The sequence below is a fragment of the Lactuca saligna genome, chromosome 8, assembly GCF_052625555.1.
Source record: "Lactuca saligna cultivar CGN05327 chromosome 8, ASM5262555v1, whole genome shotgun sequence".
Classification (NCBI taxonomy): Eukaryota; Viridiplantae; Streptophyta; class Magnoliopsida; order Asterales; family Asteraceae; genus Lactuca; species Lactuca saligna.
This window is the reverse complement of record NC_136424.1, coordinates 223,919,106-223,991,194: the sequence shown is the minus strand read 5'-3', so window position 1 is coordinate 223,991,194 and position 72,089 is coordinate 223,919,106. Positions and strand designations below refer to the sequence as shown.

Below are 72,089 nucleotides of genomic sequence, written 5' to 3'. Positions count from 1 at the left end.
TTCATTTTGATTTATGCTTTAGTGTTTATCAAAATTTGACAGAACACACTTGTATAATAATTCTATTATAAATGCAATGGATGATGTTGTTGCTTGTTTACTACTTCACATTGTTGTGATACTGTACATGACGTCCTCCGCCCCAGAACGTTTCCGCCGTTCTTGGTTTTGGGGTATGACAATCTATGAACTAAATATGAGCAATCGTCCCTAACAGAAGATCCCAAGGGGACCCTGATGTCAAAAGAAGGCTTTCATCCCAAGGGTACCTGATGTCAAAATGTGGCCGCCAATTAGGGTTTTTTTTTCACGTGGAGGATGTAGTTGGAGGCTTTCATGCAGAGAAACTCGAGTTGTGTTGGATGAATGACTAGGGTTGGAGGCACTGGAGGTGGGTGAAGATGAAGTCGATCCTTAGGTCTTCTTTCTTGCTAATTCAAAGATTAGCGTCGATGGTTGAGAAAGGATCGAACAGGCGGGGGTTTTGATTTTTATGGATTCCATTTCCCCCCTTTGCTATTAAAAAGCACGTTTCATTAAAATTATAAAGCGACAGGCACAGATGACGCACGTTTAAGATAAAGCACCCTTCATGTTTTTTTTTCCTTCAGACGCTAATTTAAAGGCACACAATAATGCGTGATGTAAATCCTTAATTTTTTTTTGAAGAGATGACACTATTTTAAGAACACTCTCTTTTGCGTAACATAAATCAGTGCGTATCGTAAATTGCGTGTCATTAAAGGCATATATTCTAGTAGTGCAGAAACTGTAAAATATAAAACAGGGGATGTAGAAACAGACTTTTGTTGCGTAACGTTATTCGGTTCGATGATTCGTGAAGTTTCCGGTTCCAATGAAGCGTGAGATTTGTATGATTTTTGGGATGTCATAACCCTTAAAGACATACATTAACAATAAGTTAGAATTTTATCAAGCTTTAAATCACTTAAAACAAGTGACTTTTTGATAAAAAGGACATGTAGAAATCATATAATCACCTAGTTTTTCTTGGATCCAAAGTCTGTTACCAAAAAAGTGTTGAAACACAAGGATTCTGAAGAACAAGATGAAGGTTTTCTTGGGTTTATAGACTCTCGAAATCAGAACTTTTTTGGGATGTTTAGATCTCAAAATATGGAAGCAAAACTGAAATTTTTTGTAGGTTGCATAACACTAAAAGAACATGCACTATTTTGGGTTGTTGATGTCACTATTTTTCCAGCAAATAAGTAAGAAAAATAGTGGTTTAGCCACTGTTTTGATAACCCATTTTAGTGCAGTGAATCAACAATTTCAAAGGTGTTTTGGGGTTGGAATATCGACCAAATAAAGCAAGAAATAGGCTGTCATGATGCCAGAAAACCGTGGGGCAGCAACACCTTTCTTGCTCTCGGCTTTGGTAGATCACGAAGACGAAAAGAGGAGCTGAAAATGGCTGAGTTTGAGAGTGATATTCGAGTGATTTACTGAGAGCATTTGGCTGGAATATGAAGGGGAAATGAGGAAGCATGAATCTATTATGTATAGAGGAAGGATAGCGGAGAAAATATCTAGCAAATATTATCCAATATAGGATAGAATTTACCTTGCAAGTTGCATCTTCGCTTGCAAGTTTAGTTTGTTAGAGATATGAGTTAGTTACTTGGAGATAGGAAGGTAGTTTAGTTAGTTATAGATATGAATGGTGACTAACTTAGTATTGTATTAGGAGTCTAAGACCAAAACTGTAATTGGTATATACTTGAATTGATAGTAGCACAGTCATTTTCGGTTACCCTCAAACCTAGCAATTGGACATGATATTTTTGGAGAGAGAGGTTGATTTATAATTTGATTAATAAATTGAAATAAATATTTTATTAGTATATTATGATAATAATATATTAATTAGAAATAATAATATTTAATTAAAAAAATAATCATAAATTAATTTGAATTAATTATGGGATTAATGAAGTTATGTAAAAGTGCAGGGTCTAAAGTGAAACTATTCAATAGGTGAACAAAAGTCTCCAGAACCTTCAACTAGGAGGGTGGGTAGTTTCTAAGGGAGAATCTTGGGTTTCTAGAGTATCCAATGTGGATAAATATGGAGCTGGATAATTACCAATTTGAAATATTATTATTATATTCAGATTAGGTTTAACCAGGACTTCCTTGTGCCACTATATAAAGGAACATAGCCCTTGTATTTTCGGCCACCATTCTATTCAAAATGATAGCCAAAATTCTAAACCTCTCCTTTGCTCCTCTCTCTTAATTCATTATCTTGCTAGTTGGGTGGGATTCCATTAGAGGCATGACGCTTGTGGTGCTTGATTTCAAGAGATCAAAACAACGTTATTTGCTCTTACAACAACATAACAAAAGTTTTGTAGAAGACCTTCGAACAACCTATCACGAGTAATGGTCATCAGTTTCACTATCTTCACTGGAGACCATACCTCTTCTTAATTTTCCCCAAGACTGGGTGAAAGAGAGTCTTCAATCTTTTGAATTCTTCTTTCTCATTGAAGTCATAATTTCGAATATCATACCTATTCTTCATAGTTTCGAGCAAATCTTCAATTTCACTTTCACTATCTTCACTGCAGAGTTTTCGATGTCATAAATCTTTTTAGGCACCTGTTGAAAATCATCAATTAATCCTATAGCAACAACATCTTCAGTTGTCTCATAACACCACTGCTTGTTAGGATCACCTTTGTTCAAGCCAGGTGGGTCATATGCTCTTCGCCTCAATATGTTGTTTATCTGCATTTGTTTTTAATTTCAATGGCTTGTTGCTTCGTTTTCTCTTCTTCTGTTTGAACAACAGGAATTGATTTTCCTTTATCCTTTGCATCAACATCCGAAGTTGATTTATTAGGGATTGAACTCGAACCTCCCGCTCCTTCATTTAATGAAATTCCTTTCGTCAAGGGTCTTGTTCTTGTTGTTGTAGATGTTGATGTAATAGGATTCGTTGGAATAGTTTTTGGGATTCGAGTACTCATTACCTTTCCTAGAACAACTCCAAATTTATCACCTGTATTCTCCGATGAACTAGCACATCCTTCTCCCCATTGTGACACATGCATAACATAAGGAGCATTCGTTAGGAGTCAAAGACCTAACCTCCTTATTTGAACCAATTCAACCTTAATGTTGGTATCAACATTAGAAACCATTTGAGAAATGGATTTTGGAGAAATCGTCTATTGAGCCGAAAGCATTGTTTTGATTTCGGTTAGAAACTTCTCAACTTTAGCAAAAAACTGAGTGTCGCTTTTCACCTTGTCTTGAAGACCAAATGTGTAATCTTTTTTGAAGAAGTGATGTCTTCAATCAAGCGAGTTGATGCTTCAGCAACCGCATCCATCTTCTTATGAAGAGTCGAAGAACTTTCAGCAAAATTTTTAACTTCAGACTTGAACAAAGTTTGAATTTCATGATGTTCTTTCAAAACATCACGAAGCTTAGAAATTTCACCATTAAGATTGGTAGAATGATTGATAGGCCTTTACTTACTCTGCTTTTCAACATCATATATTAGAGATTGCAGGAAAGTCTCTTGAGCTTTGAGAAGAGAATCAACTTCGACTTTAGTCACATAATTCATGCTTCCAGTGTCAACCAAGAACTGTAATATTGAATTCATTTTAGAATTCCATATTTTGAATTATTTTCCTGACATGATCATTTCATCAGGAATGTTCTCCTCCTCTGGATCAAACTGAATATCAACAAAAGATGCCGTGATATCATCATCATTAACTTCATATTTGTGTTGTGAATTCTTAGTGGATTAAGATGTAAAGAGAGTTGCAATAGGCTCTTGCATGATTCCAAAATATGTTGGTGAAATGATGGATATTGGAATAGAAGTAGCAATTGGTGATGATGGTGGTGGTAAAGCTTTTGAAGTTTCGACCATGTAAGTTTCAATTGTTGATGTTTCGATGGTAGAAGTGACAAAAGATTCATTGTTGTGTATCCCTGCATCTATGTTGACATTTGTGCCCTTATTAGATAAGTCCAAAGTGATGTATGGAGTTTCAACCTCCTCACTTTCGGACTCGATATGCGAAACCCCGAATCGTTTGATAGTTTTCTTCTCAGGGATTTTGATGTTTTCTTAATCACTCGAATTGATGTTTGTACCCGTATTAGATATATTTACACTGACATTAGGATCCCTCGTATCCTTGAGATTTGACTCGACATGAGAATTCCTGCGAGGAGATCCAAGATAAGAATCCTCAATTCGAATATCCGACCTTTCAATGTCACTATCATTTTCAGTTTCACCTCTCAGATTTGCAAGCAGAACTTAAGCTTTATGCTTCTTCTGGTAAAACTTTTGGGCCATGTCAATAGCTTGATGCTTCTTAGAAGCTGGTAAACTAGGAAACGAAACTTCTCGAATATGAAGACCTCTCCTACTAACATGTAACTTTTGAATCTTGATTGTACCTTTCGTAGAAGAACGAGGGTTTGAAGATTCAATAACCAAAGATTTAACCCTTTCAAATACTGACTCATGAGTAGTTGTCTTGATCGGAGATGCAGAAGAATTCTTAGCTGGTTTCTTCGTTCGTTTGAGAAGCCCAGTTTTATGAGAATTATTTCTTTGATAAGCTCCTCCTCCACAGGTTGTGATTTTTCAACTGGTTTAGTTTTCTTGTAAGCCTTTGAAGCTTTAGTCACGTCTTCTACCCCCTTTTGTGGAATAACCCTAATTATAACAGAAGAATCGGTAGAAGCTAATAAGTATTGAACCAAAAATTGAATTTTGGGATCAACAAGCTTGAGCATCGAATATGGAATTCTACCAACAATGAGAAAAGTGTCGATACCATCAACGGAAATCCTAGGTGCAACCATTATCGGAAACTCAACAATTTCGAGATCAGTTGGAACAAGAATATTCTCTTGACTATAAACCTCCTTTAATATCAAACTCCAAAATTGAGTACTTGAAACACCATTTGTGAGGTTTAAGTGTGAGATTGAGGTTCCAAACTCTTCCCAAAGATATGAAGCATACTCAATATCCATACCATAATATAACCCCACCATGAATTAATAAACCTCAAGCTTGGCTTTGTTGAGCCCAGAGCTTCGTCCTCTTATACATTATAGCATAATTCCAAAGAGAAAACTCCAAACACAAGAAAGTCCAGATTTCTTAAAATAAATTATTCCATTAAGAGTCGGTTGGTGCCCCATTTCATTGAACATATGAACTACCTGATCATTAGTGACTTCATAGAATGTATCGAAAACTGGTAACTGCAACATTTGGGAAAATTGATTACGAGTAAGCTTATTGGTCTTGGAATTTGATAGTTGAAACGTAACCACCTTAGTAGACTTGTTGAATACAACAGTTGTCGCATCAAGTGAAAGCCATGTCATCGGAATAGCAAACGATGAAGAAAGTGTTGTTGATAAGACAAAATAGTTCAGAATTTGAACACACATCCGTAATTCCTCCAGATATTGATCAAGTGATGGAACTAGATAGAGATTAGTGGTTTGAATCTTCATCATCGGTTGCGATACATCTTCATCGTTATTGGTTGTATGATCAACATTGTGTTGAGAAGTAGCCATTGCAAAGAATTGTTGAGAATTGGATAAAGCAAGAACAACTAGGGTTCTTGATGTTTTGTTCAAAGAGCATAAAATTTGATAAGGAAATAATTATCTTCCTTTTATAATTGGAGGTATTTTTGAATTTGAACCAGTAACCAATAAGAAAATGCCACATATTGTGTTGGTTACTTAATCGACACTGTAAAAAGCTCCACGTCATAAAAGTGATCATCATGTTCTCTTCAATTACTGTAAAGATCCTGAACCATCACGTCCACCATATCGTTCGTTGTTCCCAATTGGATAAGAACCGTCACAAGTTTGAATCTGCAAATAAGTACTCCATATATTTTAAAACCAAGAGACTGGACAAGATTCGAGTCTAATAAAGAACCATCCTTCGGCATGGAGGCAACGCTCATTTGCTTTTGGGGATTGAGAAGCGAAATCATATGCCATACTTTGTGAAATTGTAAGACTAAGTTGATACTATTCAAATCCTCCATGATTTCAGTGCAAATGTGTGCCAAAGAATAATATAGAAGCAAATAGTCACACCCCCAAACCGAAACAGCGGAAACGTCTAAGGGCAGGTGACTATCATGTATAGTATCATAACAGTTGACTATAAATGATCAAAGCAACACAACCAACATATATATAATTGAAATAGTTACATAATTTGTATGCGTTAGATGTTTCGAAAGACAATTATAATATGTTGTCAAAAGATTTGTTTAGGCGCCTTAGCGTCTCATCCCGAAAAGCTAGTAGTTACCTGCTTAACTGATTCCATGAGAATACAAGTTGTTTGAAAAGAGTGTCAACAATCAAGTTGGTGAGTTCATAAGCATTTGTAATATGTAAACCTCTCTTTGTAAAGAAATAGTGTTTATCTTACTAGAAAATCCTATATTTTCCATAAAAATCATTTGTAGTCTTACTATACCAAGACCATGATGTATAAGTATTTTCCGTACTTAAAAATAGTATTACACAATTTTAATCATGTATAAACCGTTTGAAGAAATGCTTTTACGTAAACGAAAAGAGTCATTGTTACTTTATATGAGTTTTTATAACCGTACTGATGACTGATGATGGTCTGTCACGACATTCTTCAGGCATCAGAATGTTATGATGTTTGTCATCCCAGACCTAACAGTCTAACTATAGCTAACAATTTAGGTGTGAGATTGTTAGTCCCGTATAGATCTATACACAAATATCTTGTTCTCCCTCTTTGAGACTCTGGTTATAAAATAGGACTTTAGTTTGTACTTTGTAAAATACCATGAAGATAATGACTCACAAACTTTGATCAAAGAGTTTCAAAAGAGTAAAGTTTCACAAACTGTATTTCTATAGTTTATCGTATCGATATGTTATTACCAAAACTTTGCCTGTAATAATATATGAATTTGATAGGAAAACCTTTTTATGTGATTATCACTTTTCATAAAAAGATAAACGTATTTGAATATTTGCTTTTTAAACTAAGTTTTCATGTGTGTTACTTGTATTTCCCCAAAAAATATTGACAAGATTTATAAAATATAGGGGTATGAAATCACAGGTTAAGGTGGTGATTCGGGCAACAATTCGCTTCTTAATATAATCTCTTTTGACAAAACCGCGAGTTTCTGTTGAAAATCGGGTTCTGCGCGGGCAGAGTCTCAAGCCAAAAAACTCTTTTTTCGGGGACATCGGGTGGTTCGGGGCTTTCTTCTAATGTTTAGGGAGGTTCCCTAAGATTCGGTGGGGGGGGGGGGTTAGAGTAGCTTTGAGAGAGTGTAAATAATGAAAGAAAGAGTAAAGTTGCAACATAAACCGGGCAGCCTCGCATGCTCTGTATAAGAGGAGTCTGGTCTTCGGTACGCTGGGCGTTCTGTGAGGGACGCGATGTGTTCCGGTACACTGGGCTTACCCTCGTACGAGGGGTGTAGGGATTAACATGGAATGGGTTTGTGTTCCGAGTCTTATACGTGTCAAACATGCGAAGGGGTTACGTGGCTGACTCCAGACCATGTTTCCGAGCATGCGGGGTGTACTCCTTTAGACACATCTCGAAAATTGCACTCATAACTTCCAAAATTCTTAAATTTTGTATACGAGCTCCGTTTTTGACATTCTATATATCCACATGTAGGTGAGACCGTACTCTACGACTTTCGTTTAAACTACATTGGCTATTTTGACTTTATTTTTAAAGTTATATTTTTAATAGTCTGATACAGAAAAAGTCTGTTAAAAAATCATTACTTCTTCGTACGACGTCCGTTTTTTCTTTCTTTTTACCATTGAACTACTATTGATGAGATCCTCGATTCTTTTTTAGGTTGTGTTGGCTAAATTTGCTCGGCCTATAATTTGAATTCCGGGTTGTACACTGCTATGCTGAATTTTAGAAAATTCATAACTTCCTCATATGAAGTCAAATTTGGATGTTCTTTTTATACACTCTCTCGGTTTAACGTATTGTACAACTTTCATTTAGATTGTTAAGACTAAAGAGTATTTTATTGTAAACTCACTTTTCACGTCACACATTATTGTGCCTATTCTATTGCGAAACTTTGATAGGTCGTAACTTGTTCGTTTTAACTCGGATTTCGGTGTTCTTTATATCTCCGAAATCCTTGTCACGACCACTACTATTTTATTCCTAGATATCGGGTTTATCTAACATTTTATTTTAATTTATTATATCTTTATTACTTTAAAACGAGTTACAATGGTTGATCTAAACTATTACATTAGGTTACATTCTGAATTTATTGGTACATGGTTGAAGTTTAGACCTTGATTGATCTAGAAATTTTCCAGTTTTGACATCATCCCCGCATTAGAGGTTATTTCATCCCGAAATTAGTTCTGACGTGGTTACTCACGAGCTAGGGAACAGATGTGGGTAGTTTTGTTTAATTTGAACTTCTTATTCGTAAGTGAATTTAGGTCCTCGCTTGGTTCTCGAGCGGACAGTTGCTATTGTTATATGGATTTTTTTTCGTCCTCTCTATCCATGTTCTCCACATGTTCTTTTATGAAGTGTAGACTCTCGTTTATCCTCATTGTTCTTTTTTGAAATGATGAGATGACCTTAGTTGCTCACGGGTTTGAATGATCTTCTCTTATCACTTATTGTATGATCTTAGGGTTGGTGAGGTTGCTATTGGTCGTTTGACTTCTTTGCTAGTTAGGCATTCCTAACCTTGGTTCAAGCTAATGGTGATCTGAATTCTTGTCTGTATAGTCCTTCGAACGATGTATCTATGATGTCAGTGTGATAGCTATCGTTGTACGAAAACTTAACGAGTTAGGTTTCCAAAGACTTCTTCCCTGTGATGCATTCCTATCTGCTTCTCTACTTTGTCTGTTGCTTTGATCGGTAGGAAGTGTTTATTTGTCTACGATCAATTAAATGGTAGCGTGTCTATCCGCAGTCTTGGGTAGCATTGTCCTGAAGTTTGTGGTATGACTCATACTTGTTTCATCTATCATCGCTTTGTGCATACAAGTCATATATAGTTAAGATTGAAAAGACAGTCGGATAAGTAACTCTGCCCTAACCCCACAACCAAACAAGGAACTGGAGTTAAGGAAAAATTACACATCCTATGTCCGTTGAATCTCAACTATATACCACGTAACGTATGCACCTAGTAGTGATAGACTACCAACATGGGCCCTCAGTTTCTACATGAGTAATGCGATTAGTTTTGGTGAGAAGGTATTTACAACTAATCTTTCCATAGCTACTAGGTTTCAGGTCGATACTTGAACTTGACTTGTTATACGAGTGGTATTCCCGGGAGGTCTGCTGGGAACACTTTAGGGTGCTTACAGACTTCTGGAACATCCTTGATGTTTTTCGCTTCTTGTTTCTCATCTACTGTGTGGGTTAGGAAGGCATGATACCCCTTTTGTGGGTAATTCTAAGTTTTGAAGTGAGAGATGATTTGAAGATTTGTGTCAGGTTTATAGATTGAAAGGGTTTTGTTAGTTGGTTGGTTAAGGTGAAGGGTCTTTTTGTAGCACATGAAATTGGTATGGTGAGGATCAAGCGAATCCATGTTAAGGCACGACGTTGGAACTTCTTAATGTATTTAATGCTTTCAGTTTTATCCTTGTTAGTATTACTGTGAATATGATGTACTGTGATTAGTGATACTAGTAGTACGAGTGCTCAAATAAACAGTGATGAAAAATTTCGCGGTATGATCCCTACAAGGTCCCTCTATAATCACTTTCTATAAACTAGTTATATATAATTAAGATTGTAAAGACAATCAAATGGGTGACTCTGTCCTAAGCCTACAACCAAACAAGGAACATGAAGTAAGGCGGAATCACACATTCTAAGTGTGTAGGATCTTAATTATATATGACCCTAATGTTTACACTAAGCCATCATAGATCACCTGTAAGAATCCTTAGTTTTTATATGAATTATGTGATTTATTCAGGTGAAAGGTAATCTATGGCTATGATTTGTCGCATTTCGAGATCTACGGTCGATAAATTTTTAATTGGCACTAGTTTTAGTGAAAATTTGGTGCTTAATCATTGTTGTTTGGATACGTACCAAAAAAGCCCTGTAGGGTTCCTTTTCGCATCCTCAAGTCCTGTTGTTAGACTCTTCGCACCTCTCCATCATTCCTTTCTCTTGGATAATCCCTCTTGAAATGCCCCGTTTTACCGCATGCATGACATACTTGACTTACTCCAGTATTGGCGACTTAAGTGGTGTATTGGGCCGGAGTCCTATAGAAATGAGTGGTGTGCCATTTCTTGTTGCTGTTGTTGCAATGCAACACTCGACAGACTACATAGTATGGACGTTGCATTTGTTGCATTTTGGGCGATTTCCAACATATGGTCTTGTTGGGGCTAAAGTTGTAGGGACAGTGGTGGTATGGAATGCTACCGATTGTTGTCTCTTGGTAGATGCTTGAGTCAAACTGCTTCTTTTCTTGTTCCATAACTTTTGTTTCTTGTTCTTAGGTTTGTGGTTTGGGGTGTCATTGTAGGCACACACTCATTGGTGCCCTTGGTTTTCACACGATTGGGATTGTCGACACCATTTCCGTCTCTGTTTGTGTTTTTAGCGTCGAAGTGTGCCATGACGGCTGTAACGGCGGCTGGTACAGTAGCTTGAAATGTAGCGGAGTCTATTTGTAAAAATGGTGTTATGCCGGTAGGCTGTTACTTCCATGTGAAGGCAAGATTTTGTTGCATGGTAGGAAACAAGTTCGTAAGAAACTATGGTCATTTCTAGTTGTATTCTATCTATGTATATACACATATAAATTTTCCGTTTTACCGTATGATTCTCAATGTTTTGGTCAACGTCCATGTGATGTTTTTATGGTAGTAAGTAGAAGTAGGTATTGTACAAATTGTTAAGTTACCAAAATAGATTATAGGCATCAAAATCTTTAGTTGGTTCGAGTTTCATGGGTTTGGAAGGGCGTATCTCACTTGATTTACTACTACTAGTCGCGACAAAATATGCGATAAGCCTAATACATAGTGTGAGTAGTTTAGTCAGTAACTCACTAGGCTATATTAGTTATTAGTTATTGAAGCGACGCGTAAGGTGTCCTGCTACTTCATATGTTTTGAGAGTGTTTTCTTTTGCTTTCTATTTGCTATGATTGCTCTAGTTTCAGTTGTAAAGATTTGTTGTCTCTAGGTGGCTATTTCTTCCTCTAAGGAGTGTAGGTGGTCCATATTGTTTTCCTGATCTTCTTGTATGTTTGGCATAGTAAGCGTATGGTGTCTTTGTTCTTCATGGGTGTGTTGAATTTGCGCCATCATATTTCGGGCTTTGTCACCGATCTTCATTACTTCGTGATAGAGAGTTTGAATCCAAATGTCCAAGTGGGCCTCTCATGGTATGATTAGAGGTATTGCTCAACTGGAGGGAGCATAGTGTTGGGGGTGTATGCTGAATGTGGATCATCGGTGTTCTTCTCCAGCCTATGCATGTAGTTGGGTTGCACATTGTGGGGATGCCTCTAAGAAAGAGGTGAAAGAGTCTTATGCCTACTCCTGGTAAGGTTTATTAATGATCTCACTAGTGCCTTTCTCTTCTTCTGATCCATTCTCGGAATCCTCCTCCTGAACCCCCTAGTTCTTCCTCGACTCCTCTATTGGTTGTTGTGGTAAGGTTGTGATTTCTAGATATGTTGGTGCGAGAATCCCATCTACAAAGAATCTATGGGGTCAAAAGAAGAATTTCTAATGAAGATTTTATGGTGTGATCCTTACCGGGTCCTCCTATAATCATGTAGTGTATACAAGTTGTATATAACTAAGATCGAATACACCTTCGAATAAGTGATCCCTCTCTAAGACCACAACCAAACAAGGAACATAAAGTAAAGCGAGATCACAAATTCTAAGTCTATACACATATAAATTTTACGTTTTACTGTATGATTCTCAATGTTTTTGTCAACATCCCTGTGATGTTTTTATGGTAGTAAGTAGAAGTAGGTATTGTACAAATTGTTAAGTTACCAAAATAGATTATAGGCATCAAAACCTTTAGTTGGTTCGAGTTTCATGGGTTTGGAAGGGCGTATCTCACTTGATTTGCTACTACTAGTTGCGACAAAATATGCGATAAGCCTAATACATAGTGTCAGTAGTTTAGTCAGTAACTCACTAGGCTATATTAGTTATTAGTTATTGAAGCGACGCGTAAGGAGTCCTGCTACTTCATATGTTTTGCGAGTGTTTTCTTTTGCTTTCTATTTGCTATGATTGCTCTAGTTTCAGTTGTAAAGATTTGTTGTCTCTAGGTGGCTATTTCTTCCTCTAAGGAGTGTAGGTGGTCCATATTGTTTTCCTGATCTTCTTGTATGTTTGGCATAGTAAGCGTATGGTGTCTTTGTTCTTCATGGGTGTGTTGAATTTGCACCATCATATTTCGGGCTTTGTCACCGATCTTCATTACTTCATGATAGAGATTTTGAATCCGAATGTCCAAGTGGGCCTCTCATGGTATGATTAGAGGTATTGCTCAACTGGAGGGAGCATAGTGTAGTGGGTGTATGCTGAATATGGATCATCGGTTTTCTTCTCCAGCCTATGCATGTAGCCGGGTTGCACATTGTGGGGATGCCTCTAAGAAAGAGGTGAAAGAGTCTTATGCCTACTCCTGGTAAGGTTTATTAATGATCTCACTAGTGCCTTTCTCTTCTTCTGATCCATTCTCGGAATCCTCCTCCTGAACCCCCTAGTTCTTCCTCGACTCCTCTGTTGGTTGTTGTGGTAAGGTTGTGATTTCTAGATATGTTGGTGCGAGAATCCCGTCTACAAAGAATCTATGGGGTCAAAAGAAGAATTTCTAATGAAGATTTTATGGTGTGATCCTTACCGGGTCCTCCTATAATCATGTAGTGTATACAAGTTGTATAGAACTAAGATCGAATACACCTTCGAATAAGTGATCCCTCTCTAAGACCACAACCAAACAAGGAACAGAAAGCAAAGCGAGATCACAAATTCTAAGTCTATAAAATCTTAATTATATAAAACCTTAATGTATACCGTTGGAAATTATAGACCTACTAGTAAGGGTCTTTAATTTTCACATAAGTTAATTATAGTATCATTAAGTACTCCTATAGTATTTTAAACTTTATGTTTGGTCCTAGAGTTTCTTGGTATATAGAGTTAGTAAGTTTTAGACTTGTTGCTCACTACCATTATTCCTAGGCATATGCTAGTCACCTCTTGGATAAATATAGTTGATTAGACTATATTCATTCTAGACATGATTACATACACCAAGGTTTAATCGTACTGCACAACAATCTTAATACTTTTGTTTTATTCTCATTATGACACTGTTCTAGTATATACGTATGCATGTATACTTTTATAAAAATATTTTTGTATTTAAAAAGTATAACTCTTGGTCAGAGTGTTTTAGCCCCATTTTATTTATAGTTGTATATCTTAAATGGTTTGATATACTTAATTCACTATAAACAATGCTCTAATACCAATCTATGACACCGCCAAACTGGAGCGATGGGAATGTCCGAGGGTGGGTGACTATCATGTATAGTATCATACGAGTTGAGTATAAATAATCAAAGCATAACAACCAACACATATATAATTGAAATAGTTACATCATTTGTATGCGTTACATGTTTTCAAAGACAATTATAATGTGTTGTCAAAAGATTTGTTTAGACGCCTTAGCGTCTCATCCCCATAAGCCACTGGTTACCTGCTTAACTGATTCCATGAGATTAAAAGTTGTTTGAAAAGAGTATCAACAATTAAGTTGGTGAGTTCATAAGAATTTGTAATATATAGACCTCTCTTTGTAAAGTAATAGTGTTTATATTACCAGAAAATCCTATATTTTCCATAAAATGTTTTGTGGTCTTAGTGTACCAAGACCATTATGTATAAGTATTTTCTATACTTAAAAATAGTATTACACAGTTTTAATCATATATATAAAACCGTATGAATAAATGCTTTTACGTAACTAAAAGTGTAGTTGTTACTTTATGTGAGTTTTTATTACCGTATTGATGACCGGTGATCGCCTATCACAACGTTCTTCAGGTGTCAGAATGTTATGATATTTTTCACCCCAGACCTGCTAGTCTAACTAGAGTTAACAATTTAGGTTTGAAATTGTTAGTCACGTATAGATCTATACACAAGTATCACGTTATCCCTCTAGGAGATTCCGGTTATAAAACATGACTTTCGTTTGTACTTTGTAAAGTACCGTGAAGATAATGATTCACAAAGTTTGCTCAACGAGTTTCAAAACAGTAAAGTTCCATAAACAGTATTTGTATAGTTTATCGTATCGTTATGTTTTTACCAAAACTTTTCCCGTAATAATATACGAATTTGATAGTAAAACCTTTTTATGTGATTATTGTTGGATATAGTGTCTAAGTCCATAACTTTATTTGGTATGTACTTGACCCGACCCGGCATGGTCCATTTGGGTTGCATGGCATTGCAATACTTGGATAGACAAAATGAGAGAAAGTACACTTGTGATTATTAATATATTATAAGTTCTAATATATTAATAATAGTATTATTTAATTAGTATTGATCAAGTGTTAATCTAGTATTAATTTGGTGATCAAAGTGAGACTAATTAAATATATAGGGTTGATTATGACAATCATCAATTCTTTTATGGTGGATTAATGATCCATGGTTTATGGGTTTGGTTATAAGCATATGGAGCTCCATGGATAGTCCATGGGAGTTACAAACCCATGGGTCATGAGAAATGAAGAGTCATGACAATTAGGGTTTACACTTGTAACTCCTAATTATGACACACTATAAAAGAAACCCTATAGCATGCAAAATTGGCACCTAGTGTTACTAAAGAGGGCATATCCGATTTTGAAGTGTAGAAGTATTCTCTCTAGTTATTCCAAGGTTGTAGTGTTGTGTGAAGCATCTGAGGCACAACATTTAGGGTGTTAGGCTCACAAAGTCTTGAAGGAATCCAAGCAACAACAAGGTATGTATTTTTACTAGTTTTATGTTTCGTATATTCCCCATGCCATGCTAGTTAGGAAATAACCTTGAAAAAGAAATTTGCATGTATATAGAGGAAAAATAGATTCAAGGTTATTAGGGTTGCATGTACACTTAGGAAGTGTTAGAATGCTTAAAACCCATCAGTGGTATCAGAGCCTAGGATTGTTTTCTGTATACTTGATGCAAAACTGATTAAAAATCGAAAAATCTGCTCACTGACAACTGGACTCGCCGAGTTCATGGGGAGGACTCGCTGAGTCCTTGAACAAATTCATCCTACTCGACGAGTAGAATCATGCACTCGATGAGTAGGAGCGTGCTGGACAGTTTTTTAGTGTTTTGTTGCTGGAAATGGATTAAAATCATTATCCCAATCTGTTTTGGACTTGTAAAATCTATTTTTGAAAATGATAATGATTATGTTAACCCATTTTACATGACTTTTATTAATTTTCAAGTATTGTATATGTTTATATGATTTCTTGAAATTGCTTGACATGAATTTGTGTTCTTACGAGTTTTTTTTTGAAGATCGTAGGAATTATGTGTAACCTCTATGTGTGTTTAATTCATGATATTAATGGCAATTATGGTGTCCATAACTTGTCCTCAAGTTATGGATAACCAAAAGTCACTTGTTTAAATTGTAATTAAAGAACTAAAGAGGTTTCATAAAATGAAGAGTCTTCATTTTTATGAACCATTAAAACTCATAAGTTACAAATTTGAAGAGTCTTGAAATAGTTTCAATGCTTACCCTCAAGTTTTGGAATTTGTAAAGTCTTACACTTTAATTCCAAATTAATTTTTTTTAAAGTAAAAAAAATTCAAACTTTATGGACTTCATTAAATTAATTAAAGTGTTTTATTAAAAGAGTTAATAATTCCATAAAGACATGGTTTAAGTTTAATTAAATTAAGAGTATAGTTTAATTAATAGATTAAACCACCAAGTATTTTAAATGTTTATAATACACCCTTATACTATTATTATAATTTTAATTATATAGATATGTATAAGAATATGTCATTCTTACCGTTAGTAGACCTCATTCACGAAGCCGGTCTATAAGGGGGGTATAAGGTTGTTGCCTATAAAATGGTGACTTAATGGGTGTCCACTCTCACCCAACGCTTCTTTGATCGGCGAAGGGTTGTTACTTATTAAAAGTATAATGAATTATAAAGTAACTATACATTATAAATTCCTAATATTCGTTACTTTATGAAAATGTGAAATTGGTGCTAGCCCATAAAATTACACTTTGTACCTTACTCTGTCGTTAGTGGAGCGTGTGTGGTTAACCGACACACTAACATGGACTAGTAAGAGTGGAAAAGGGTAACTTGACTTTATTATAGATCGGTGGAGCGTGTGTGGTTAACCGGAACATCGATTAGGTAATATTGTTGAGGGTACCAAGTTAATTTGTATGGTTATTCACACCTTATTTGTGATCCTCAGCATCCCAATCACAAACTTGAGAGGGCACAATCGAGATTCAAACATGCCATTGAAAGTTCAATGTATCTCAAAAGATCTAGGAGTTTCAAATCCAATTAAAACTTAATTATATTTCGTTTTTTCATGGTGGAAATTGGTAAATCGTCATTTACCTACCTTTAACTATTTTATAATTTGGATTATGGCATCCCTCTTCCAGTTATAAATAGGTTATTGTGTCCTAGCCTTAATATTTCATATTGGGTGTTATATTAAGGACTTTAAATCAACTAACTTGAATTTCTCCCATTATAGATGTCTAGTTTAGACAGCTATGGTCTTCCCAAATCTTTAGCAAGAAGCTTCCTAATGAAGATGATATCCCGAATGGCAATCATGGTGAAAGATCAATCCCTTTGTTGTGCATTAGTGGGAATGAAAATCATACTTCACTTCCTTCACCTACTCCAATAAATTTCCCTATCCCACAAGTTTCAAGACATGATAAGTTCTAAGTCACTCAATCCCTATTGGCAAACAAAGTCTATATGTGCTTAGGTCTTGGAGATTAAGTCACATATTGACAAGCCGAGAGAGTCGGGTGTCGAAGTCTCAAGGTAGTTGGTTGTTAACTTGGTCACTCCCTGATGACAGATCATGACATGACCCTTAATGATCTTACCTATTTGCCTGATGATGCTGAATCAACAATGATTTTGGGCATTGGCAAAGCAAAATTTGATTGGAAGATCAACTTCCTAAACTTCCATGGACATTGACAATGGTAACATTGGAAGTCCAGAAAACCTTTCTCTTCCCAATTGAAAGGGATTGGCCATAGTCAACTCGGTTAACCAAATGGTAAAGAGAAAAGCTAAGTCTGTGATAGTCTCGTGTACCGTTTCTAAAGAGTCCATATGTTTATGTTGCCAAAGGAAGGGCATTGGTTGTGAAGCTGCCAAATTTACCTAAAATCCATAAGGATAGTAAAGTCAAATGTTTGACTCTGCTTTAGGTAAAGTCCATTATCTAACTTTATTAAGTTTCTATTATGAGATTTTTGTTGCATGATGTGACTGGGTCACATATTGATGTTTTAAGAATCAAAGAAGACTGAAGAAACTTAAAGGAAGTATATGCTGATTCTGATCGTGAAGATGGATTTCGATCGCATGGTTCGGTGATCAGAATTTTGAGTTGTTACTTAAGAGTTATGATATATTGCTTAGGAATAGATAACAACAAGTTTTCCATATGGTTTGTAAGGATAAGTTTTCCACAAAGTTTTAAAATAAAAGAAAATGGTTTTGATTTTATTTAATGTTGATGTATATTGTAAAAAGTCGAATAGAGTGTTTTGTGTAGTTTCGCATTTTATGTTATTTTACTAAGTCATTTTTTGTGCGAAGTGAAAATTTATAGACATAGTATATTTTTTGTTTGTTCCCTTTAAATAGGGACTTAGGCTAGAAGTAGAGACACGGATGCTAGAACTCACTTCTGCTTATTCTGTAATCAGTCTTAATCAATATGAGATCTGATTAATATTTACTCTTTGTGTTCTTCGTCTTAAATCATTCAAATCTATCTTTTCTGTTCTAAATTCTCGATAACAATTCTCATCAATTGGTATCAGAGTAGGTTTCAAACTGCTTAGATCTGATTTTTGTATAAGAATCATTTGCTTTTTGAGTTACAAATTTACTCAAAATTTTCCGTGCATTTTTTATTTTGAAAATCACAATTGATCTTTAGATTTGAATTGATTCTGCATTAGAATTGTTAAGTCGAGTAATCGATTAGTGATTTGTGATCAATTCATTTGATAAAATTTTGAAATTCATCAAGTTTTCAAGTTTTCAGATATTTTCTGTGTTCATCAATGGCGAACTTTCAAGTTTTCAGATATTTTCTGTTTTCCGATGTTAATTCCAGAATACTATGATCAGTGGGCTGATAGAATGGAAGATTACTTAAATGGAATTGATGAAGAACTTTGGAAGTGTATCGATGGAACAGTACAAGCTCCTGCTAATGTTCAACCAATTGGAACATCCACTGCATCTACTGATGTTGAAGAACAATGAAATCGACTGAAGAATAATGAAAAGAGATGCATGAGAGAACTAAGAGGTGCTCTACCTCATGTAGTTTACAATTACATTCGTAGTTGTAAAACAGCAAAAGAGATCTGGAATACTCTAAAAGAAAAGTATCAAGGTAGTGAAAAGACAAAGATCAACTCTGTGAAGCAATGTCTAGTTGAACTGAAGGAATTTAGACAAAAGGATACAGAAACTCTCGAAAATTGTTATGATCGTCTGAATGAGCTTATGTTTCGCTGCAATAGGTATGGTATCACTAGATCTCTCATGGAGTTCAATTTAACTTTCATTATGGGTCTTCGCAAGGAATGGCGAAGTGTGAGCATGATGATTAAGAATCAACAAAGTTTTGATACAACTACATTGAATGATCTTTACAATCAACTGAAAACACATGAATGTGAGGTCACAGAAATGTATGAAGAATCAAAACAAGTTATTGGTGGTCCTTTGGCTCTTGTTTCAAAGGTATCAGAAACTGATGAAAAAGATGGTTCAGATGTAGAAGGATTTTTGATGAAGTCCGATGATGAAGCAGTAGCATACTATTCAAACAACAGAGTTAAAAAGTTTTTCAAAAAGCCTTTTAATCCAAAAGGAAAGAATAGTGATGTGAAAAATGATGTCACAAGAACTGGATGAGAGGAGAGGAAGAAAATAGAGAAAATAGATGAAAAACAGAAAATTGCGAATGAAGAGAAAAAGTTGAAGGGTGATTCAGGAATTTACTGTCACTATTGCAATGGTGCGAATCATTTCGCAGCTGATTGCATGTTGCGAAAGAAAGAAGAAAAGAAAGAAAAAGTTAAAGATGAAGCTTACTATTCCGAAAAGATTGAAGAATTACATGCAAAGACCAAAGGAGTTTCTTTAGTTGCTAAGGGAGAATCTGATGAAGAAGAAAGTGGAACTTATCAGATCTGGTCTTCAGGATCTGATGACGAAGAAATGAGGCATCCCACACATGGAGAAATGTTCGCAAGTTTTAAGGATTGCGAAGAGAACATTTCAGGGCGATGTTTTGTGTCTAAATCCACTGACAAATCACCCATGACAACCAAGGTACGTGCAATTCTTGAATCTTTTAATATTCCATTAACTGCTTATGATGTTGAAATTGTTTCATTTGATGATACTGTGGCTTATTTTGATTCTGTTATTGTGTCTTCTAGTAATGAAGCTAAGAAATTAAATGTGCAACTTAGTGAGACACGAAGAGATTTAGAAATAAAGAAGAGCAGAGTTGAAAAATTGGAAATGCAAGTCAAAAATATAGATTGTGATAGGAATAATCTTTCTAATGATGTTAGGTTGTTGCTAGCACAAAGAAACATATATTGTCATTCAGCAAAACGATTGTATGCAAAATTAACAGCTTTACATCATTCTTCTGATATTAGCAAAGAACAACATAGGAAACTTTTACCTTTTCTTGAGTATGAACGTGAAAAAGTTGATGTTGTTTCTTATGATTGCGAAAGTACAATTGCTCAATTTGACAAAATACCTGATGATAGATATTCATATGGTATTGTCAAAATTGATGAATTTCTGAATGCTGATGAGTTGGTTGACATTGTAAATGAAAGTTTGACAAAAAGTGAACAAGTGAAAATCTTAAAGAAAACCGAAAATTCAACTCCTACTTCACAATTCAATTATGCTGATATTGATGAAAATTCTAATAATGTGAGTGAAATCAGTGAAATAGAAGAAGAAGAAGAGATTGATTGTTCTCAATTGTCAATCATTAATATCACATCTAAGATCAAAGGTAAAGAAATAATAGTTGATTCAATAGTAGAGGATGAAGTTGATAAATCTTCAACTTCGCACCATTGTAAGTTTGATAATGTGGAAGTTGAAAGCTGTAAATCTGATGATACTGATGAAAATAAAGAAGAAAAGAAAATTTCAACTGAAACACATCAAAGGGTTGTGGTTGATCAAGTGTTTGAAAATACAAAAGAATTTGATAAAATTTTAAATGACTAAGGTGCACATTATTTGGAATCCAACACAATGGTATATCCAAATTTTATATGTACTGATAAAACTATTTTTTCAAATCAAGTTTTTGTCACTACTGGAAATGCTGAGAAAGTTCATCCTGAGTTTAATAAAATGATTGAAAAAGATAATCAAAAGTCCACAATTGAAGGTTTTTTCGCAAATCAAAACACAGAAGAAAACAATTTAACCCAAAATTCTTATGTGTTTCAAAAACAAAAATCATTACAAAAATGGGTGGTTAAAGGTGAAAAATCAAACAAAACTTTTGAAAAAGCTGAAAACTCAAAGGTTGAAGTGAAATTAAATTCTCAAGAATTCAAATTGATGGTTGGAAATTATTCAACAGAAAATAATGTTTCAAGAAGACAAGCAAGAAAAGCAATATTCTGGCGAATTGTGACTAATGAAAAATCAAGAGATGAAAAAGAACAAATTTCAAAGACATCATCAAAATTTCAAAATAAAAACACTCAAACAAATTCAAATTTTCATAAACAAATAAACTCTGTTGACAAAGTTCCATCTATTCGCAAATATGACAACAATCGAAAATTTGAGAATTCGCAAAAATTTGCAAATAATTAAAAGTTTCCAAATGTTGACAAATTCACGAATACTTCATCAAGTTTGAAAAACTCAACTCGAGTCAAAGTGAAATTTTCACCAAAACAACCAAATTTTCCAAATCCTTCAATATCAAAACCAACCAAAGTTTCATACATCAAAGGAAAGTCTGATGTAAGTATGATCAATCATTGGTTTGAAGGGAAAGGAAAGAAATATCAAAGTGGAAAGTTTTCAGAACAACAAATCAAAAGTGCATTTGATAAGTTCACAAATAATTCTTCAACTGCTAGTACATCATCTCATAATTCGCAAGTTCCGGTTCAAAAATGGAAACCAGTTATCAAAAATGCGAATGTTGTGAAGGATAAGATTACAGTCAATGAGAATCCAAAATTATTGAATGACTATATCTCAATATCTAGAACTGATGATGTTGATATAATGGATTCTGTTACAAACAAAGTGAAAACATGGTTTTTAAATTACAAAAAGTTGTTTAATTCTACTAATGATGGACCCAATAAGTCTTGGGTTCCTAAATTTTTTCAATAAATGCAGGTGATTTGTGACGAGCAATATGATATGAAATGGTATATTGATAGTGGTTGCTCTCGTCATATGACTGGAAAAAGGAAAATTTGCAAGATTACAGAAGCTTGGAAAATGCTGGAGTTGTTAAATTTGGAAATAATCACAAGTGTCAAGTGAAAGGATATGGGAAAGTCACAAATGGAAACTTCACAGTAAAAAGAGTTGCTTATGTTGAAGGACTTCAACATAATTTGATAAGTGTATCACAACTTGTTGTGGGTACTGGAAATCAAGTTGTGTTTAATGAAGAAGGAAGTATCATCTCAAATGCAAATACAAATGAAATACTTCTCAAATCCAAAAGATATGGTGATATGTTTACACTGGACATCAAACCAATTGTGGGAAAACCAGCTGTGTGTTTACTATCAAAAGCATCTAATGATCTCAGCTGGCTTTGGCATAAAAGATTGTCCCATTTGAACTTTCGAAATATAAATAAACTTGTAACTGAAGATTTAGTTCGAGGGTTACCAGTACTAAAATTTGACAATGATTCTTTGTGTGCAGCTTGCGAATAAGGAAAACAACATCGAAAAGGTCATCCGATTGTAATAGATTCAAAAATAGTAGATCCATTGGAACTTCTTCACATTGATCTATGTGGACCATCAACTGTTGCAACAATAAATAAAAAGCGGTATATTTTAGTTGTTGTAGATGATTTCTCTAGATTCACATGGGTGTTTTTTCTCAGGTTGAAATCTGAAGTTGCTCAGATGATGATTGATTTTATCAAAAATATTGAAATTAGTCTAAGTGATAATGGTTTGGAGTTTAAAAATCAAACTCTTGACAATTTTCTTACAAACAAAGGTATTTCGCATAATTTCTCATCACCATATACTCCACAGCAAAATGGTGTAGTTGAAAGAAGAAATCGATCTCTATGCGAAGCTGCCAGAACCATGCTAACATATGCGAATCTACCTCAATATCTTTGGGCAGAAGCTGTGTCCAAAGCATGTTTTACTCAGAATCGATCATACATTCATCGAAGATTCAATGTTACTCCATATGAAATAATCAATAATCGGAAACCTAATGTAAAATTCTTTCATGTTTTTGGTTGCAGGTGCTTTATTATGAATCTCAAAGACAATTTGTCCAAGTTTCAAGCAAAAGCTGATGAAGGCATCTTCTTAGGATATTCACAGAATTCAGTTGCATACAGAGTGCTTAATAAACGAACAAGAAAAATTGAAGAAACTTTCAATTTAACATTTGATGATTACTATATTAAACAAATTGATAGTAAATTCGATAAAAAACCAATACTTGTGGATTCAAATACTCAAATTGATAATTCTGAAATTAATGATTTTGATTATGAATTAATTTTCGGAATTCCTGACAGGGCAATTGATGCAGAAAATAATGCTCCTGATAATCACACATCAGAATCCTCAAAACATACTGATAAATCAACAATAACTACAACGTCGATAACTTGTGAAAGCACACCAAATGTTCATATGGAGGAGGAACACACAAGTATCCATGAAGATTATATACCAACTTTTGAGGGGGAGAAAGACATTATAGAACATCAAGTTGAGGGGAGCATTCACAAAATCAACAAGAATATCAAGTTGAGGGGGAACATTCGCAAAATCAATAGGAACATCATTTTGAGGGGGAGTATCAAACTGCAGATCATGTTGAGGGAGAGCATGATGCAACAGAGACAACTAATCTTGACAAAAATGCAGAATTTCATGAATTTAATGATAACTTTTCTGTTGCAAGATCTGAAAATGAAGAAATGTATGAAGATGCACCATTAGAATATGATCCAAATTATCCACCACTTGCGAAATGGACAAGAAATCATCCAAAAGAACAGGTAATTGGTAATCTACAAGAAGGTGTGTTGACTAGAGCTCAAATTCGTGCGAAAAATGAGGTACTGAATACTAACCAAGAACTTTGTATGTTTAATGTCTTTATTTCGAAAATAGAGCCAAAAACAGTAAAGAATGCTATGGAACACTCAGATTGGGCTGTTGCTAGGCAATCTGAATTAGCTGAATTTGAACGAAACAAGGTTTGGAGATTAGTTTCTAAACCTTCTGATGTTTCAATTGTTGGATTAAAATGGATTTTTAAAAACAAAACCGACAAAGATGGCAATATTATTCGAAATACAGCAAGACTAGTGGTTAAAGTTATTCGCAACAAGAAGGCATTGATTATGAAGAAACATTTGCACCTGTTGCAAGACTTGAAGCAGTTCGCGTATTTTTAGCCTATACAGCTCACAAAGACTTTGATGTTTATCAAATGGATGTTAAATGTGCATTCTTAAATGGAAAACTCGAAGAAACAGTGTATGTTGAACAACCACCAGGATTTGTAAACAATGAGCATCCTGATCATGTTTATATTTTAGATAAATCTGTATATGGGTTAAAACAAGCACCAAGGGCCTGGTACGCAACACTTACAAATTTATTGAAACAATCTAAATTTAAACAAGGATCAGTCGACCCCACATTATTTCGCAAGAAAGTTGGGTGTCATCTAATTCTTGTTCAAATTTATGTTGATGATATTATCTTTGGTTCAACTGATCCAGCATTGTCACTTGAATTTGAAAATTTAATGAAAAGTCAGTTTGAAATGAGCATGATGGGAAAAATTAATAATTTTCTTGGTTTAAAGATAAGACAGAACAGGCAAGGAATCTTAATCAATCAAGAAAAATATACGAAGAACTTGCTTGAAAGTTTGGAGGAACACGACTAAGTCCTTATGGCAGTAGGAACACGACTAAGTCCTTCGTTAGACACTCATGCTGTTGATTTAACATTGTATCGTAGCATGATAGGGTCTTTATTGTACTTAACTGCAAGTAGACCTGATATTATGTTTTCGGTTTGTTGTTGTGCTAGATATCAAGCAAATCCAAGAGAACCACATTTGACGGCAGTGAAAAATATTTTTCGATATCTAAAAGGAACCGTTTCTTTAGGACTTTGGTATCCTGCGAAAACAGCATTTTTCATTCAAGCTTTTTCAGATTCTGATATAGGAGGATGTACCTTGGATAGAAAAAGTACAACTGGTGGATGTCAACTATTGGATGGAAAGTTGGTGAGCTGGCAATCAAAGAAACAGACTTGTGTGGCTATATCAACCGCTGAGGCAAAATACATATCTGCGGCTGCTTGCACTTCGCAAATTATTTGGATTCAGAGTCAACTTCGTGATTATGCAATAAACATGAAAAAGTTTCCTTTGTATTGTGATTCACAAAGTGCGATTCGCATTTGTCATAATCTAGTGCAACATTCAAAAACAAAACACATTGCTCTTCGATATCATTTTATCAAAGATCATGTGGAAGATGGGAATATTGAAATTCATTTTGTCAAAACAACTGAACAACTTGCTGATATTTTTACAAAACCTCTTGATGAAAAATCATTTGTTAGAATTTTAGCAGGTTTAGGGATGATTAATGCGAATTCAATTTCATCAACACAAGAATAAACGTTTAGTTCAGCAGATATGAGTTAATCTTATTCAGAGGTTACTGTTCATTCAGAGGCTTCGCATCTACATCTTTTCGCATCTGAGGTCATAACAACTAAGGTAAGTTTTATGAATATTATTTTTTTCTTTTGAAAAATCAAAAATCCAAAAAGATTTTATTTTTTTTCTTTTGAAAAAATCAAAAATCCAAAAAGATTTTATTTTTTTTGTATTTTCTTTTGAAAAATCAAAAAATTCAAAAAGATTTTATTTTTCTTTGTTCTTTCAATTGTGTGTTTAGAATTTAATGCAGGGCTAAAATGCGAAGAGGTCATACATTTTGTTTCTATGGGAAGGTATTAATTTTTTGAAGACTAGTTAGGATGTCCCTAGAAGCATGCTGCTGTATGTAGACCAAAAGCCTCAACACGACTCTATGTGTGAAATGAAAGCCTTAATGAAATTATCACATGAAAATTTCTTCCCAAAAAGGCTTATATTCGCATAAGTCAACATGAGCTACCTTACTCTTCTCAAATGAGTTAAGAGTTTTCTGTTTTGTCCATTATAACAGAGGTACACTTCGATTCTTATCCAATCTTTTTAAACCAAACAATTCTTCCATTCCAAATTTTTTATCAAAAGATTTGTCCTTGAGGTTTTTGATCAAACCAATCAAAACCTAGACAAATCACAACTCTGTGTTTATGATCTATCATCATGAGTCCGTGCTGAAAGTGAAACCCAAAAATCATAAACCATTAAGGAATTGACGGGGAACTTTGTTCTAGATTTTTACGAAACCTTTGTTTCAGTATCAAAAATTTTGAAACTTCAAATCATATTCAATTCGCATGTGTGGTCTTGATCAAATATTCACAACCAACAATGTTTGTTAACCAACAAGATCCAGAACAAAATTTTATTTTGAATCTGATTTCAGTGTAAGTTTCATTCGCAAATTCTTGTCATGATAAATATTTTCAAAAGCCAACTTGTCACTGACTACACTGGTCAAACAAGTAATTTCATTTACAATTTCACACCTTATGTTAAGGTTGATATGTAATGAAATTTCAAACCAATCCAAAATGACTTTTAAAAAGAAACCATTTGATACTTCTCTACAAGTATTCGATTGTAATTCACGGGAAACTACACAAGCAGTTGATTATCTCTCTTGATAATTAACGAAGCAACCTTTGCCCGGGGTTTTGCTGCATTCATGTCAAATTGAATTTTTGACATCACAACGTTACAAATATCTTTGTTTCTTATCTTATTTCGTTGGCACAATGAACACACGAAATCCTTGAGGTTCTGAGTAAAACCAACTCAGACTGATGATTTCGCAAGTCTGGCATATGACTTCACTTTAAATCCCAAAAGTGAATGAGCCTTGCTTCCATGCGAAGGGTTTTACCGGTTCGAATTCTATAACGGATACTTGACAGGCTGTATACTCAAAATCGTTGGTATTTTGTCCGGTTTTCGAGGAGATGTGACAGTTACTTTTTGGAATGTTGTTACCTTTTGCAGTCATGATCCGAGTTTCAAGGTGCCACGTCGGATAACATTAAATGTATCCCGCTTCAATTTCAAATCAATTTTGACCAACCTATAAAAGGGGGTTAAAGAAAACTGTCTACGGTTACGCAAACAAGAACTCTCACAACACTTCCAAGATTAAACCTTGATCCAAACTTCAACTTTCTTTTTCAAAACCCTAACAATGGCAGCCACTACTTCTAACACTGATGAGGTTCTTTCTGAATCCCTGATGAGGATTCAAAGCACCAATTACCAAGTTGATCCGAAAGTTTCCACTTATCCAGAAGAATTGAAGATGCTTATTGTTGCTCTGAAATGATCATCTTTAGCAACTGCCATGTTCAGTTCATTTCCGGTCCCAATGGTGTGGTTATCTCGTGCCGCTTCAACGGCTTCATACAATCACACGGCGGATGTGATTACTTTCAATTTAACCAACAACAAACGAGTTAAACTGTCCAAGAACTTGTTTGTGGAAATTCTGCAGATTCCAAACAACCCTGTGTTTATCAAACCTGTCAACTCGCAGATCATTCATATGTTTAATGAGATGGGGCATCAACCGGAGTTGACAAAAATAAGTGATTTCAGAAAGTCTGGGTTGCCATGTATATGGAATTTCCTATTTGGCATTTTTCTAAGGTGTCTTACAGGAAGAATAGTCGGGTTGGATAGAGGAAGAATGGAAGTATATGCTATGGTAATGGGCATATACTATGATATTAATGTTGATTATGCAACCCAGTTGTGGAAGGAATTTGTTAAAATCCTGGAAAATACAAATTCGGAGAAGGGAATTTCTTGTGCAAGATACTGGAGCTTAATTCTTGAAAACGTGTATGCGAAAGAAGAAATTCCAATACTGACCAATGTTGAAGTTGCTGAATTTTCTTTCTATCAATTCCCAAAAACTGTAGAAGATGATGAAGCAATATTTTCTCATGTGGCTCGTATTCCAGATGCGATGCTTTGCAAAGTTTCTCCAACTCACAAAGTTTTGGTGAGATATTTGCGAACTGTTAATACCGCTGATTAGACTGGAGTTTTACTAGATGTTGCTACTCCATCTAAGACAAAGAAGGTTAGCAAGAACAGTGCAAAGGGTTCATCTTCACAAATAGTACCAGATGAAGCAATTCCAACTGAAGAAACTTCAAAGAAATCGAAGAAGGAACTCTTACCTTCTAAGTCTGGGGTACTGAAGCAAATTCGCAAAGCTGAAGTGAGTAGTAAAGGTGTTACTATTCGCAATATTCCTGCGCTTGTATCTCCAGGAAAGAAAAGACAACGAGATGAAGAAGTTGCGAAAAATATGCAACGTACGATGGTTAAAAGAAGGAAGATGGTGATTCGCAATGAATCATCTGAAGAAGAAATAGTTCCAGAAACTCCACCCGTCACAGCTATGGTATCTGTTTCTTTACCCATCATACACACTTCGCAAATTTCCACCACTATTCCACAAACCAAACCACTCGAAATAGTTCTCACCAAATCAGTTACTGAGGAGGTTCCTATTTCCGATATGGTTGTCAACGTATCTGATACGGGGGCACCTATCCTGAGTGTTGCACCATCAATTCAAACATCTTTATCCATTTCATTACCAGTTACAACTTTATCCACCACTTCATCCATCTTTTCTCATGCTCTTCAAAACCCCCTTCACCACACTTTTTCCTTCTCAATCACCTGAAAATCCTCAACCTTCGCAACCATTATCAGATACTGAAGTCGAAGGAGGTGCCTTTGGTGGGATACTTGATGATATTCCTTTTGATTCAGATGAAGAAGATATTCCTGATCATATGCTGATGACAGGAAAACAGTTTAAAATTCTGAATCAAAAGTTAAAGACCATTATTCAATCACAAGCTGATTCTGGTAGAATGTCTTCAATATCTGCCATGGAGGTTGATATAATGATCAAAGGAGCTGAGAAAAGAATCATGGAAAAGATTGCTCAATCCAATAAAAATAATGAGATCAGAATTACATTACAAGGGAGTAATTTTACTTCTGTTGTTCAAGATCTAAGAGCTGTTACAAAAGAACGTCATGTTCTTTTTGTACAAGATGTTAAGAAAGTTCGTGAGGATGTCAACTTCAAAATTCAGGAGTTGAAGTCTGAACTTGCGAAGGATCTTCAGGATGTTCACATGAAACAAGAAGAAGTTCAAAAGCAAATTGTGGACATTTCTTCTCAACTACACAAGCTCAATGATATTCCTGTTCTTCAAAATCATAAAGCCGAAAGAATGAAGAAGTTTGATCAGCTAATACAGTTAGTCACTGATCTTAAAACAATAGTTTCGCATTCTTCATCCACTCAAATCCTTACTCCAGAATTCTTGTCTCTAAAGATTAATACTTTAGAACAAGCCATTCAAAAATCTCTTACCCCACTTACAAGTTTTACTTCTTTACTACCGAGGGGTGCTCCACCTGTTTCCACAGGGGTGCAAGGGGGAGAAGAATGTCCAAGTAAAGAAGAGGATGCGAAAACTGTTGGAAAAGTGATATCAACTCAACTTGTTGCTACTCTTCCAATTCCTTTAAAACCAATTTCTGCAACAACAATTACTACAAGAACAATTACCAAAGGTATTGTTATTGGAAGAAACGAAGGAGGTTCAAGCTCAAAACCTCAAAAAGATGTTGTAGGAAGAGGAAAAGGAATATTATATGAAAAATCAAAAGAGGAGTTGAAAGCTGAGGCTGAGGCTGAAATGGAGAGGATGAGGCAAGTTCAGAGTATAATGAGACAAAGGGCAAGTGATCCTCCCTCCATGAACAAAGGAGATCCTGCAAAACTTTACTTCTATGAAACAATAGAGTCAAAAGTTGTGTGTAGGGAGATGTATGAGTTCGAGAAGAAGCCAAAAAGAAGTTATGATATTGCGAACTCAGATCATTGCCAATTGGATTTCCCTATAAATGAAATGTTGTTCATCAATGCTCAATACAAGATCAGTGAGAAATTTGATAATCCGAATGATTATACTCAAATGAAAATCAGATTTCATGCTGTCTTGGGGAAGAATCCAGATGAAGTTTTGTCCTTAATGAAGATCAAAAAGGTGGTGACAATAAAGAAGGATATTTTGTTTGAATAGATGCTACAAAATTTTCGATATTTTGTTATTAGAGCTGACAACAAACAATATGACTTCACAGTTGTTGACTTCCCATTGATGAACTGCAATGATTTAATTCAAGTAGCACTGATCCTGAAGCATATGGAAGAAAACAATCTTAAAGGCTCTGATACAGATGTATTCAAAGTAGGCTTCGCACATGTGAAGACTTTCATAGACAACTATTTCGATTGTCTAGCCCTTACAGATGATGAATTAGCAAATGTGCTAGGAAGAAAAGTGAAAGTTCCATGGGGGGAGACTTTGACACAATCTGCTTTGTCAAAGTATGGTGTTGGTGAAACCTACCTGAAACCTTTTGGTATGGTGTTTTCTGGTAGAGATACAAAAGGAAATCCGAAGAAATTTTTGTTCAAAGTCTCAGAGATCGAAAGATATAATTCTTCGCAATACAATCTCTTTATAGTACGTATGAATAATTGCAAGAAGAATAACGAAGGAGACAAGAAAGATTTGAAGAAGGTGATCTCCTGGTATGGAGAAGTGCGAAAGACAATTCACTCTGCAATTCAAAAGCTTTTAAGTTGAATTGTATCGACTGATTACAAAGGGGGAGAATGTTGATGTATATTGTAAAAAGTCGAATATAGTGTTTTGTGTAGTTTCGCATTTTATGTTATTTTACTAAGTCATTTTTTGTGCGAAGTGAAAATGTAGACTTAGTATATTTTTTGTTTGTTCCCTATAAATAGGGACTTAGGCTAGAAGTAGAGACACGGATGCTAGAACTCACTTCTGCTTATTCTGTAATCAGTCTTAATCAATATGAGATCTGATTAATATTTACTCTTTGTGTTCTTCATCTTAAATCATTCAAATCTATCTTTTCTGTTCTAAATTCTCGATAACAATTCTCATCATTTATTTTAAGTATCCTTACAATGGCATTTGTGAAAAAGGTTGTTGCTTATATGTTTCCATTGATAAGCAATATGGGCAAATGGATTTGATTCTTTCATTAGTGGTAGTATCATAATTTACCAAATAAGGAAAGATTCTCATCACCCAAGTTTCAGTTGGATAGAAACTTGGAATCATGCAAGTTGTATTGTGTAATGAATGAGAATTTTCATCTTTGGTAAATTAAGACTAATTCCTTGTTCACATTCGCATGTGAGTCAAGCGAAGGACTAAAGGATCGGGTACATTAAGTTGTGCACTAGTCAGGTCCACCACAAAGGTAGATAAGATTATTCATTATGATTTACTAAAGCTTAGTAAATATGGTTATGCTTACGAGTTTAAGTGTAATTCTGAAACATTGGAAAAGTTTCAATGTATGCAAGAATGAATAAGAATAATCAAATAAGGCAGAAAGATAAAAGTTTCTCCAATCTGAAGAGGTGGGAGAGTACTTGTGTATTTTGTTTTATGATTATCTTAGTGATTATGAAACCATATCACAATTGATCCTCTAAGGACACCTTAGTTTGTTTGTTTGGCTAAGGAGAGGAATCATGAGTTATTGGAATGGTTAAATCAAAAGATAAATCATACATCAAAATCAAAGCATAGAGTCATAATCCAAGATTGAGCCATTGAGTGACATAATCTTTATAAATTTTATAACACTTATCAAATGTAAAGTAAGATGTGTCCTACTCTTGTACATTTGAGGTTGGTTAGTTGTGATGTTTTGGATAAAAAAATACCAACTAAGTCCAATTATGGGAAGTGTTTAACTTGATAAGAATCCGCACTAACTATTGAATATTTGTTTTGTCAAGGAATGGTTCTTGACAAAGAGAATCATATATGTCAAGAGGTTAGTGGGAGTCTTAAAAGATCTTAATATGGTTTCAAGAACTAATCAAGACTTTTGTTAATCACTAGCCCACGACTTGAGGTTTGTAACCTATGGTGTTGATGTATTCTTATTTCTGTATCTATTCTAGTTGAAAGTTGATTATGCTTGTGAGTTCTATGAGTTCTCAATTGTTTGCATAAAAACCTGGAAGCAATGGTGGGCATTGTGCTACCAAGTGGCAATAAATTAAGATTGCACAATTTCAGTCCATATGAATTTGGAAGTGTCACTAACCTAGTCTTGTGATTATGGTTTTGACAAAATTCACACGGAAAAGAACACATACACCATAAAATCTAAGTGTCATAAGGTTTCTCTTCGATTCATGAAAATGATCGTGAGGAAACGCTTCGACTAAGAAGATTTTAAGCAGATAGCGGACGTGTTATTTGAATTCTCATATAGTTAGTGGAGTGTGTGTGGTTAACCTGCACACTAACTAGTGAGAATTGAAAAAGGTCTAGAAAAACATGTGAGCTATCTAAGGAAAGGTGTGTGTTTTTGATACAGTCTTATCAAAGCAATCTAGTATCAGAAATATGAACTTTGGTAAGAAAGTCAATAAAGTACTGATTTCTAGAAGTCCAATTGATTTCTGAGTACATGTAAAAGCTAGTGGGAGCATAAAGTGTTATGGTGGTAATCATTATGATAGTGGGACCATGATGATTATGTTAAATATTGCAAGTTAGCAATGTTAATTACAGAAAACAAAAGTTTCAATTTGCTTTGAAAAGCTGTTTGCTATAATTAAGGGAGCGGATTTTATACTTCATTCCAATTCTACCAGCTTAGATTGAGTTTTATTAACTTTAGTCAAGGATATATATGAATCTTATGTTGGAATTGTTTGGAATTGTTCAACATAAGGAATTTCTATATATGTTGCATTCTCAAAATTTAATTATGATTAAGGCATCCCTCTTCATAGTTCGAATTTTGAGAACATGAGAAATAAAAGTTTTATAGCATGAATCGTATCCCATATGCTTCGGATATAGGATCGATTGCATGTACTATAATATTCATCCATTCTAAATTTTCATAATGCTTAGGGCATTAAGAAGGGAAAAAGGAATAGAACTGGAAATGACTAAAATGATTAAGCAAATTGTCGAGGACAATCTGAGGTTTACCAAAGATTAGTTGCTCATGGACAATTAGAAGTATAGAGTAAGGACCATATTGACATATTTTGAAAAGAGGCAACTCTTGTTCAGAAGTGATGGTCAAAATGAAAATATGGAATTGTCTGCATAGGTGGAAGTTATTCTTTGAATCTGTGTAAGATTAAAGAACTTAATGCTAAGAAGGATGTTCAAATAAATGTACTTTGAATTTGAGACTTCATTTCCATGGAATTGGTTTCCATTGGAATACTTTGTAATGTCTGTTGCCAAGGCTTTGTGACTTCTGTGCATAGTCATTACAAGAGGACCATTGCATATAAGTTTAGAATCTAACAGATTACGCTAAATGAGAAGAGTTTGGTATTCTTGCATTTACAACAAGGATTGGAATTGTGAAATGAGCATCAGTGGAATATTGTCGATTGATCTATTTCACAAAGAGAGGACCATATGTAAACATAGTATGCATACTTGGAGTATGGCGTAATTGTTGTTTAGAAAAACATATTGCACATGCTTGGAGCATGGGACAACTAATGTTTTAATTCAAACATAAAGTTGATTAATCGAAACATAAATAATGAGTAATCAATATGGTGCTTAAATAAAGGGTGTTTTATTTACACTCAAAGTGTTGGGGCCATATAGGGTTAGTATTATTCTTGTGTTTCACTTTGCATGTTTTGACTTCCAGAATAATTATGTTATGGTATATATCATATTATTCAAACCATCCACAGTCAGTCATATGTTGGAAGTAGATATGAATCAAGACTATCATGAATTTGGCTTGTATGATTTGTCTAAACTGCTTTAGACAATGAAATGGTTGCTACAACATTCATGAGTACTCATAAGGGATGAGTATTGGATTCAACCCACGCTCACTTGCATCACTTCATGGAATTTATCTCGAGTGATTGTGAGACGGTAATATCATATAAATCTTCAAACCTAGAGATATGAGTTGGTTATTCATTGATTGTACGAAAACGCATTGGTAACTCAATGTTATAAAATGTGCCTTTGTGAATAATTTAACAAGTAGTTAGTACAAGCATATCAGTCGAAATTTATCTATTCTTTCTAGAAATAGAAGCGATATCTGGGCCTCTCGATGATTTGGTTTTGACCTATGTACCGGGACCGGTCAGAAGCTAATTTATGTGTTCAATTTAGTTCTATGTCGAAACAAATCAGAGATCGAGAAACAAATGCTGGAGAATAAGTAAGACCACGTTCCATGTGTTTGTTCGGCTGGTATCATGAGAACAGAGGATTATATGATCACTTATCTTAAATGGCGTATCATCATCATCTCAGTTCCGAGAGACTTTGAAAGAGCTACGATTGCTAGTAGGGTTTTGAAGTCATATTTGCAAATATAGTTATTAGACTTATCCAAGTGGGAGACTGTTGGATATAGTGTCTAAGTCCATAACTTTATTTGGTATGTACTTGACCCGACCTGACATGGTCCATTTGGGTTGCATGGCATTGCGATAGTTGGATAGACAAAATGAGAGAAAGTACACTTGTGATTATTAATATATTATAAGTTCTAATATATTAATAATAGTATTATTTATTTAGTATTGGTCAAGTATTAATCTAGTATTAATTTGGTGATCAAAGTGAGACTAATTAAATATATAGGGTTGATTAATGATCCATGGTTTATGGGTTTGGTTATAACCATATGGAGTTCCATGGATAGTCCATGGGAGTTACAAACCCATGGGTCATGAGAAATGAAGAGTCATGACAATTAGGGTTTACACTTGTAACTCCTAATTATGACACACTATAAAAGAAACCCTATAGCATGCAAAATTGGCACCTAGTGTTACTAAAATAGGCATAACCGATTTTGAAGTGTAGAAGTATTCTCTCTAGTTATTCCAAGGTTGTAGTGTTGTGTGAAGCATTTGAGGCACAACATTTGGGGTGCTAGGCTCACAAAGTCTTGAAGGAATCCAAGCAACACCAAGGTATGTGTTTCTACTAGTTTTATGTTTCATGTATTCCCCATGCCATGCTAGTTAGGAAATAACCTTGAAAAAGAATTTTGTATGTATATAGAGAAAACATAGATTCAAGGTTATTAGGGTTGCATGTACACTTAGGAAGTGTTAGAATGCTCAAAACCCATCAATTATCACTTTACATAAAAATATAAACTTATTTGAATATTTGCTTTTTAAACTAATTTTTTGTGTGTTACTTGTTTTCTCTCCCCCCTAAAAATATTGAAGAGACTTGTAAAATATAGGGGTATGAATTCACAGGTTCAGGTGGTGATTCAGGCAACACATCACTTCTTAATATAATCTCTTTTGCCGAAACTGCGAGTTTCTGCTGAAAACCGGGTTCTACGCGGGCAGAGTCTCAACCCAAAAAGCTCTTTTCTCGGGGACTTCGGGTGCTCCGGGGATTTCTTCTAATGTTTAGGGAGGTTCCCTAAGCTTTTGAGTGGGGGTGGGGACTTTGAGAGAGTGTAAATAATGAAAGAAAGAGTAAAGTTGCAACATAAACTGGGCAGCCTCGCATGCTATTTATAGGAGGAGTCCGTTCTTCGGTACGCTGAGCGTTCTGCGAGGGATGCAACGCATTCCAGTATGTTGGGTGTACCCTCGTACGCGTGGTGTAGGGAGGAACGTGGCGCGGGTTCGTGTTTCGAGCCTCGTACATGTCAACCATGCGAAGGGGTTATGTGGCCGACTCCGGACCACGTTTCCGAGAACGCGAGGTGTACTCCTTCAGACACATCTCGGAAACTGCACCTATAACTTCAAAATTTCATAACTTTTGAGTACGAGCTCCGTTTTTGACTTTCTTTATATCCACGCATAGGTGAGACCATACTCTACGACTTTCATTTAGACTTCGTTGTCTAATTTTGAATATATTTTTAAATATATATTTTTAATAGGCCAGGACTGGAAAAGTCCGTTAAAAATTCATCTGTTCTCGTTTAGGTTGTGTCGGCTAAATTTGCTCGATCTATAATTCAAATTCCGGACTGTACACTACTATGCAAAATCTTAGAAAACTCATAACTTCCTAATACAAAGTCAGATTTGTATGTTACTACTTTTGTTTATATTGTTAAGGCTAAAAAGTATTTTATTGTAAACTCACTTTTCACATTCCACGTCATTGTGCCGGTTCTGTCGCGAAACTTTGATAGGTTGGTTCTGTCACGAAACTTCGATAAGTCGTAACTTCGTCAGTGTAACTCGGATTTCGGTGTTCTTTATATCTCCGGAATCCTTGTCAGGACCACTACTACTTTATTCCTAGATATCAGGTTTATCCAAAATGTTATTTTAATTTATTCTATCTTTATTACTTCAAAACGAGTTATAATGGTTGATCTAAACTATTACATTAAGTTACATTGTGAATTTACTGGTACATGGTTGAAGTTTAGATCATGATTGATCTAGAATGTTTCCAGTTGTGACAAAAATTTAGAATAATTTAGATAGTGTGATATCAAAGAACCATTGATACAAAAGAAAAATGGATGCTGGGTAAAGATCTCTTCATTCGACATCAAGAGAGATGAAGAATTGCTTGCGTGGTTTTCCATGAATTACAATCAAATACTCGTTAATGAGTATCGAAGGGCTTCTTTTTATTGGTTTTGAAAGCTGCTTCAATTTTTCACAAGATCACTAAAAAAAATTAAAGTACTCGATCTTTTTGGGAAAAAACATCTTGGTGTTAGAACGTTTTATCAAGATCACGAAATTCGAATATAATGAGATTTTGAATATCGAAATGGTATTGAAACAAATTTTTCATGAAAATCTTGAACATAGTTTTTCAGTGTCAATTCCTTAATAGTTAGGTTTGTTGGGTTTCACCTTTATCACATAAGAATGATTCTGAATCATAAACACAGATTTGTGATATACATTTAACCTGGTTGGTTTCGAACAAAGATGTCTGGGTTGTGTGTCATAGTATGTAATCATGTATGAATTTTAAGGTGAAAAATATTGGCAAAAGAACTCATTGTACCTCTACTCTAAATTTTAACCAATCATAAAACTCTTTACTCATCATGAGAAGATTAAGGTAGCTTTTCGACTAATGTGAATACAGCCTGATTGAGAAGCAATTTTCATGTTGAAAATTTAATTAAGGCTTCAAACACATTGAGTCTATGAAGCTTGAGGACAACATGTTGCAACTTGCTTCTAGGCACACTTAACCAGTACATAGTTTCGAGTAATACCTGTTCCCTTAAAGAATGTGAACATTTGTCATGCGAATAAGCATAATGTTGTTACAATGAGATTCCAACCAGAATATATTTGTATTTTTTATTTTTAGGAAACAAAATAAGAAAATCTTGTTGTATTGTAACAACGGAAATTTTCAAAACAATTTTTCATTTTTCAAACAACATAAACCATCATTTAATATTCGGAAATCACATGTATAACAAATGTCATCATAACAAAATACACCCCAAGATCATAAAACAATTCTTCCGTCAGTGTGTACAAATCACGCCGGCGCCTTCCCACGGTGCTCGCTAGTACTTCAAACACATAACACAACAACTGTAAGCATAAATGCTTAGTGAGTTCCCCAAAATACTACTTACGCACATACGCCTTTCTAGGCCCTGACCTTCCGGTCCATGTGTCTCAGGGGACTTCCGTCCCGACTCGGTAAACCTTCCGGTCCTACCTGCGTTGACCTTACGGTCCACATCACAACGCCTTCCGGCCTATAACATATATGCCTTCCGACCCATAACATAATGCCTTCCGGCCCATATCAAGCATAGCATACATAGCACATACAAACGGTTAACTTATCATATACAATGCTACGACTCATAACATATCCGACCTTCCAGTCACACAATAAAACCCTTCCAGGTACAGTATAGTGAGAAAACTCACCTCATGGAAAGTCTAGAATCTCGCGTGCTGGCTATCTCCGAATCCTAACCCCGCCTAATCATAACGAAATATCATTTTAATTAATATAGACTTCCACAGCTAGACTTCACCCTTATTAACATTCCTCAGAGGGGTAAAAGATCATTTTAACCTTCGTTGACTCAAAGTCCTGATGTTGACCAAAACACTAAAAGTCAACAAAAGTCAACATCTTTCAGTACGCGGGGCGTACAGACTTATGTATGCGGGGCGTACATCGCCAATCCACCATCAGGGGTCTCCACCCAGTACGTTGTGCGTACAGGGAGTTACGCCAAGCGTAACGCTTAGATCCAGCCACTCTTCATTTCTGGTATTAAATGATTAAGACACTTTTTCAACTTCTAGATCCGGCTTTCATTAAGCCTCCTTACCCATAAAGTCGAAACCTTTAAGCCTAGGCATGGCTGTAAAGGCTCCTACACTCCTTAATACCTTTCCATTTCAACTCAAAAGATCTAGATCTCATGCATGGCTAATCATTCACGTCCAAGATTACATTTTTATGAATCTACAACTCAAACGGTCCAGAAATATGATGGATCTAAGCTAATGGAGACTACTTGCTCATAAAGTCTCCATCTGTAACGACCGAAAAATACAACCAATTTAAATTTTTCAAAAACAACCTGATTTTATTAAATTGTTTACAAAAAGGTTTTCAATACAAATCATTTAGAGTATTCCCAGAATCACATTGCTACAAAATCATGAAGACCGTTACGATCACGCCTTCGCCTTGCCACAGTCTCCTGAAGAACCTAAAAAACATTAAACCACAACTGTAAGCCCGAAAGCTTAGTGAGATACCCCCAAGATACCAACCACACATACACCCTTCCAAGCTAAGACCTTCCGGTCCCAAACATATAAAACATACATAACATAACAGAACGTAGAACAACCATGCATATCGGGTCAATTGTGTGACTGGTCCGCCGTTTCAGCCTTCAGTCCACCGGATCCATCCTCTAGGTCTAGTCATATCCTTCGAGTCTACAGTGTGGTTGGTCCGCCCGCACTGGGCCTTCAACTCACCTGGTCCACTCTCTGAGTCTACAGTATGACTGGTCCGCCCGCATTGGGCCTTCAGTCGGCCTGGTCCAATCTCCGAGCCTCGGCACGTCTGGTCCGCCCGCGTGGGGCCTACAGCATACCCGGACCGCTCGTCGCGCCTTCGGAACAACCGGTCCGCCCTGAGTATCTTGGCCTACAGCACAAAGCAGGACCGCCTCAACCCATATCCAATCCAAACAACCATGTACACATAACCATATAATTATATAACAGTTCACATTCAAACAAGCCGATCTAGCAGATCACATAGCATAACATACTCTAAGCAGGATACCGACCTAGCAAGTCATTTGCATAGCATCTCCCTATCTCTCAGGGTACCGGTCTCAATCAGGTCTCTAACGTATACCGTCCTAACTCTCAGGATGCAAGCATATCACAACAACAAAATAATAATAACTACCCGGATCTCAATCCGATAAGGGCCGGCCTTGGTGCCTTAGACCCTGTTGATATAGTGAGGATAACTCACCTCGAAACTGTCGGCTGAAAGGATAAGATCCCGTTGCTCCAACTCTGACACGAACTCTTCCACTGAACACCAAAACATTCAATTCAATAAATACCCTTAATTACCAAAATATCCCTAGAAGACAACTGGTCAACCTTGGACAAAGTCAAAGTCAACCCCTGACTGACCCTACTCGCCGAGTCAACCCGATGACTCGCCGAGTCCCTATGCTCAGAACTTCCCTCAATCAGCGACCCAACTCGCCGAGTCACCCCAAGACTCGTCGAGTCCAACAACTCTGAGTCCACTCGCACCCAACTCATCGAGTCATCCCTTGACTCACCGATTCTTGAGTCAACCAGGAAATATTGGGACTCTTGACAAGACTCGCCGAGTCCAAGAACAGACTCGCCGAGTCTAAGGCTATCTTCAACCTACTCGCCGAGTTGTTCTTCCAACTCGCCGAGTTCCAGGCCATCTTCAAGCAACTCGTCGAGTCCCCCCATGTGACTCGCTGAGTATCACCGATCTGAACCAATTCAGAAGCACTCCAGGCCATGCAATTGATCCAAAACATAGACCCAACCTCCTACAATCCATTCATCACGTAAAGTGGCAAACTTTACGTGAATCTAAAGAGATCTAGGCCTTATTCACCTTAGAACTAAGGTTTGGGACATGATAGCTCCATTAACAACACAAGAACATGGGCTTTAATGCTCTTAAGATCTTCTCCACTCCAGATCTGAGGTAGCAACCTCAGATCCATCCTTCAAACATCAAGATGCCACAAACCTAAGCTTCCCACACAACCCCAAAATGAGAAACTAAGAGAACACAGCCCAAGATTGAAATATTACCTCCAAAGAATGCCCCAACAACAATGAAACACAAATCCAAGCAAAGCCCTTTGATCCAAGCCTCTTCTCCTTCAAGATTTCTTCAACCAACACCTCTCCAAGCTCTAATTTGCTCAACAATGGGGTTCCTCCACGAAATTAGGTTTTCTAGGACTCAAGGGGGAACAAAGAGGTTGTGGAGGAACATAATGATCTTTATATAGGGCTCATTCCCCGGATTTAGGGTTTTCTTCGCCCAGCACCTACTCGCCGAGTAGGCCACTTGACATGCGACCAAAGTCGCGACCTAACTCACTAAGTCCATCCATGTGACTTGCCGAGTTGCCCTCCAAAACTTACACTTTTAACCCTTCAACTCTACTCTTGCGATTCCGGGATGTTACAATTCTCCCCCACTTAAATTAGGCTTCGTCCTCGAAGCCTACGGCATCTCAATCTTCAAAATACTTCCCACGACGCGCCACTTGACTTTAACCGGACCAAGTCCCTCAAGGCACAACCATAGAAACCAGAAGCTCACTTTCTCCTTTCATACGATGTCCCAACCACCTACTCAACCCGGGCACCAGCTGTACCCTCCGATAGCCGCACTCAACAACCGAGAATTACCCATGATGCCTTACTGCTCCAATTCTCATCATTCACCTGACTCATATGGCTAGAAAACCATGAACCATCGGATCCCCGATCCGAATCCCACTCTATACATTCCATGACGACAGAAAGACCCATGCTTCAATTCCAGAGCAATTCTCTCGAGTTCTCCTCTTGCAATCACACACATGCTGACCTAGCTCTAGCACCCTCAGGTTTGGAAAACCCGATACACTGATGATATCCTCAAACATCCCTCTAGGATGAACCACTAATACATACCCAAAACCCTGATCAGAATCTCACTGAGAGTCCAAGACTCTCTCCCTGCATCCCTTCCGAACCCCTCTCCCTGGCTCTACGCCTGCGGGATTCTGTCCGCGACCTGAGCAGACATCTCAAGTCGAATGAGCTTTTATTCCACTGCCGCCAACACGCTACTCAAAAACCATCGACGGACTACTCCAATCATAACTCTACACTGCCGCTTTCACTTCCGTGAATCCGAACTCCCTTTCGGAATTTCATTCCTACCTCTTTCCTTACCAAGGAAACCACTCGTCCGCCCTGTCACCATGACAGGTACTATGGTGCTCACCCCACGCTACACTACCTCTTTAAAGCGTACCCGACATCTATACATCACCACTACTCTGACTCTCATTGCAGGGACTCTCAAACCCATGCACTACCTTCACTGCTCAGATCGCTACCCGGGGCCAGACCTCCCAATGTAATCACACTGCAACATACGCAATCCATAACCTCGAACCGATCCAACAGTACTCGCAGAGTCTTCAGCATGACTGGACCGCCTCCCCAAGCCTTCAGCCAATCTGGACCACTCTCAGAACCTTCAGCCAATCTAGCTGGACCGTCCTCCGAGCCTTCGGCCTGATTGGTACGCCTACCGGCCTTCAGTCTATTCGGACTGCTCAACAATCATTCATCAGTCCGAGCTATCTCTTCGGGAAATCCTCCCATGCATGTCGTTCTAGCCCTCTAGGGGTTCTGAACTCTATCTCCATCATACATACTCGATCCCGGCCTGCTCCCAGGCCTTCCACAATCAAATTCCCTAGGTCTGTATTCCGCCCCGCATGCCTGTTACTCACCCATACGAGCCTGCTCCCGGCTGATAGAAATACCGTTGAATTCCCCAAGCAGCTAAGCAACCTCTCAAGCCTAACGACCATCCGGAGAATTCCCAATTCTCCCCCACTTAAGACACTGACAATTAACCACCGGTCGCCATTACCGATCTCCCAAAACAACAATGTAGAGAAAAACAACACTTATACGTACGTAGTCCCTCACCAGCGCTAACAACTTTCATAAAACATATTTCCACACTGAGCAACCCGCTCGAAAGGAACCCAATCATCAAATATCCACCCCTCAGACTGCAGAGGCTACCTGACATTCAAACCAACGCCGCCTCCGCCACTAATCCTCACAGAGATAATTCACAATAGCTCGAAGTACTAATCCATAACCATATCGATCCTTCAGGGAACAAAGGATACCAAAACGAAATCTCGAACACATCTCGCCAAACCCTCAAGGAACAACGGATACCACACGAAAACCTGAGATGCAATTCCATAACCATCCAACGAGACTAGCAGATAACTATACTCCACAATAATCATAAATAATCAAAACAACAGAAAGAAACATACCCACAGCAGCAAACTGAAAAGCACGACCCTAAGCCCTTAGGGGCTCCGCTCCACCCTGACCTCCACCTGTGATCCTCAACGTAGTCGGTGCTGGAGCCTGCACCGGTCCTGCAGCAAGCCGTGGACAGTTGACCCTCAAATATCCAACCTGATGACAATGATAACATATCCTCAAATCCCGAACCGGCACTGACTGCCAACAATCCCCCACATAGTGTGCTTCCTTTCTGCACTTGCGGCATGCTCCACCGGACCGAAAAACTCCGACATGACCCCTTCCACACTTTCCACAGACGTGGCTACCCTGATCTCCCATCCTGGAATCAACGGTCTTAGACCGTTTCGTCGCCGGCTGCGACTGAACCGGAGCTTGCCTCAGCTCACGCATCTGCAATTCAATCTCTAACTCACGCCGCCTGGCGGCCTCCTGCAACTCCAGGAAGGTCTCGCACCTCTGCGCAGACATAAACTGCCTAATGTCTCTCTTTAGCATACTCAGATATCGGGACATCTGAGCCTGCTCCAAAGCGAATTCAGGGCAAAACATCGCCCTCTCAGTAAACATCCTAGTGATTTCCGTCACCGACTCCGAATCCTGTTTCAGCTCCAAGAACTCCTGAGCCAACCTCTCCCTCTCGACCTGCGGAACATATCGAGTGCTGAACATCTCTCTGAACTGATTCCATGAAATCGCAGCCCTCTGCGCATCCGAGTATGACCCCGTGGTCAATCTCCACCAATCCTTTGCCCCGAGCCTTAAGAGGTTCAGGGTGCACCTCACCCTCTGATCAGCAGGGCATGTACACGTGAAGAAACATCCCTCCACGTCTGATAACCATCTCATAGAAACGATCGGATCCTGGACTCTATCAAAAGTGGGAGGCTTTGTATTATCGAAGTCCCAATACTGAAAATCTCTACTAGCTCCTCTCCCTGCCGCTGCTACAACTGTCGTAGCCGCCGCGGCAGCCATCTCCATGAGAGCCGCATAACGCTCATCAAAATACTCCACCATGGCGGTCTTGATCAACCCAAACAACTCCGGCAGCTCAGCCCGAAACAATGCAGCAACCTCATCATGCAGGATCTCACGAATCCTCGCATCCAACTCGTGCGTACTCATCTGACTGACAACCTCGGGCTGTACAGACCCACCCGGAACTCCCTCTCCTGCTCCTGATCCTGACCCGGATCCACTCCCAGCGTGCCCTGAAATCTCCATACTGAAAATAAAACACCAAAAGCTCAAACATTTCCCACTATCCTGGGAACCAGCTCTCATCCCAACCCTAGAGGTCATGGTTTCCCTGATACGCGTATGGGTCCGTGCTTTTAGTAGTACGGGCCCATACTACCTTCCACACCTACCCATATTTGTATGAAGTACTTCCACAACACCCTAGTGAAACATACATAACAACGCTCTATCCTCACAACTATAGGAACACTAGAAATCTCTCACTAGTAAACTCTAGGCTAGCAGGCATCATAAATCCGGCAACACATCAAGTAATCCTGAAGATCGCTAGCCTAACTCTAGCATGCTGTTCTATTAAAGCTCAATAAAACAAGTATCATGTATGGTATTTTGGGGTTACTTACTGGCTCCGGCTGATCGTATCTCCACGTCCTCCTTTACTTATTTTGAAAACCATTTTAAATTCTCTTTTGAAAACCCTCCTCGATTTGAGACTGGAGTCACACAAGTGTTCCTCCAACTCACTCAAACCAAGGCTCTGATACCAACTTGTAACGACTGAAAAATACAACCAATTTAAATTTTTCAAAAACAACTTGATTTCATTAAATTGTTTACAAAAAGGTTTTCAATACAAATCATTTAGAGTATTCCCAGAATCACATTGCTACAAAATCATGAGGAGCGGTACGATCACGCCTTCGCCTTGCCACAGTCTCCTGAAGAACCTGAAAAACATTAAACCACAACTGTAAGCCCGAAAGCTTAGTGAGATACCCCCAAGATACCAACCACACATACGCCCTTCCAGGCTAAGACCTTCCGGTCCCAAACATATAAAACATACATAACATAACAGAACGTAGAATAACCATGCATATCGGGTCAACTGTGTGACTGGTCCGCCGTTTCGACCTTCAGTCCACCGGATCCATCCTCCAGGTCTAGTCATGTCCTTTGAGTCTACAGTGTGGTTGGTCCGCCCGCACTGGGCCTTCAACTCACCTGGTCCACTCTCTGAGTCTACAGTATGACTGGTCCGCCCGCATCAGGCCTTCAGTCGGCCTGGTCCACTCTCCGAGCCTCGGCACGTCTGGTCCGCCCGCGTGGGGCCTACAGCATATCCGGACCGCTTGCCGGGCCTTCGGAACAACCGGTCTGCCCTGAGTATCTTGGCCTACAGCACAAAGCAGGACCGCCTCAACCCATATCCAGTCCAAACAACCATGTACACATAACCATATAATTATATGACAGTTCACATTCAAACAAGCCGATCTAGCAGATCACATAGCATAACATACTCTAAGCAGGATACCGACCTAGCAAGTCATTTGCATAGCATCTCCCTATCTCTCAGGGTACCGGTCTCAATCAGGTCTCTAACGTATACCGTCCTAACTCTCAGGATGCAAGCATATCACAACAACAAAATAATAATAACTACCCGGATCTCAATCCGATAAGGGCCGGCCTTGGTGCCTTAGACCCTGTTGATATAGTGAGGATAACTCACCTCGAAACTGTCGGCTGAAAGGATAAGATCCCGCTGCTCCAACTCTGACACGAACTCTTCCACTGAACACCAAAACATTCAATTCAATAAATACCCTTAATTACCAAAATATCCCTGGAAGACAACTGGTCAACCTTGGACAAAGTCAAAGTCAACCCCTGACTAACCCTACTCGCCGAGTCAACCCGATGACTCGCCGAGTCCCTATGCTCAGAACTTCCCTCAATCAGCGACCCAACTCGTCGAGTCACCCCAAGACTCGTCGAGTCCAACAACTCTGAGTCCACTCACACCCAACTCACCGAGTCATCCCTTGACTCACCGATTCTTGACTCAACCAGGAAATATTGGGACTCTTGACAAGACTAGCCGAGTCCAAGAACAGACTCGCCGAGTCTAAGGCTGTCTTCAACCTACTCGCCGAGTTGTTCTTCCAACTCACCGAGTTCCAGGCCATCTTCAACCAACTCGTCGAGTCCCCCCATGTGACTTGCCGAGTATGACCGATCTTAACCAATTCAGAAGCACTCGAGGCCATGCAATTGATCCAAAACATAGATCCAACCTCCTACAATCTATCCATCACGTAAGGTGGCAAACTTTATATGAATCTAAAGAGATCTAGGCCTTATTCACCTTAGAACTAAGGTTTGGGACATGATAGCTCCATTAACAACACAAGAACAGCGGCTTTAATGCTCTTACGATCTTCTCCACTCCAGATCTGAGGTAGCAAACTCAGATCCATCCTCCAAACATCAAGATGCCACACAACTAAGCTTCCCACACAACCCCAAAATGAGAAACTAAGAGAATACAGCCCGAGAATGAAATATTACCTCCAAAGAATGCCCCAACAACAATGAAACACGAATCCAAGCAAAGCCCTTTGATCCACGCCTCTTCTCCTTCAAGATTTCTTCAACCAACACCTCTCCAAGCTCTAATTTGCTCAACAATGGGGTTCCTCCATGAAATTAGGGTTTCTGGGACTCAAGGGGGGAACAAAGAGGCTGTGGAGGAACATAATGATCTTTATATAGGGCTCATTCCCCGGATTTAGGGTTTTCTTCGCCCAACACCTACTCGCCGAGTCCATCTTTGGACTCGCCGAGTAGGCCACTTGACACGCGACCAAAGTCGCGACCTGACTCGCCGAGTTGCCCTCCAAAACTTACACTTTTAACCCTTCAACTCTACTCTTGCGATTCCGGGATGTTACACCATCTTTGGGACCAAAACCTTAGAAAATGGTCCAACCTGAAACTTGAGCTCAGACCGATGCCTGTCCGCATAACTCTTATGGCGACTGTGGGCGGTCAATAATCTCTGCCTAATCTGTTGTATCTGCTCGGTCGTCTAAAGCATAATCTCCATACTACCCATTACCCGCTGCCCCACCTCTCCCCATCAGATGGGGGTTTGACACCTCCTCCCACACAACAGCTCAAAGGGTGGCATACCAATGCTCGAATGATGGCTGTTGTTGCACGAAAACTCTGCTAAGGGTAAATAGGTGTCCCAACACCCTCCAAAATCCAAAACACACACTCGGAGCATATCCTCGAGCGACTGAATCGTCCGCTCGCTCTGTCCGTCTGTCTGCGGGTGGTATGCGGTACTGAAATGCAGCCTTGTACCCAACTCCTCGTGAAACTTCTTCCAAAACCTGGAAGTAAATCGTACGTCCCAATCTGAAACGATCGACATCGGAACCCCGTGCCGCGATACCACCTCCCTCACATATAACTCTGCCAACTTCTCCGCAGAAGAGCTCTCACTGATAGCTAGAAAATGAGTGCTCTTCGTCAATCTATCCACAATCACCCAAATTGCATCGACCCCTCTCGCAGTCCTTGGCAATTTGGTGATAAAATCCATGGTAATCTATTCCCAATTCCACTCGGGAATCTCCAGCAGCTGCAACTTACCATGCGGACGCTGGTGCTCGACCTTAACCTGATGACAATTCAGGCACCTCTCGACGAACCATGCAACATCCCTATTCATACAGGGCCACCAATACTCATTCTATAGGTCTAAATACATCTTAGTAGCCCCGGGATGGATTGAGAACTTCGAACGATGCGCTTCTTCCATCAAAATGGTACGCGTCCTGCCCACAAATGGTACCCAACTCCGACCCTGAAATGTGATAAGTACCCGACCATCAGTAACGAATTCCGATACCTGCCCAACAACCCGCTCCCTATTTTGGTTTTCGGGTCTCGCAGCCTCATCCTGGGCCCCTCGGATGGTGTCCAAAATCGGAGTCATCACCGTCAACCTCATACAAACATCTCAGATTAGGGCGCTCTTCGCCCTACGGCTCAACGCATCAGCTACGACATTCGCCTTGCCCGAGTGGTACAGGATCTCACCATCATAATCCTTCACCACATCCAACCATCTCCTCTGGCGCATATTCAAATTTGGCTGATCAATCAAGTACTTCAGACTCTTGTGGTCCGTGTATATGGTACACCGAACCCCATATAGATAGTGTCGCCAGATCTTGAGGGCGAACACCACAGCCCCCCGTTCCAGGTCGTGGGTGGGATATCTCTACTCATGAGGCTTCAACTGCCTCGATGCATACGCTATAACGTGTCCCCTCTACATAGGCACTGCCCCTAATCCATATATGGATGCGTCACAATATACCACAAAATCCTCCATCCCTTCCGGGAGTGCGAGCACCGGGGCCTTGCACAATTTCTGACAAAGGGTCTCAAATGAGGACTACTACTTCGAACCCCATGAAAATGCAACACCCTTCCGGGTCATCTTGGTAAGTGGCACGACGATCCTGGAGAAATACCTGATAAACCTCCGATAATAGCCAGCCAATCCCAGAAAGCTCCTGATCTCAGTGGGCGATCTCGGCAGTTCCCATTTCATCACCACCTCGATCTTGGCCGGATCGACCAATATCCGCTTCTGGTTAACAAGGTGCCCTAGGAACTGGACCTCTCGTAACCAGAAATCACACTTGGAGAATTTGGCATACAGCCTCTCCGATCTCAATATTCCAAGAATCTCCCTCAAATGTTCCTCGTGCTTCTCTCTAGACCTCGAATATACCAAAATATCATCAATGAATACGATCACCGACCGATCTAGCATCGGCCTGCACACTGTGTTCATAAGATCCCTGAATGCAGCCGGGGCATTAGTGAGCCTAAAAGGCATCACCACAAACTCGTAATGTCCATAACGAGTTCTGAATGCAGTCTTCTGGATATCTTCATCCCGAACCCTCATCTGATGATAACCCGACCTTAAGTCTATCTTAGAGAACCAAGATGCCCCCTGCAACTGATCGAACAGATCATCGATTCTAGGTAACGGATACTGGTTTTTAACTGTCAAACTGTTTAACTCCCGGTAATTGATACACGTCCGATGTGAACCATCCTTTTTCTTGACAAAAAGAATCGGCGCTCCCTAAGGTGAGCTACTCGGTTGAATAAACGCCTTTCCCAACAGCTCCTGAAGCTGCGGGGACAACTCTTGCATTTCTGGTGGAGCGAGGCGATAAGGCGCCTTGGCGATGGGTGTCACTCGTGGAACCAGATCGATACGGAACTCCACTTGCCTTTCCGGAGTCACGCCCGACAGTTCTTCAGGAAACACATCCGAAAACTCGCACACTACTGGAACCTCGTCAACCGAAATTGGCCTCCCCGCGGCCACTCGTGTGTCCATCACATAGGCTATTAATCCACTGCAGCCCTACTGCAAATTCTGTCTAGCCCTGGCAGCCGAACAAAACGCTGACCCACACCAGTTCCCCTCACCGTACACAGTAAGCACTCCCCCACTAGGGTCTCGTATAGTCACTAGCTGTCTCTCGCAGTCGATGACTGCTCCAAACTTACTCAACCAGTCCATGCCCACGATGACATAGACATCTCCCATCGCTATAGGAACCAGATCTATTGGGAACTTGACACCAAAAATCTCGAGCACACATCCTCAAATCACGTCGGTGGCGTATACTGCTTTCTCATCGGCTATGGAAACCCTCAGAGGTCGACGCATCATCTCCCAATCAATACCGATGTGATGACTAAAAGCCAAAGATACAAAAGACCGACTCGCACCCGAGTCAAATAATACCAAGGCAGGTACAGAATTCACAAGAAAAGTACCTACGCATATCATAATATAAGCACAATATCTCAACATAAAAGTAAATACACGAAAGAATACATACCGGCCACGACATCGGGCACCGCACGGACCTCCTCCGCAGTCAACTGAAAAGCTCTCCCACGAGCCTTCGGAGCCTTGGCTTTCACCGGCCGAGTCTTGATAACCCTAGCGGTAGGCGCAGACCCCTGTGCTGATCCCTAGTGAAGCTGAGGACACTCGGTCTTCCGATGGCCAGTCTGGTTGCAATGGAAGCAAACCATAAATCCCTTGGGGAAATCCCTAGCGATGTGCCACTCCTTGCCACACTTGTAGCAATCACCTGATCGACAGGCCCCCTCATGACCCTTGCCGCACTTTCCGCAAGTGCGGCCCTTCTGACCTCCCGTCCTCGAATCGGCGGACTTGGTCCGCTTGGCTACCGGCTGGGACTGAGCTGGCCGCCGATCCACCCGCTGAGACTCGGCCTCCTCCCTGGCTTGAGTATCCAACTCGATCTCCCTCTTCTGGGCATTTTCCTGGAGCTCAGCAAATGTCCGGTATGTCGAGTTCGATACGAACTCCCGAATGTCGCTCCTCAGTATACCCAAGTATCGGCTCATCCGAGCCTGCTCAGTGGACACCTGCTCAGGGCAGAACATCGCCCTCTCATGAAACTTCCGGGTGATCACAGTAACTGAATCGTTACCCTGCTTGAGGGTCAAGAACTCCTGAATCAACCGTTCCCTCTCCACCGGGGTAACATACTCGTCTCTGAACATAGTAGTAAATCTCTCCCAAGTCACGGCTGAAATCTCCGCAAGAGTGAAGTTCGTCGTCACGAACTTCCACCAATCCTTTGCTCCCAGGAGGAGCTGGTTCAAAGCGAACCGTACCCTCAGATGTTCCGAACATGAACATGTGTAGAAGCATCCCTCAATGTCAGCAATCCATCTCATCGCAGTGATCGGATCCTGTGTTCCGTCAAACTCCGGTGGCTTCGTGTTGCTGAACTCCCAGAATAGCAACGAGTCACCTCCCTATGGTCTGGCAGCAGCCACAGCTGTGGTAGCTGCAGCGGCTGCAGCCTTAATCACCGCGGCATATAGCTCATCGAAAGTCTCCATTAGTGTGGTCTTGATAGACCCAAACGTCTCTAGAATCTCGGCCCAGATCGCCGCAACCACCTCTTCGTGAATCATCTGACGAAGCTCCTCGCCACTCACACCGCTCGTCCCAGGTCTGTGGCGTGGCCCAACCATAATGCCTCTGAAATACAACATAAAAATATCAGAGAATCACTCGAGCATACTCGCACTCGATAACGCATCCCTACTCGGCCTCCGATACCCAAAGGATTCTTACTTGGGTTGCCCATTGATACGGTGTCTTCAGTAGTACGGGCCCAATACTACCGACTACACCACACTAACATTCACCCTAAGTCCTCCTCCCTAGACCCCGGATCACGAGTACTCTATTCTTTCTATGCACTGGCTACCTACTCGCTCTCAAAGCATCTCATAACAGCAGGTTCCCCTAGACTAAGGCATCACAAATCAGGATACCCTAGTCCTAATATGAATACCTAGTCTACTCTAGCAAGCATAATATATCATAACATATCTCACAACACATATTGTAAGGGTATTTTGGGGATTTTACCGTTCGGGCGCTGGTTGACCGTACACACTGCTTCTCTTTTGGTTATTACAAAATCTCTTATAAATTTTTTTATGCCTTTATTATTTGAATTTTTTTCTCAAATCCTCGGTTTGAGTTCAGTTACGCCCGAAGGTGCATCCGAATCCCTCAAACCAAGGCTCTGATACCAACTTGTAACAACGGAAATTTTCAAAACAATTTTTCATTTTTCAAACAACATAAACCATCATTTAATATTCGGAAATCACATGTATAACAAATGTCATCGTAACAAAATACACCCCAAGATAATAAAACAATTCTTCCGTCAGTGTGTACAAATCACGCCGGCGCCTTCCCATGGTGCTCGCTAGTACCTGAAACACATAACACAACAACTGTAAGCATAAATGCTTAGTGAGTTCCCCAAAATACTACTTACGCACATACGCCTTTCCAGGCCCTGACCTTCCGGTCCATGTGTCTCAGGGGACTTCCGTCCCGACTCGGTAAACCTTCCGATCCTACCTGCGTCGACCTTACGGTCCACATCACAACGCCTTCTTGCCTATAACATATATGCCTTCCGGCCCATAACATAATGCCTTCCGGCCCATATCAAGCATAGTATACATAGCACATACAAACGGTTAACTTATCATATACAATGCTATGACTCATAACATATCCGACCTTCCAGTCACACAATAAAACCCTTCCAGGTACAGTATAGTGAGAAAACTCACCTCGTGGAAAGTCTAGAATCTCGCGTGCTCGCTATCTCCGAATCCCAACCCCGCTTAATCATAACGAAATATCATTTTAATTAATATAGACTTCCACAACTAGACTTCAACCTTATTAACATTCCTTAGAGGGGTAAAAGACCATTTAAACCTTCGTTGACTCAAAGTCCTGATGTTGACCAAAACCCTAAAAGTCAACAAAAGTCAACATCTTTCAGTACGCGGGGCGTACAGACTTATGTAAGCGGGGCGTACATCGCCAATCCACCATTAGGGGTCTCCACCCAGTACGCTGCGCGTACTGGAAGTTACGCCCAGCGTAACGCTTAGGTCCAGCCACTCTTCATTTCTGGTCTTAAATGATTAAGACACTTCTACAACTTCTAGATCCGGCTTTCTTTAAGCCTCCTTACCCATAAAGTCGAAACCTTTAAGCCTAGGCATGGCTGTAAAGGCTCCTACACTCCTTAATACCTTTCCATTTTAACTCAAAAGATCTAGATCTCATGCATGGCTAATCATTCACGTCCAAGATTACGTTTTTATGAATCTACAACTCAAATGGTCCAGAAATATGATGGATCTAAGCTAATGGAGACTACTTGCTCATAAAGTCTCCATCTTTGGGACCAAAACCCTAGAAAATGGTCCATAAAGCATACCACAAGAACTACAAGTCAAGATCTGAACTTTTTACCTTAGAAAGAAGCTCCAACCTTAGCTATTCACGGATCTACACACTACAAAAAAATGCGAATTAGTGACCAAAATGAAATGGTCATTAACAATAGAACAAGTCGTCACTAAATGATTTAGTGACCTAAATTCCGATCGTCACTTTTCGTCACTATAGGTCCGTCACAAAACCGATTTAGTGACCAAGATAAAATATGGTCACTAAATAGTGACTAAAATATATGCGTCACTAAATCTGTGACGACCAGTTTCATCACTAAAAGTTGTCACTAGTCTATGAAAGTCGTCACTATTATATCTACCCAGTGACCAATATAAGTCGTCAATATCTTATCCGATTAATGACCATAGAAATTCGTCACTGGTGTATCCGATTAGTGACTATAACAGGTCGTTACTGATTTATCCAATTAGACAAAAAAAAAGAGGTCAATAATTAAGGAATTATTGAAATATTAAATGTCGATTTTAATATGAAATACAATTAGAGAAAAGAAAAGGCAAATTCTATAAGTCTTTGCAATACAACAATAACCAAATAAATCTTCACATTTATAATATGAAATATTAAATGTCATTTTAAAAAACAAAATCCATACATATAAAGATCAATGCAGATTAAAAGTAAATTTGATTGAATTTTCTTCCAGATGACGAGGAACGAGTTTTCCGAGTGTACCCCATAAAGTTCCAACCTACCTGCATAGGAGCATAAGAATGTATTAATCACAACTGATAGTCACTAATTGTTTTTATCTTTCTGAGTTGATCGGGACACAAAAATACTCTGCCATGAATGATGGACAAAACTGTCCTTGCAAGCATGAATAAGCTTGAGGGCACAAACTGAATTTTCCTGCAATCTCTGCGTTGTATCACTTTTTTTTGGATACACAATTTAGAGCAGAGATGAATCTTGCTGAATTTTCCGCCCCTATTTTACTACTTAATATTTTTCGCCTCGTAAAAGTTAAAAGTCATTTCGTTAAATCCAGAATAAAATTACCATTTTACCCTTATCTTCTTCATAAAAACTGAAATTTTTATGAAATCAAACCTAATTACGAATCCATAATCTAAAGATATCAGAACTAATAATTAATAAATTATTAGCCACCAACCTACTACATGCGAACACCAGAATATTCAGAAATTGGATGGGACTGGCAGAATAATTTTTTACTAAAATATAAATATGAGGTCAAAATGGTCATTTTCATAAAATTAACGAAATGGCTGTTTACATGGACAATTCATGGCCAAAAAACGTTAAGAAACAGTAAATAGGAATGAAAAATGCAAGGAATCTTTTTTTGAACCATATTACTTGTGGTTTCACTTGTAGTCGGTTGTTGACTCACTTTTCCGCACTTTTCTTGTCACCTACAATAACAATAAAAAAAACTAGATCAAGATTCAACCTAATGATCATTTTACCCTTACATTAACTCAGGTTTTTTGGCTTAACCCATTAAGTCATTCCGTCTGGATAAAAAAAAAGTACTTAAAACATTAAGCTCATTAAGTAAAAAAGAAACAGTCACTTACTTTTTAGCACCATAAACTTGAATCCCAACTTTTCAGCTGCTAAATTGAAGATATCCTAAACAACAGATGTTCTTGATAAAGGAACTGGAATCGCTTGTAGATTAGCATGAGTTGCTCTTACATAAACCGACTCAATGAAAACAACTTCTTTTCCATGGCTCTTGAAATAATCTTTAAGAATCTTCTGGAATTAACCAACTTTATCTCACATTCTGGAGGTGAAGTGAGAGTATTTGGTAGATGTTCAATTGGTAATATAAGTACATGATCTAGAACCAATGGTCCTTTAGCAAGAGCACAACAGCAATTCTTACCAACACTGGTAATCAAATGTGATTCCACATTTGGACTCGATAAACAAAACCAACATTCCTTTGATCTTGAATTTGTTCTCCCTTCGACTTTCTCCTGTAAACTATGTTTGTAGCTGCAATCGTCACCTATTTCACATTTTCTTTTATTCAAAAACTCAAAACATACACCTCTCATGGATTGTTCCCTTGCTTCCATATCATGGCGAAAGTTACACATGTCGCCACGTGGACAAGAACCAGAAAAATGAATTTGAAACACAACTTATCACTCTCACCACTTCCAAGTTTTTGTCTTTTTGAGACATCATATCGCAAATACTTGTGAATCATCAAGACTTTCAGTAGATTTTTTTCTGGTTCTGCTTATGTATATGGAGATAAGGTGGTGTTTGGTGGTTAGGTAGATATCTCAGTAGAAAACATGGTAGATGCTGGAGTTGGAGAAATTGAATGAATAAATTTCTAAGAGAAGTTTACTCATAGCAAAAACAAACAAACAAACAAAAATAAGGATTAACAGATAACAAATAATGTGAAATAGTTAAATAGTTGACTAAAAATGTAAAACCAACTTGCTTAGATGCATCTCCTACTGGGGCTAATCCAATAAAAATGGGTTGCATGTGCAGCATCATCATTCATATATGGTTCTCTGGTACCTACCATGGACATATAGACCATAAGAGCAACTTTAATTAAGATCAACCATAAATAAACTTGTAACATTTGAATTTTAAACTTACCGGGGCTTGATTTCTGCAACTAACTGTGATATTGCAGCATCACTACCTGTGGAATCTGATATTACCGGAGGAATATTGGATGTTAAAGCTCTATTCAAGATTCCATAGGGCCATTCATTAGTGAATAGCAGTTAAGGAAATGAAACCTTATGATATAAAATCATCATCCGTGTAACTATAAGAAATAGAATGGAGTGAAAGAGGTAAAAAGGATATGTGAGGAATATATCTATCATTCCAGGTTCTTCAGCTAATGCCCTCAGAGCATCGATATCATATTGAGTGTAAGTTCCACAAATTAGAGCACTTGGTGATCGCCTAACAGACAAGTATGCCACAAATAAACCGACAGTAATCAACAATCACAGTTAGGTAACTACTGAAATGAAAAGAAGTTGGAAGATAAGAAGTACATTTCTACTGCATTATTGATTTATTATGCATTTCAACAATCAAAAACCTAAAATGAAGTCTGGAGGGTTTTTATAAGAAACATACCATGGGGTGTGAATAACAACAAGATTAGAATACTTGTGGTGTCACTTGGATTTCCGTTGTGACTAATGAAAGAGAAGTATTCAGATAACCTCAGAGCATTATACGAATTCAACAGTTTGGTAGAATGGCATAATAAACAAAAAAGCAGCTGATTGTAAACTATGTGCTAATTTAATCAAGCTTTTATGATTGTTGAGAAAGTCATGTTTCTAGTTGCTATGATTTTAGCTACTATTTGGTAGAAGGATTCATGATCCGATCGATTAGCAATTGAAAAATTGATTAACAGGATAGTTATGTATGCCACATGAGAGCAGAAGATGTAGCTACATCCACGGTTGGAGTAGAGAAAAGAGTACCTGTTTGAATTCTAGCGGAGAACCGAGGTGCGTCCATGGGAGGGTGTGGACCGGCGACGATTGACCGGAGTCGACGGACGGGGGACGATGGATCAGATCGATTGATCGGCGACGCTGGTGCCAAACCCCTGATTGTTGGTATGTCGATTTAGGGTAAATAGGATAGATGTGTTGACGAGAGAGGCCCAAAAATCATTTTATGACATCTCGAACTTTTTGACCAAGTCAGTAAAAGATAAAAGGGCCCAAGAAAGGCCGTCTATATTGAGAAGGGTAGTATAGTAAATATCTTTTACTATGTTTGAGAAGAAGGTTTTGGTTAGTTGTGGATGAGTGTACATGGACGTTGATAAAGACTTGTCAAAAAAAAAAGAGTCTTTAAAAAATTAAGTTCTTAAAGAAAATAAAGCTCTGGTCATTTTCAAAAAAAAAAATAATATTAATTTATAAAAACAATGGATATTCATTAATTGTTTTTCAATTTGTAAATCAATTACCACTAAGTCGTCACAGTTTAGCTGCTTTGGTTTAGAATAATAAAGAGTAGTTAGTGTCCATTATTTTTGGTCACTCAACCTTCAATACACTGACCACTATTTTTGGTCACTAAGCCTCTAACACAATGACCGTTTTTTTAGTCACTAATAGTTGTTTTGATATGAAACAAAAATATTTAATTTTATTCATGGTTTAGTGACCGATTTAATGACTACCATATATAATTTGTCATTAAATTTGTAGGATTACTAAAATTCAGTGACAACTAAATTTTTGGTAACTAAATGATGTTGTTAGTGACTAAATTTTAGGTTGTGACTAAAAATTGGTCACTAATAAGAACTTTTCTTGTAGTGACACTTGAACACTAACTTCTAGTCTCCACAATGGACTCCTCTTCTCTTTTGCTACCTTGAAATGACACCACCAAGCTTAGAACACTTACAAACAAGCTATGAACGAAGGAACAACTCTCTTAGGGTCTCTTTCTGAAAGATGGTGGCTGAGAAACCAAGCCATCTCATTCCTTTTATAGCCAATCCACAAAATTAGGGTTTTTGGGTCTTGACCGGTTACGCCCAGCGTACCCGGGGGATGATGCGTTTAAATGAGGCACGCGAGTATGCGCAGCGTACTCCTTGTACGCCCAGCGTACTCGCCCAACACAAAAGCCCAAAAATGACAACATAGCAAAAGATGAAGGGCTAATTAGAGGTACTTGAATTTCGGGCTGTTACATGTATTTTTGGTTTGTAGAAATCAAATACAAAAATAAGAAAATCTTTTTGGATTTTTGGTTTTTTAGAAATCCAATACAAAAATAAGAAAATATTTTATTGATTTTTGGTTTATAGAAAAACAAAACAAAAATAATTGAAAAAAAACATTACCAAGATATGTTCGAACCATAGGCTAACAAGCAACAATCATGGGTTTTGCATCTAAAGACTTCCATCATATGCGAATTGTGTTATGAACGATTCATAGAGAAGTTGAATGCAAACGCAGTCAAATGCTGAAGGTGAAAAGTAACCACTGAAAAAAACAGAAATCATCAAAGTTGAGCTAAAAACACATGAAAAATATACCTACCAACGAAAGTGTGAAAAACAATCAAAAGTAAGATAAATATATGTTCATGTTAGTTTCAAGAAAAGTGTGGAGCAGAAGATGCGTGCATCATTCCCAAACCATTCAAAATCTTTAAGATTGATTTGACATGTAAAGGTTTTGTAAAAATGCCAGCTAGTTGATCTAATGTTTTGCGAAATGGACTTCAACATTTCCATCTTCAACATGATCTTTGATAAAGTGATCTTTGATAAAGTGATATTGAATAGAAATATGTTTACTTTTCGAGTGTTGGAATAGATTGTGAAAAATTTGAATTTCACTTTGAGAGTCGCAATACAAAGGTATTTTCTTCATGTTTATCGCATAGTGTCTCAATTGGCTTTGAATCCAAATTACTTGTGATGTACATGCCGCTGCAACAATGTATTTTGCCTCAGTAGTCAAACTCGAAACACAAGTTTTCTTTTTTGATTGCCAGCTCACAAGTTTTTTGTCCAATAACTGTCATCCTCCTGTTATGCTCTTTTGATCTAATTGGCATCCACCTAGGTCCGTATTAGAAAAAGGCTTGGATTAAGAATCCTATCTTTAAAGGATACCACAATCCCAACGAAACTGTTCCTTTGAGGTATCAAAAAATATTATTGACTGCATTGAGATGGGGTTCTCTTAGGTTTGCTTGGTACTTGGCATATGTGACATCCCCATTTTCATGGCCAGAAGAGACCGATTTTGTATATGGTTTATAAAAATCAGAATACCTATTTTAATAAAAATATTGCAAAACTTGTTCCCAGTAAAACATGATAAATACGTTATTAAAGCATTTCCGAAGAAAAATATTTTTATTCATTTTCAAACATTTGGGGTGTCATCGTCAGTACAGAAACATAAGTATAAACAGAACTTACATTCATTATCACTAGTGACTTATATCTCCTTAATCTCTTAGTGCAATGTGAATTCATATCAACACTTGTGATATAAATAAACTGAGTGGGTTAGGTTGGGTTGCCTGGTGAGTACATAGGGTTTTCAACCCACAAGAATATAATTATTTTGTTTGATCATCAAATAGTGAACACAATTACCCATCCCCATTATCTTCTTTACTCTTAAGGATCTATCCTAAGAATCAGCCATTTCTCATTCACTCATTCCTAAGGATTATCCTAAGGAACACGACTGTCAAGCACAACTGCTAGTTCTGTCACTTAGGGGGACTGCCAGAATTGTGACATTAGAATTGTGACATTCTCTATGAGGCGCAGCTGCCGATACTGTCCTTCGAGCACAGTTACTAAGGTTATCTCGTTTATTGACATTATAATTTTTGAGAGTCCACTTGCAAAACATGTCAATGGGTTTTTAGAGTACACCAGTGAACACATCGTTCACAACACCTATAGGTTGTGCGACTATTACTGTTCCACTGGACTCTCTAGAATAGTCGGTGGTTATCATCCATACTCTACTAGATGATGGGGCGAACATTTAGGAACAAGGCTTCTCACATCTTCCACCCCTCACCCTTACCTCATGGTCTATATCTCCTCTCAACTCATCATCCAACTCATATTTCATATACCCATGTTTTACCCAACATATTATGTGGATATATATATATATATATATATATATATATATATATATATATATATATACACACAGTTTAAATCATATAAAACTTGTATAAAATCATAAATAGCAAGTATACATATAATATGCACAAATAACATTTAGTTTATATAAAATACTTCATATCTATGTGTAAGATGAAAGCGAACATTCACTCACTTGAAAAGGTGGTGACTCGGCGCTCGGACAACACTTTGTTACGCTTAAAACAATTTTCCTTTGACAAAACCTAGTATCATTACCACTAGAGTTTAGTCTAATATTCACCGAGACTAATTAATAGTCTTGCTATTATTTCTATTATATAAGCACGAAATAATATTTCTCAACCACTATATATAGACAGGAGCTAGACATAAAATACCGGGGGGTAGGACCATTTTGGCATATAGCACTTTTGAAATCCAACAACCCTATGCGGCCCTTTAAACAATATTCCCCGTACCGCGAGTGGTTACAAAGATATTATAATGTGACAACCCAAAAATTTCCGTTAGTTTTAACGTTGAAATTAATTACGTCAAAAATTAGCCAAATTTATCCCAAAAATATTTTTGACCGGATTTAAACCCGTTGGAATATTTTAAATAATATTCGTCAAGCGAACCAAAATTAAGGCGGTATAATTTTAAAATTTTCCGTGATTAGCGACAGTCGTGAAAACCCCTTTCGCGGTTGGTGTAACGTGAACCCTAAACCAGACCATAAATTCCACCCTGTATAAGGGTTGAGTGGGTTTCATTCCCATCTTAGACACACACTCTCTTTACTTTCTCTCTCTACAAATAGGGTTTTGGTCAAAATCACCCCTTCAAGCTTCAATTCGGTAAGTTAACCTTCCTAGCTTGTTGTTTATCTTATATAGCTTTCAAATTCGTGGCTTAAACATCCAAAACCCTCAAGAACATGAGTTTACGGTCCAAGAACACCTTCATGGAACGTAAACACTCATAAATGGGGTATAATGCTCAAAAACCCTTCCAAACCACTTCTAATGCTTAGCAATGACTTTGAGGCTTGCATGAAAGGACTTAGAACACCAAAATCGTAACAAATGCGGAGTAAACATGAGTTTACGGTCTAAGAACATCCTTAGACCATAAACCCATCTTCATGGACCATAAACACCTTTTTGGGTGTTAAACTACCCCTCAAACACCTCCAAAAGCTTCCATGAGTGCCTAGAGCCTTGTAATCCTTCGTTTGATGCACCAAAAACATGATTCATGGACTAACATGAGTTTACTGCCATAAAATCATGTGTTTAAGGTAGTAAACTCCCCAAGAACATCTTCATAGACCGTAAACACCTTTCCAAGGTGTTTAAGTGTGACAACCCGAAATTTCCATTCGGTCAAACCCTAAAAGTCAACCACTTCGTATCATAAGTCAATGTCATTATTTCTTATTTTTAAGAAATATAAAGTTCGTTTGATTATTTAATATTATTTTTAAACAAACGGGTGAAAGAAAGTGTCGTCTCAGGTTTTGAATTTTAAAAACTGCAAACACTTTGCGTATTAGAAACACCCGACCAAACTTTTATGTTTTGGGTTTAGAAATCACCCAAAACCGTGAACTCATACCTATGTATGAGTTTAATCCCCAAAAAGTTAGTCATTTGTGTTTATTCCCCAAAAAGTCAAAAGAGTAAACTCCAAGAACTCTTTCAAGTATCATCCAAGATTTAATTGCAAATCTTCAAAGTTGTAAGTGTTCTAACCATTTCAAGTTAGTATATCACTTAATCTAGTGATTGTAAATCCTTTAATCCATTCATTTCTGTGTTTTGACTAGTTTTTCCAAAACACCAAGAACACACACTAGTGTACTTGGACTTAAAGTTCATTTTAAGCTTCCACAATGTAAGTACTTCTATCCTAGAGTCATTTTAAGATAACTATACATGTTTATACCAAGGAAAAGTCCCAAGAACACCAAGAACAAGGTGTTCACGGTTTTGGGAGACTCCCAAAACCGTAAACACCAAATATAGTGCCTTAGGGTGCTTTAGGGTGTCTAGATGCTTCACAATGCCTTAGGGACTTGTCTAGATCCTTCCTTGATGGGTGTATCACACAAAAAGCACCAAAAACATATATTTTTATGTGTTTACGGTTTGGGGATCTCCCAAAACCGTAAACACCTCAAATGTTGTGTAAATGTCCCATAAATGGCCCATGGTTGTTCCTTATGGCTAGAATCCAACCTAGACTAGTGCCATGTTTGAGCTAAGGACTTGAAAACCACCAAATACGAAACTTATGAGTTTAAGGTAGTAAACTCATGGAAAAATGGTCCTTAGACCGTAAACTCCATTTAGGAGTGTTTTGATGCCACACAACACTTCCTAACGCTAAATCATGAAGTAGGAATGCTTGGAATAGCTTAGAAGACTTCAAACCATCAAAAGGTCAAACGGTTAGGAGTTTACGACCATAAACTCAAGAGTCTACGACCGTAAACTCAAGGGGTGTTGATCCTTAGGGAGTAAACTCATTTTAAGAGTGTTCCTTGAACCCCAATCATACTAGCCTTTCCCTACAACACTTAGATACACTCCTTAACACTCATAACACTTATACAAAGTGTTTTTCATGTCCTAGAGTGTCTTCACTTGTTTATTATTTGTTTGAAGACTAATTGTGTATATACATATATCCTTATATGTTATTAGGATCTTTGTGCTTGTCTAAGTCTTCACTTGACACCAAGCACTTATCCAACACTTCCTTCCGATCCACTTACTATAGGTGAGTTCATACCCCTTAATCAATGTTTTAAATGATTTTAAATGCTTTAATGGGGGGGGGGGGGGGGGGAGAATACAAGTAGAAAACAGTATGTTATTCAATCAATTTTATGTATTTTATAACTGTGTTTTCACTCAGTAGATTTCACATACTTCAAAAGGTGACACATGAAATGGTTTTCTATCTTAAAATACCTTGATAACAAAAGTATTAGTTTTGAAATGTTTATTAAAATGACATCAAGTCACTCTTAATTATTGTTTAAAACTCCTAGATATCTTGCAAAACCATTATTTTTTTACCTTCTTGAGCAAAACTACACTTATACGCATATGTTCTTATTTATGTATTGATGGTATAATTTCCATCCTTCGTTCAGTTTCCCACACCCTGGTGTATCGAGGGTGCATAAACCTACTTGAACAACCAATTACTTTCTAGTTAATTATCATAGGGATAGTTAGAAGAAACAAAACATTATTCCTATTACAAGGAATCACACAAGAGTCATTTCATTCATGAGTCTATACCAGTACCTTACATGATACATGAGTACAATTACCAAGGATTACATGATACATGAGTACGTTTACATAGCTACATTTATCTGAATACACTTACATGAATACCATACATGAGTACTGTTACATAGATACATTATCCTGTATTCACTTACCTGGATACTTGTACCTAGAGTTATTAGGAAGATTTATTCGTACCTTCTGTGTAAATTTTCCTGCCTATCCCTGTTCGATGGGATGTCTAGAAGGGACTAACCATTCCGGAACCCAGCTGTTAGCAACACTGGGTGATGAACATCTACGGATGTCTAAGGTTGTTACTTATATTAGGAGTCAGTTGCGGGACTAACCATCCCTCCATTCTACTGTTGCAACAGAGGATGAGATGAAAATCTTCGGATGATTATTAGGTTAACGCTTATATTAGGAGTCAGCCACGGGACAAACCTTTCCTCCAACCTGCTGCTGCTATAGAGGACAATTGGATAATCTTCGGATGTTCATTAGGTTATACATGTTGCTTACTGCGATGGCGTGTTAGTCCTGGTAACCAGGGATAACACTTACATGATTATATTTTTCCTATTTTACTTTATTTTGTGATATATTCACATAAACGATGAGTCAGACTACGTACTTTTAGTACTAGTCAATAGAAAGGAAAAACTATCATTTTACTTACAGAACATTTAGGTCTTGGTAGAAGACTATCATATCATTTTCCTATTTTACTTTATTTTGTGATATATTCACATAAACGATGAGTCAGACTACGTACTTTTAAGTACTAGTCAATAGAAAGGAAAAGCCATCATTTTACTTACAAAACATTCGGGTCTTGGTAGAAGACCACATTTCCTACTTATATCAACTGTTCTATTTAGAGATTTATACGACATTCTTAACAACATTCCAATACAGGACAATAACACCTAAATACTTATGAATTCACCAGCTTTAAAGCTGATACTCGCTTTCAAAATAACTTGTATTCTCAGGTCATCAGTTAGACAGATGCGATGGCCAGGTTATATGTAACTAGGATGTTATAGACTTAGAATCGATGAAATTTTTGCTTTACCCCTATTCCTTGTGAATTTGGAGTTGAGGTCACTTACTCAAAGGCCTATCCTGTGTCGATTACATATAACTGGTATGCACTTTACAAATAGCGATGGAACTAATGAAGATTGTTCGTCTAATAATTATTTTCTTACCCCAATTCTCGCGTAGATAACATGGCTGGATTCCATCCCCACGACAACCTGTTCCTTCCGAACACGGTTATTGTTGGATGGTTTGGAGAAGAACCAGATAATGATCATCCAATCCCTCTGAATGATCACCATGCTGAAGACCTTTCAGACGGTGCTATCTCCGAACCTAAGATTGAGAACCTACCCCAGGCAGCTCCCTTTCCAATTCCTAACCCTTGTCTGACTTTTCATGGCCCGACGCCAGAGTGGGTGGAATGTTTGGAAACATGGAGCCAAGGACAAGATCAGCCCACGCCATTTAATGGTGACCGAAGCTTCTATGACCTGAGCAATGGGGGCTCATCAGACAAAATCATACCAATTCTGATCCGAAGAGTTGCCCGAAATGAAATTCAGGGTAGGACAGCTCTACAACGTATCACAGAAATTGATACAAATGGATGAATGCATATGCTTCACACCAATCGCCTTGAACATGCTTGTGAGAGGTCTGAGAGAGACCATGAAACCTTGCTGCAAGCACTAGCTGAAACTCGAGCCGAAGTCATAGAACTTCGAGTATGCCAGAGAGTGTACGAAAGACACCTACTTGATGTGGAATGCCAATTGGCTGAACTGAGAGTTCACCAGAGGGATGACCGTCGCTAGTAGTAGATACTTTACTTTATATTCCTTGTTAGAAAGGAATCGTCTTCCTGTCTATGCCCGATGTGGCATTTTCTATAAAACTATCTTGTACTGTATGTACTTTAGTTAGGTCTTTATACTGTCAGGAACTATCTTCTCTGGATATGATGTAAGATCTTTTTACAAGGTCATTTTCCCGAACTTGTACGTCATGAATATCAAAGATATTGGCAGTTGACTAACTTTCGTGTCATTCTTTATTAAAATACTCTTATCATACTTTCATTAGAGTCTATTTGAAACATTTTCTTAACCACCTTCACGCTAACAACGCAAATGTTAGCGGAACTGTTAACAACAATGCCAATCCAAGTGACAATCCAGTACCTCAATGAGCAACAAACTACCACAATACCCCGAGTGCCAAGGTCAAGGGTAACAAATGGAAGTCTTGGAATAAACCTGAGGACAAGTTGCTTCGAAGGGCAAAAAGGAAACAACCACCAGTAACAACCTTCACAACCACGACATCAGCACCTCCAACTACCATCCCTTCGGACATCCCAAATGTCCCTAAACCAGCCAAAATTTTGTTGGATTGATGTCTAAGTCCATAACTATAATTGGTAAGACTTGACCCGACCCGGCATGGTCCATTTGGGTTGCATACCATCATGCACTTGGATAGACAATAATGAGAGAAATAAGACACTTATGGTTATTAATATATTATAAGTTCTAGTATATTAATAATAAGAATAATAAGATTATTTAATTAGTATTGATCAAGAATTAATCTAGGATTAATTAAGTGATCAAAAGAAGACTAATTAAATATATGGGTTGATTGTGTAAATCATCCATACTTATATAGTGGGCTAATGCTCCATGGATAATCAAGTTGGGCTAAAACCCATAGGATGGTCCATGGATGCTCCATGGTGTATTTGAACCCATGGATCCAAGGAAATGGAAAGCCATGACAATTAAGGATTTACCCTAATTGTAACACTATATAAAGATATTATTCTTGACAAAATCGGCCACTAGTATTATTCTAAAAAGGGCTAGCCGATTTCATGAAGTGTAGGACTCTCTCAAGTTATTCTAAGTGTTTTGATGATTGTGATTCCATTTGAGGCTTCCACACTATTGGGGCTAGGCACTCAAGCTTCATGAAGACTTTCTACATCAAAGAGGTATGTTATCTGTCTTGTTACACTCATTGTTTTGTATGCTAGATTAGGATAATACCTTGGATGTTCTTATTTGCATGTATAATAGAGAAAACATAGATCCAAGGTATTTAGGGTTGCATGTACACTTAGGAGTGTTAGAATGCTCAAAACCCAACAGTGGTATCAGAGCCTAGGCTTGTTTTCTTGTTATACTTGCAAATGGAGCTGAAAAATCGAGTTTTGATGCTGTCAGCCCAGCAGACTCGCCGAGTCCATGAAGGGACTCGACGAGTCCAAGGCAAAATGCATCCAACTCGCCGAGTTATGTTCATGCACTCGACGAGTTGGACCCCAGACAGCATATTTTCGAGGTTTTTGGCTGGAAATGGACTAGGAACATTACCCTAAGTTGTTTTTGAACTTATAAACTTGTTTTTTTTAATGTGGTAATGTTCATGCTAATCCATTTTTAAAGATAATTGTCAATAGATTCATGTTTTGTATTAGTTTAAGGTTTAGACTAATTACATGAAGAAGTTTGATATGAACTATCTTGTTCTTATGAGTTGCTTAGATTAATAGAAAAGTTAATTGAAATAGTTGTTTTCAATCCATTTTAATCTAAGAGTTGAGTATAAAATCTGTTTGTGTAACTTGTCCTCAAGTTACATGAAGAGTCACATTAAAGACTCATAAAACTCATAAAAGTTGGTAATGGTTACAAAATGAAGAGTCTTGTGTCATTGAATTTTTTTTTATGACTCCATAACTTGTCCTCAAGTTATGGAAATTCAAGAGTCACTTCATTAATAAATAAATAAATAAATAAAGTGTAACCTTAATTAATTCCATAAGTTATAAAAATAAAGAAAAGTTAATTATTTTATTTGTTTAAAGTCTTCCATAAGTTATGGAACTTGAAGAGTTTTTGGATTAAAGCTACTTTAAACACATAAGTTATGGAATTAATTAGTTTTGAATAGTTTCAAAACTTGCCCTCAAGTTTTGGAATTTGAAAAGTTTTCACTTATGAATACTTTAATTCCAAGTTAGCCCTTAGAATTTAAAAAAAAAAGTTAAAATTCAACACTTATACTATTTATAACATTAATGGTTAATTATTATATATATGTATAAGAACAAGTCGTTTTACCGTTAGTAGGCCTCATTCACGAAGCCGGTCTATAAGGTGGGTATAAGGTTGTTGCCTATAAAATGGCGACTTAATGGGTGTATACTCTCACCCACCGCTTGCTTGATCGGTGGAGGGTCGTTAGCCGAACGGGTAGGACAATGACTTTAAATTCTCCCTTCATTAAAAGTATTAATGATAAATACTAAAGTAACTAAAATCTTAATAATTCCCAATCTTAGTTACTTTAGGAAAAATGTGAATTTGGTGCTAGCCCATGGAATTCACACTTTGTACCTTACCAAGTCGTTGGTGGAGCGTGTGTGCTTAACCGGCACACTAACTTGGACTAGTAAGGACCACGAAGGGTGACTTAATGTTTTTCATAGATCAATGGAGCATGTGTGGTTAACCGGCACATTGCTTAGGTGATAATATTAAGGGTACCAAGTGAATTGGTATGGTTATTCACACCTTGTTTTGTGATCCTCGGCATCCCAGTCACAAAATTTGAGAGGGCACACTCGAGATTGAAACATGACATTGAAAAGTTCAATGAATCTCAAAAGATCTAGGAATTTCAAATCCAATTAAAACCTAATAAATTATTTCGTTTTTCATGGTGGAAATTGGTGAATCGTCATTCACCTACCTTCAAATATTTTATAGCTTGGATTACGGCATCCCTCTTCCAAATTATAAAATATTGTGTTGGGTCCTAGCCTTAATATTTCATATTGGGTGTCATATTAAGGACTTTAAATCAACTATCTTGAATATCTCCCAAAACATGTCTGGTTTAGACATTTATGATCATCCCAAATCTCTTGAAGATGATGTTCCTCAACATCATGCTTCACTTCCTCTATCTCCTCCAATTATTCTCCCTCACCCACAAGTTCTTGAAAAGTTTAAATTCACTCAAGCCCTATTGGCAAGTTAAGGTCTTGGTGTGGTCACATCTTGGAGATGTAGTCACATATTGACAAGACGGGAGAGTTGGGTGTCAAAGTCTCGTGAAAGATTGGATGTTCAATCACTTTCTTAGTAACATAGCGGGTCACTTTGGGACTACTATGAGACAGACTATGACACGAGCCTTAATGATCTTATCTATTTGCTTTGTGCTGTGGAATCAGCAATGATTTGGAACACTAGTAAAGCAAATTTTGTTAGAAGATCAACTTCCCAAACCTTAAATGGACATTGGCAATGGTAGCATTGGATATCTAGAAAAGCATTTCTCTTACCAATGGAAAGGGATCGGCCATAGTCAACTCGGTTGACCAAATGGTAAAGAGAAATTCTAAGTCTGTGATAGTCCCGTGTACCATTATCAAAGGGTCCATATGTTTATATTGCCAAAGAAAGGGGCATTGGTTGCGAAGCTGCCCTATTCACCTGAAAGATCATAAGGTTGATGAAGTCAAGAGGTTTGACTCTACTTCAGGTAAAGTCCACTGACTAACTCTATTAAGTTCCTATTTGGAGATTCTTATTACATAATGTGAATGGGTCACATGTTGATGTTTTTTTAAGAATCAAAGAAAAGGTAAAGAAACTTAAAGAAAGAATATGCTGAATCTGATCGCGTAGATGGATTTCTATCGCGTAGCTTGAAGATCGGATTCTTGAGCTACTTCTTAGGAGTTATAATATATTGCTTGTGAATAGATAACAACAAGTTTTTCATGTGGATTGTAAGGATAAGTTTTTCCGCAAAGTTTTAAAATAAAAGAAAAAAAAAGGTTTTAATTTTATTTATTTTAAAAATATCCTTACAATGGCATCTGTGGAAAATTGTTGCTTATATGTTTCCAGTAATAGCAATATTGGAAAGTGGATTTGATTCTTTCATTTGTGGTAGTGTCTGAATTTACCAAATGAAGAAAGTTTTTCATCACCCAAGTTTCAATTGGACAGAAACTTGGAATCATACAAGTTGTATTGTATGATGAATGAGAATTTTCATCTTTGAAAAAATTAAGACTAATTCTTTGATCACATGTATATGTGAGTCATTTGAAGGACTAAGGAATTAGGTACACTGGATGTGCGCTGGTCAAGGTCCACCACAAAGATTGATTTGTCATGATTTACTAAAGATTAGTAAATATGATTATACTTATAAAGTTAAGTATAATTCTGTAACATTGGAAAGGTTCAATGTATGGCAGAGCGAATAAGAAGAATCAAATTAGGCAAAAGGATAAAAGTTTCTCAAATCTGAAAAGATGGGAGAGTACTTTAGTATCAGTTTTATGATCATCTTAATGATTTAGAAACCATATCACAAATTCATACTCTAAGGACGTCTTAGTGCATTGTTATGGCTAAGAAGAGAGGTCATGAATTGTTGGATTGGTTAAAATCAAGAAGATGAGTCGTACTTCATTCCAAAACAATTCTTAGAGTCATACTCCAAGATTGTAACATTGAGTGACATAAAGTAAGGTATAAAACACTTATCAAATGTAAGAGTAAAATGTTTTCTACTCTTGTACATTTGAGATTGGTAAGATGTGATGTCTTGGATGAGACAAAGACCAACTAAGACCAATTGTGTGAAGTGTTAGTCTTGATAAGAATCTGCACTATCCCTTGAATATTTGTTTTGTCAAGGAATGGTTCTTGACTAGGAAAACTTATATGTCAAGAGGACAGTGGGAGCCTTAAAGATCCTGAAAGAGTTTCAAGAACTAATCAAGAGTGAAACCTGTAATTTATCACTAGCACACGACTTAAGGTTTGCAACCTATCGTGTTGACATAATTCTTATTTATGTACCTACTTCAAATAAGTTGAATTTGCATGTGAGTTATCAGAGTTCAACTTGGAAGCATTGGTGGGCCTTGTGCTACCAAGGTGACAAGAAACTAAGATTGAATAAGTTTAATCCATGTAAGGCTGAATTTGTCACTAACCTTATCTTGTGATTATGGTTTTGACAAATTCGCATGGATAGGAACTCATACACTATAAAATCTAAGTGTCATAAGGTCTCTCTCCGATTCATGAAAATGATGGTGAGGAAACGCTTTCACTAAGTAGATTTTACGTAGATAGCAATTGTGTTATTTGCATTTTCAAAAGTCGTTGGTGGAGCGCGTGTGGTTAACCGGCACACTAACATGGACTTGTGAGAAATGGCAAATGCCTAAGCAATTGAGACTATGATTACGGCATCCCTTTTCATAGTTCTTGAAATTGCTTAGACACACAGCTGAGCTATCTACGGAAAGGTGTATGAATCTAAATTTTCAGAAGTCCAGTAGATTTTTGAAAATATGTCAGAGCTAGTGGGAGCATAAGTGTTATGCTGATAATCATCATGTTAGTGGGAGCATGATTATTATGATTAGTATTGCAAGCTAGCAATGTTAATTATAGAAAACAAAGTTTCAATCCGTGAAGTTGCAGGGGTTGAAAAGTTGTTTTGCTATAATTAAGGGAGAGGAAATTATACTTCATTTCAATTCTAAAGCTTAGATTGAGATTTTAATCATCTTTAGTCAAGAATATATATGAATTTTGTGTTGGAATGGTTCAACTTGAAGAAATTCTATATATATTGCATTTTCAAAATTCGATTATGATTACGGTATCCCTCTTCATAGTTAAATTTTGAAAACATAGCAAACAAAAAAATATTGTAGCAAAAGAATGGTTTAGTATCATGTATTTATGTCAAACATCATGAATCGTGTCCCATATGCTTCGGATATAGGATCGATTTCACGTGCTATAATATTCATCCTTTCTAAATTTTCCAAATGCTTAAGGCATTTAGAAGGGAAAAGTCTAGAACTGGATATGACCAAAGTGATTAAGCAATTGTTGAGGACAATCTGAGGTTCGCCAAAGATTGGTTGCTCAGGGACATTTGGAAGTCTAGTGTTACTTTTGGTAGGACCATATTGACATTTTCTGAAAAGAGGTAACTCTTGTTCGGAAGTGATAGTCAAATGGGACTATGGAAATGTCTCCATAGGTGGAAGTTATTCAATCTATGTAAGATTAGGAAACTTAATGCAAGAAGGATGTTCCCAAGGAGCTGATCTCCTTTGGAATGCTCTGTAATGGTTGTTGTCAAGTCTTTCTGACTTCGTGCATAATCATTACAAGAGGATCAATGCATATAAGTTTAGAATCTAACAGATTTCAGTAAATGACATGAATTTGGAATTCTTGCATTTACAATAAGGATTTGGGATTGTGAAATGAGTATCATTGGAATCATGTTCAATTGATCTACATCACAATGTAAGGATCATAGACAAACATAGTGTGCATACTTGGGGTATGGCATAACTATTGTTTAGAAAACAAAGTGTACATGTTAGGAGCATGGGACGACTGTTGTTTTATTCGAGTCTTAAGTTGATTATTTGAAACATTGAATAATGTGTAATCAATATGGTGATAAATAAAAAGTGGTTTTATTTATATTCAAAAGGGTTCTGAGACCATATTAGATTCGATTATTATTGTGTTTCACTTTGCATGTTTTGACTTCCAAAATAGCTAGGTTATTCTTTTCGAATGACTAAGTTATTTAAACACTCCACAGTCGTTCATATGTTGGAAGTAGGTATGAATCAAGACTGTCATGAATCGGGTTTGTAGATGGCTAAATGGGTTTAGTCATGGCAATGGTTGCTACAACATTCATGAGTGCTCATAAGTTATGAGTATTGGATTAAACCCACTCTCACTTGTATCACTTCATGGAATTTATCTCGAGTGATCGTGAGATGGTAATATCATATAAATCTTCAAATCTAGAGATATGAGTTGTTACCTATAAGTTGGTTGTGCATTGATTGCACGTAAACGCATCAGTAACTTGATGTTATAAAACCTGCCTTTGTGTACAATTCAACAAGTAGTAGAACAAGCATATGAGTCGAAGTTTATCTGTTCCTTCTAGAAATAGAAGCGATATCTGGGCCCCTCGATGATTTTGTTGTGACCTATGTACCGGCCGGTCAGAACTGAATTGATGTGTTCGATTAAGTTCTTTGTCAAACAAATCGAAAATCGGGAAACAAACTGCTGGACAATAAGTACAACGTTGTTCCATGTATTTGTCCGGCTGATATCATGAGAACAGAGGATTATATGATCCCTTATCTAATGGACAAGTCATTGACAAGATCAGAGTTCATCTACAAGGTCAGAGTTCGACAGAAGCTTTTGAGAGCTACGATTGCCGGTTGGTTCCTGAAGTCATACGCAATAATAGTTTTAGACTTATCCAAGTGGGAGACTGTTGGATTAATGTCTAAGTCCATAACTATAATTGGTAAGACTTGACCCGACCCGTCATGGTCCATTTGGGTTGCATACCATCATGCACTTGGATAGACAATAATGAGAGAAATAAGACACTTATGGTTATTAATATATTATAAGTTCTTATATATTAATAATAAGAATAATAAGATTA

At 37.6% G+C, this 72,089-nt stretch overlaps 2 long non-coding RNA genes and 1 pseudogene across 2 annotated transcripts; all 3 read right to left on the bottom strand.

Moving 5' to 3' along the window:
* Positions 1-53,071: 53,071 nt before the first annotated feature.
* LOC145012518 (uncharacterized) lies at positions 53,072-54,088 on the bottom strand. Its single transcript, XR_013664561.1, has 2 exons — positions 53,868-54,088; positions 53,072-53,239 (listed from the first exon to the last, which is right to left on the bottom strand). It is a non-coding gene; the product is annotated as an uncharacterized LOC145012518 (long non-coding RNA).
* A 1-nt stretch (position 54,089) lies between these two features.
* Positions 54,090-55,040, bottom strand: LOC145010522 (zinc finger CCCH domain-containing protein 64 pseudogene; annotated as a pseudogene).
* A 321-nt stretch (positions 55,041-55,361) lies between these two features.
* LOC145012517 (uncharacterized) lies at positions 55,362-56,134 on the bottom strand. The gene is made up of 3 exons (XR_013664560.1): positions 56,003-56,134; positions 55,644-55,705; positions 55,362-55,463 (listed from the first exon to the last, which is right to left on the bottom strand). It is a non-coding gene; the product is annotated as an uncharacterized LOC145012517 (long non-coding RNA).
* Between the last annotated feature and the right edge of the window lie 15,955 nt (positions 56,135-72,089).